Here is a 61,721-nt window from a genome sequence, read left to right as displayed (position 1 = left end):
AGCGTGATCGCGGCAATGGTTTTGTTGGTGTATTAGTGAGCTGATCATTCGTCGAGACGTGTGAGACACGTAACATGCCGCCTTGAATTTGGTTCCGTACGAAGTGGTAGTCGAGTGCAATATGCTTCATTCTAGGGTGGAAGACACGATTGGCACAGAGGTATGTGTGGCCCCAATGTTGTCACAGTAGATAATAGTAACGGAAGGTAATGGTAGTTTGAGTTGATGGAGTAAAGAGCATAACCATCGTACCTCTAAAGCCGTGTTTGCTACGGCTCGATATTCAGCTTCCGTGGACGATTGCGAAACACCCCGTTGTTTCTTCGAAGACCACGAGATGGGGTTATGACCGAGATAGATGAGGTAGCCATTAGTGGAGGCATAGTCATCCGTATCATCGGCCCAATCAACATCGGAATAGGCATGAAGTGACATTGGAGATGAAGCATGAAGGAATATACCATGAGTAATCGTACCCGCAAGATACCGCAAAATTCTCTTCGCTCCTTGCCAATGATCATGTGTCGGTTGTTGAATGAAGTAGGAGAGCCGGTTTACCGCATAGAAAATGTCCGATCTTGTGAACGATAGGTAATGAAGACTGCCAACAAGAGATCGATAGTGTGATGCATCAACGAGTGGATCTCCGGTTGTGAGTGTGAGATTGGGAGTTGACGGCAACAAGGTGGTGACTGGCTTAGCATCCAACATGTTATTCTTTGTGAGTAGATCAGTGATGTACTTTCTTTGCATGAGATGGAGACCGTTAGGAGTGCTGGTGACCTCGATGCCAAGAAAGTAGTGAAAATCCGTAGGATCTTTGATGGAGAACCGTTCTGCAAAAGAATTGAGAATATTCATAACCAGCATGTTGTTATTACCAGTTACGATGATATCGTCTACATAGACCAGGACGTATGCTATCTTGTTTCCCGAGCAGTGAATGTAGAGAGAAGTGTCAGCCATCGAGTTGGTGAAGCCGGTGGTTAAGAGATGCTGTTTTAGTGCCATGTACCACACCCTAGGTGCCTGTTTGAGACCATATATGGGTTTCCTTAGGCGACATATGTATGAAGGTCGATCTCTGTCCACAAAGCCAGGAGGTTGTTTCATGTAAACTTCTTCAGTGAACTCCCCTTGTAAGAAAGAATTGTTGACATCAAGATGCTTGATCGGCCATGTTTTAGTGACTGCATGCTACTTCAAGGACAAGAAGGATTGTTGTTGATTTAATGACGGAGCTAAATGTTACAGCATAATCTTTTCCGTACCGTTGATTGAAGCTATTTGCGACGAGAGGTGCTTTGTAGCGATCGATGACTCCATTTGGCAGAAATTTAGTCGTAAAAACCCATTTACATCCGACAATATTTTGGGATGCTGTTTTGGGTACCAAATCCCATGTATGATTGTCGGTTAGAGCATCAAATTCAACCGAGCACGCACGACTCCAATTCTTGTCTTTCAAGGCTTCTGAATTATGGTTGGTTCTTTTGGTTGTTGTGTAACTGCGGCAACAGTGAGGCTGGGTTTGGGGTTAGGTTTGGTGATATTATTTTTGGCTCTTGTTTGCATCTTGTGGATATTTTGAGGTGGAGCAGTATTTTGGCCTTGTGGTTGTATTGAATCGGCTTGGTGTGGTGTGTTGGTATTTGATTGTTGGTTAGACTGAGTTGTGGGTTGCAACTCATTTTGGCGTAAAGCAGTGGGCTCTATTGAAGTAGAGTTTTGCTGCATCGTGGGTTGTGATACATTTTTATTTGGAGAAATGGGCTCAGAATTGTGAGACGAGGATGAAAAGAGGAAGAAGAAGAAGTAGAGTGAGAGACCGATACATGCGAATCCGGCAGACGGTGTGGAGGACGGTGAAGGTCTGAGATTGGGTATCCCATTACGGTGGTCGGAGACGGCGAGCTGTTTAGCGAGGATGACATTGTCATCTGTGAAGCGAAGGTCGAATACGATTCCGTGCTAGACAAAGGCATTGGGGCCTCACGGGCCAAATGTTGATGTTGGGCCGTATTTTTGCTATTTGGTTTTGTTGGATCTTTTTCTTGGAGGCCCATGTTGCTGGCAGATGGGTTTGTTTCGCTAACATGCGCCATTTGTGTGATGATACCAGTCGCTGGAGGAGATGGTGGCATCGACGGAGGCTGTACAACCGGTGACTATAGCACGGGAATGGTGGTCATTCCAGAAATATGGGGATCGGTATTAGCGATGAAACTCTCCACAGGTATGGCACGACTTGTAGTTTCGGGCAGAGCAAATGGAAACATGGATTCTTGGAAACGTACATGGCGGAAGACGTATATTCGTCCAGTCGGTATATGAAGGCTTTCATGCACTCTAGGAAGAAGAGTAACTGAGAAAAACACATCGCAGAGATCGGTCGTCTAGCTTGTGTGTGGTATATTGCCTTAGCCATGGGAAGCAAAGACATCCAAAGACACAAAGCTTCTCATAATTCGGTGATGAACCAAATAGTTTCTAAAATGGCGACTTCATAGACAGAACCATAGTGGACATCCGATTGATTAAGTACAAAGCTGTTGAAAATGCATACGACCAATATTGTTTTGGAACTAAAGCCGTCGAGAGAAGCGTGAGGCCTGTCTCTACTATATGCCGGTGTTTGCGTTCAGCAATTCCATTGTGTTCTGGAGTATGTGGCGAGAACGTAAGATGAGATATGCCATGGACCGAGAGATAGCTCCGTAGTGCAATAAACTCAGCGCTATTGTCCAAAAATAGGTTTCCAATGCGGCTTTGAAAATGATTCTCAACTAGCAATTTGAAAGCAATGAATATGTCCTTGACATCGGATTTCCGTTTCAGTGGTTAAAGCCAGCTATTGGGGGTGAAGTGGTCAATGAGAACAAGGTAGTATTTGTGGTTATCGATAGAGTGTTTAGGCGAAGTTCGTACATCCGTAAAGATGTACTCAAAGGGTCAGTTTGAAACAATGGTGGTTTGAGTGAAAGGTATTTTTTGGCTTTTATTAATAAGGTATTCAGAACAAGGCAAAAGTTTTTGTGAAGAACATAAAAGAAGAAGCGAAAATTGGGAAATACTGGAATTCAAAACAGAAGGAGAAGGATGTCCCAATCTTGAATGCCAAGATATGAGAGTAGCTTTTGGACCCGCTGAAGACACCATTGCAATCGCTTGAGGAGACTTCATCGTCCATTCATACAGCTCGTTCTTACTTCCCCCTTGGAGTAATGGGACCCCCGTTCCGGAGATCCTTCACCTGAAAGGCAGCAGGAAAAAATTCAACAGAAACTCCTTTAGTGTTGCAAAGACGATATACAAAAATTAAATTTCTCTGTATATTGGGAACACAAACTATTTTATCAAGCCGAAAGGAACGAGTTTGATTAGGTAGAAGTGTGGAACCCGTGTGAGAGATTGTAATGTTCTAACCATCAGCGATCATCACGTCATCACCTCCATTGTAAGGCTGATGGAGAGACAAATTATTGAGATCAGCGGTCAAGTGATGTGTGGCACAAGAGTCAAGGAGCCATGGATTGACTATGGAGGAGGAACTACCAGCAAGATTTGCACGTTGCTGCCAAGGCCTGAACGGGTTTGGAGGAGTTGGAGAAGGCATCGGCTGGAACGATTGTAGCTGAGGATAACGTCTAGCACTGTGACCTTGAGTGTTACAAAACTGACATTTGCCGAGGTATGGTTTCGAAACACGAGCTTTGGACCTTGAGTTGTTGTTGTTGTTGTTGTACCTTTTTCCTTGATTATTGTAGCGGTTGTTGCTGTTGCCACCATTGTTGTTGTTATGCTGAGCAACGTGAGCAGAAACCAGAAAGTTTGATGAATGTGACACCGTGGCTGTCGTGAGGAGTTTATCCTCGTGGTTAAGAAGCCACTCATGTACCTCGGTGATCGACGGCGGATGGTCTTTGCCCTCAATTTGATCCACGACAGGCTTGTATTCTTCAGGAAGTCCCGTAAGAATCTTCTCAATTATGTCTTCATGATCGGTTGGCTTCCCAAGCAAAGCCATCTCATCATAGCGCATCGTACGACCATTCATGTACACGTCAATCGTTTTTGTTCTTTTCGTCCAAACTGTGATCTGTCGACGTATTTGTTGAAAGTGGCTTCGACTCGGTTTAGCGTAGTTGTCGGAGAGCTTCTGCCAGATTTGAGTAGCCGTTGTTGTTCGTGACACCAAATGTTGGAGATTTGTTGAGATGGCTCCAATCATGACGGAGTAGATCAGCTTGTCTTGGCATTTCCATTTGGTGAAATCTGGATTCTCGGTTAGAACACCGTTCATTATTATCGTCGGAGTGGGAACGACCATGGATCCATGTCTGATTTCGGGCCAGCAAACTATAAACCACTTATTTTTGAATGGCTGCCATCTTGGCAGCTTTGTGCCTTATCACCTATTCCTACTCCATGGACCGTCTTCCCTAGACAATCCCTCTAGTATAATTTGGATTTTTTATATTGGAGAGGGCGAGAAGCTTGGTATAGAAGATGAGATGCTCCATTCTTTTCCTTGGATACTTTGGTATGCATGGAAAGCTCGAAACCGTTTTCGCTTTGAAAATGTGAGGTTAACACCTCAAGAATCTGTACATTTTGCAAGACAAGAATCCACAGCCTGGTGTGTGGCAAACCAAAAGGAAGAACCTCTCGAGGAAATGTCGCACCCCCCAACCCCAACCCCACATCATCGCCTCTCTTCCTTCCCTAAAGTGTCAAGTGGATGCATTTTGGCATTCTTTTGATACTTTCAATAGCTTTGGGGTAGGTAATCACACAAGAAGATAAGATCCTCCATCTTTTCCTAAAAAGAACGCGAAGTAGTTTATCACCTCTACATGCGGATCTCGATTCCCTCCTTTGGACAATGAAGAATGTTCTTCAGCTAAGATGGACTAACATTTGTTTTTTTACGAATTGCAAAGGCCTCATCTCAATGACTGACATCCCTTCTGAATGGACCTTTTTGCAGTGGAGCCCGTTTCTTTTAGAGTTCTTAAAACCTTTTCCTATCTTCTAATATTTGTTTTATTTCTCGTTGTAACAATGTCCAGACATATTGCTTAGCTAAGAAAGTACGAACCTGTAAATCTTTGTTATCTTATGTAAGTTCGTCGGCTTCTGTTTGGTTTGCTTTAGAGGTGAATCTCTTTTCTGTGACTTAATAAAATGATGTTTTAAGAAAAAAAAAAAAAAAACAGTTCAATCTCTATCTCAAGATGTATATATTCGAAAAAAAAATCTACAAATATGAAAATTACATAATTTCTCAAAAAAAAATTAAAATTTCCGAGTTATATCCCTTGAATCGATCTGACCCAATCCAAAATATTCAGTTTAACTCTGATTAATTTAAATCGGCGCGTGATCGAGAGAGAAAGATATTCTCTAACCTCTTGCAACAATTCTTCTCAAAACCCTAACCCCTTTTTCAAATTCTACTTCCTTCTTTAGATCGATCAAATCAATGTCCGTCGACGATCTACCTCCGTCACCGGCCTCCGCCGTAACGCCACTAGGCTCCTCCGTGATTCCAATTGTTAACAAGCTTCAAGACATATTCGCTCAGCTAGGTAGCCAATCAACAATCGCGCTTCCGCAAGTAGCTGTAGTCGGAAGTCAAAGCAGTGGCAAATCCAGCGTTCTCGAAGCACTCGTCGGCCGTGACTTTCTTCCCCGTGGCAATGATATCTGCACGCGCCGACCTCTCCGTCTCCAGCTTGTTCAGACGAAACCTCGCTCCGATGGTGGATCCGATGAAGAGTGGGGCGAGTTTCTTCACCACGATCCTGTTAAACGTATCTACGATTTCTCTGAGATTCGCCGTGAGATTGAGGTTTATTATTCATTATCTTCTTCTTAGTTCGTCGTAGATCAATTGATGATGGTCTAATTGTATGAATATGACAATTGTTTGTAGGCGGAGACTAATAGAGTATCAGGAGAGAACAAAGGTGTATCAGATATTCCGATTGGTTTGAAAATATTTTCACCTAATGTTTTGGATATCAGTCTTGTGGATCTTCCTGGTATCACTAAGGTTCCTGTTGGTGATCAGCCAACTGATATTGAAGCACGTATAAGAACGATGATCTTGACTTACATTAAGGAATCTAGCTGCTTGATACTTGCTGTTACCCCTGCTAATACCGATTTAGCAAATTCAGATGCATTACAAATCGCAGGAAATGCTGATCCTGATGGTAAGTTTTTGGCAGTAAGTCAATTGAGAATTTATCAATTTCATTGGTATACATAATAGTGACCTTTCGTTTTGCATATGAATTTGTTGTTCTCAGGTCATAGAACCATAGGTGTAATCACAAAGGTGCTATTTCTCTCCTCATAAGTCATAACTTTGCTTTAAAATTTTCTTGTTTTAGATTTAGCTGTGATGGCAAACTACTGACTGATCTATTTTCTTTCTGATTCAGTTGGATATTATGGACAGAGGTACTGATGCTCGGAATCACCTTCTTGGAAAAACAATTCCTCTTCGACTTGGATACGTGGGAGTTGTAAATCGTAGTCAAGAGGTAATCCCTGTTTTTCAAAACATTTACGCATGTTTACTTATGATGCATATTGTGGTTGTCCTATTATATTGAGCTGAGGCCACTTCTATTTTTGTGCTTGTGTGTGTCTTATTTCTTTCTATCATTATATCTCATTGACTCTTCTTTTCCCTTCGTATACTACCCGTAATTTATAGTTTTTCTAGTGTTACCAAACCACTCTACTCTCTATATTCATTTTGCGTTTGCTCTTACTATGTGGCCACTGCCTTTTCGCAAGGCAATAACTAATTTGGGTGTTAATTTCCTTAACAGGATATTTTGATGAACCGTAGCATCAAGGATGCTCTTATTGCAGAGGAAAAGTTCTTTCTTAGTCGTCCAGTAAGACTGCATCAATCTCTCGATTTGTTTTCTGATAGTGTTACCTTGACTGTTCTGCTTATATCTTTTTTTTTGTTTATTTTCTAATAAACAGGCTTACAGCGGTCTCACAGATCGTTTGGGTGTCCCTCAATTGGCAAAGAAATTAAATCAGGTATTATCTGCAGTCTTGAGATCGTCTAATTTCTTTATTATGACTTGTTATGCAGTCAAGATATGAGTTCCATAAGGAATACGCTTTCTGGATTTTCCGATGTGTTTCCAATTGAGACAATAAATAGGCTTTTGTACGTAATATTCATGTTTCCTAGCCATGCATAGCCTGATTGTGCCCATTTCATTTAGCAGGAGCTAGGAAATTTGTAGGATATACTAGTGTATATATTTGAGAAAATCAGCAACATCTGGTCACTATGGTTGTTGTTTCATATGGTGGATTCTTTTTCTGTTGATTGATTAGTCCTTTTTTTCTAAAGATGGCATTTCATAAGTTTCATAGCTGGTACTATTATTAGTTAGATTAAAAGCTGTCTGATGGTAGCTAGTCCTTTTTCCTTCTTTGCAGGTCCTTGTCCAACACATCAAGGCACTGCTTCCTAATTTAAAGTCACGTATCAACAATGCATTGTTTGCTACAGCAAAGGAGTATGAGAGCTATGGGGATATAACAGAGTCCAGGGTATGTGGTTTTCTGCCAGTTTTAGCCTGAAATATCCCATCCATTCTCAATGATGACATTGCTATTTGCTTTTTTTTTTTGCATTATATGGTTTCTTTGGTCAGTTTTCATTTTGAATATAATTTTATTCATGTATGTGATCGTCTTCTTGGCATTCTTGGGAGCCTTTTTCTGTTTATTATGAGTTAAATAAACTATTGATAATCTATAGAGTTAGTGTTTGAAGGTGTCTAGATATGCAGGGAAAGATTTCTGACAAAATGACTAATGATTTTTTAAAAATATCTAGATATGCTTTCCTATTTCATTTCCTTATAAAATATGCCTACCTCATTAGAGTATGTCATTAAAACATACATAAGTTTATCATTATGACTATTTAACTTACAGCTTTCTCTGGTTTTGTACTGTTTCGAAATTCATAGGGTGGTCAAGGAGCTCTTCTCCTCAGTTTTATTACAAAATACTGTGAAGGTAATATCTGAAGATGGTTCTATTTCAGTTTAGACAACGGATGTTAGTTTCTGCTTTTTAGGTTGGTATTGGTCCTCACCATGGTGTAATTGTTTATAACAGCATACTCCTCAACCCTGGAAGGGAAAAGTAAAGAAATGTCAACATCTGAGCTCTCGGGTGGAGCAAGAATTCTCTACATCTTTCAGTCAGTCTTTGTTAAGAGCTTAGAGGTTTGCTTATACATTTTTATTATTTTCCTCGATCTTCACTCAGTTATAAGCTCTGCCTTTTGTTTTGTTGTTCCAAGTTTTGCATTAGGTTATATCTTAGTCAGGTAATACTTTCATAATTTAATTTGGGATATCACTTGTGGTCTTCAATGGAGGTTCATTGTGATGCTATTGATATAGAACCTATACACATATGTGGTCTTCAATGGAGGTTCATTTTGTTGCTATTGATATGAAACCTATACTCGTATGAGTGACTTTCTATTTATAAGATATTATTTCATTCGCTAAGCATTAGGCTATATCTTAGTTAGGTAATCACTCTGTGTAGATATCTCTGTTTAGTTAGTGTGGCTATTGGCACAGAAGGCAGATGGTTCGTTTCAGGTTTTGAGTTCTTGGAAGCGTGTTATGTTTGCAGTTCATTTATGAGTAGAACTACGTTCAGTTGTAAAAATAGTCAGTGTTTATATTAGTTCATCTCCGGCCATCTTTCAAACATCTGATCTGTATCTCCCAAAATCGATCTGAATCTTCTCTGCTGTATAGAGATCTTTACCTACTGATGTTGGCAGTGCTACTTGATACGGGTTTATGAGTTTAAACTCATTAGTTTCTTTCACTTTGCTTCTGAAGGAGGTTGATCCATGCGAAGACTTAACAGCTGATGATATTCGGACTGCAATACAAAATGCAACTGGTCCCAGATCTGCATTATTTGTTCCAGATGTAGGTCTATCTATATTCCTAAAATTGTGGGAGCTTTGTTTTGCTTATCTGTTCTTTCCACTTACTTATTTTGCTTGATTTTTCTAATTTCCAACAACTCTGATTAGTATCTCTTGCTTTCATTCTCATCTGCATAGGTTCCATTTGAAGTTCTTGTCAGGAGGCAAATATCTCGTTTACTAGATCCCAGCCTTCAGTGCGCTAGGTTCATCTTTGATGAGCTAGTAAAGGTGTTATTTTTATTTGTGTTTCTTTAAGATGCTAACTGCTGATTTACATGACCATGAATTTAAATTGAAAATTATTGTACAGATTAGTCATCAGTGTATGATGACAGAGTTACAGCGCTTCCCAGTCCTGCAAAAGCGCATGGATGAGGTTATTGGGAACTTTCTGCGAGAAGGTCTTGAACCTTCACAGGCAATGATCCGAGATCTTATTGAAATGGAGGTACGTATGAATAATTTAGGATCCACACAGTCATGATTCTCATGGCCAGTTAAATTAAATTTACTGAGATATCTATACCGTATACTGAATTTTTTTTGTCATACTGGTGTTCTAAGTTTGAGAATATTAAGTACTCTCAATTTTATTGATTATTGCCTCTTTTTAAATTTAGTTTAACATATTTAAGTTTACCATTTGCAGATGGATTACATAAACACCTCACACCCAAATTTTATCGGGGGAACCAAAGCCGTGGAGCTTGCAATGCAACTAGTCAAATCTTCAAGGATTCCGCATCCTGTTGCGCGGCCAAGGGTATAAAATAGTCTAAGCGAAAGTAATATTTGCTTTATGTTTCTCTTTGTGAGTTGTGAAATTTTTCGTACGTGTTCACTTCGATGACTAACAGGACACTGTGGAGCCTGAGAAGACAACTTCTTTTGCGAGTCAAATAAAAACCCGATCTTTTCTCGGCCGACAAGCTAATGGAATCGTCACTGATCAGGCATTTCATTTGTTTTGTTATGTATTTGACTCTGTTACATCTCCTTCAGTGTCTTTTGCTGTTTGTTACTATATTTGTAGTTGGCTGAAGCGAGTACAAATATCCAGCTAGAGACTTCTTATAACATATTTCCTTAACATTTTCACAGGGAGTTCCAACTGCAGCAGATGCGGAAAGATCTGCACCAGCTGGTAATGGTCTTATCACATTTATTTTTCAGTCTTTCATGTATGCACAGATAAAATGAACATGTGGTTCTCAGACGATATTTGACTGAAATGATAAAATTCATTGTCTAAGATATGACCTACATATACATACATGTCTGCTCTTAATTCAGTGTTCTGTTTAGAATTTGAATGTAGTATTCTTGACCAATTGAGAATTAATCAGGAAACTCAAGCTGGAGTGGTTTCTCATCAATTTTCCGGGGGAGTGATGGTCAGGCAGCTGCTGAAAATAGCCTACTAAACACACCGTTCAGCGAAGCTGCTCAAGATGTGTCTCAGAACTTGTCAACAATCTATTTAAAGGAGGTTTGAATCTTGTGCCTTCTCAGGCTCTTCATATTGTCAATACTGTTTACCTATTCATCTCATAATGTTTTGTTTTTGAAGCCTCCAACCATTTTGAGATCATCGGAAACTCATTCAGAACAGGAGGCAGTTGAGATTCAGATAACAAAGCTATTATTGAAATCCTACTATGACATTGTAAGGAAGAATGTTGAGGACTTGGTCCCAAAAACAATCATGCATTTTCTGGTTAGTGTCACCTCCCTCTTCAAAAATTCGAAATTTCACATTGTTGTATTACCTGAAATCTCATCACTTTTGCCGAGCAAAACATCTTCTGGTCATTGATGACACTTAAGTGTCTGTTGATATTTGTGAGGGGACTGATACCTATTCTATGTAATAAACACAGGTAAATTACACGAAACGTGAGCTGCACAATGTTTTCATCGAGAAGCTTTACAGGTGATGAAAGAAACCATGTGCTTCCCATCTGATTTTGTGATTTTATTCTTTTTCTTATATGAACTAAATCTGGTGGATGGGACAGGGAGAACTTGATTGAAGAACTGTTGAAAGAGCCAGATGAGTTAGCCATAAAGAGGAAACGCACACAGGAGACTCTTCGCATTCTTCAGCAGGCTAATCGGGTAAGTTCAAGGTTTATCATGAAGAAATTGCAATTTTAATCTGTTAAAATGTGTCTTCTATATATGGTTAAAACAGACATTAGACGAGCTGCCCTTGGAAGCAGAATCAGTCGAGAGAGGTTACAGAATTGGTTCAGAATCGAAACATGAGGAGTTACCGTGTACAAGAAGATCAAGGACAGAAACTAATGGGAACGGACGGCTTCACATGTAAATTCAAATTGTGATTGCACGCATAATTCATCCATTTAGTGATGGAAAAGATTTGTTTCCTTCCCTTTAAATCGGTTGTGCGTGGGGAAAGAAAGATGTTCTTAGGTATAGTGAAACATGATGAGAAACAGGGTTTTGTTGTGAGGGTATTATCAACCTATTAGAAAATGTGACTTATTATTTGTTTCTCGGAGCCGAGAAGAATAATCAAATTCCTAATTTTACTTTTCATTGCTTTATTTGTTATTACATCAAAGAGTTACAAAAGAAAAAACATGAAAGAGCTTGTTGCTTTGTCCTAGAAAATTCAAAAGAACGTATTTGAGCCAATGTAATGATAAATTTATCACTGTTAAGTTGATCTTGTTGTTAATGCAAAGGTTTTAAAATATTAGAAATTAAGTGTGTTTGTTAACAGAAAATAGAAGTCAATCCAATGTTTTCTGCATTTTGTCGAGAAGAGCATGTTTTTAGTCTAGATTAATAATCCTTATCCATGTACTTAAGTAAATAAATGGTGAATACAACACTCGAGAATGTTTTGTGTCCTATGGATTAGAACTCTCCAGTTCAAACCGGAAATGAATGTCAATCTTTGTCTGTCTCCGACTCCGATGATGTAGGCTTTCCGGAATACTTGTCACGCCAAACCTGTTTATTCTTCTCGATACTGTTATGATTTTGAGTAAATTCAGTGAGCCCTTGTCTAAATGCTCCAAGCGTAACACCATCCCCCACAAGGATGCTTGTCACTCCCATTTTCGAAACCTGTTTATTCATTCACACACACCAAAGATTCAAACTTTTAGTGCACAAAGTAAAGAAAATAATCCTGCCTAAGCGATGTAAGCTCAATTAGCACAAAGCAGTAGTTTGTATTTAACTGATTTAATGTTTCTGTCCTCATCATCGAAGAAGAGCATCGCAGTAAAAGGCACTCCGGTTCTTGTGTGTATCTTCTGAAAATGTTCCGTCTTGTGACTCCAACTTGAGTATATTTCCTGAATAAATCCCACAAGCATATTACCCTATGACATATATCAACAACGTCCTATTCGTTTCCAATAAAGCCTTAATTACGATGCATATCTAACGCAAGTGAGATAAAAGTCCGAACAAAACATCACTAGAAAACCATTCGCTAACACGGTAAACCACATCGAAGAGAGAAATAAGGAGACACCAACAAAGAAGAAGATGTTTCAAACAAACCTTGGCGACAAACATAGGCTTGATGTTCAATTTATCAAGAAATGTGTTAGCAATATCCGAAGTAGGAGATCTCGAAGCAATAGCCATTTCAATACCCTTCTCTTTCAGAGCACTCAATATACCCTTTGCTTGTGGATACATAGACGGCATTTCTCGTTTCGAACGGCATTCACTGAAACCAGTCCCAACTCCATAAGAAAAAATTCGAAACTAATCAAAGATTCTAACTTTCCTCAAAATTACAATCCCACCCAAAAATACCCAATCACAAAAAATCAAACCCTAGATACCAGTTCCACTAGGCCTTTGATGAAAACAAACAAATTCCACAAAAATTGGGGATGTAATTGAAGAAAGACATGAAATTTACCAGTAAAAAGGCCAGAGAGTATAATCGAGATCAAAGACGACAAGTCTCGGAAGAATTTGAAACATTCCCATTATTTGCATCGCTTCATCTTTTACCATCTCTTCCGACATCTCACTAAGAAAACACGATCGGAGATTAGAGAAAGATTGTCGGAGTTCGCGTTTTACAAAAATTCTGACAGTCGAATCGAGACGTTAATGGGACATGTGTAGACGACTTTTGTCGTCGTCCTGGTCTGGGAAATTGCAAGACTTCCCAAAAGAACCCCTCTACTTTTTTGGTTTTACGAAAACGCCCCTTATTTATTTAGTATGACAGTTTGGAGAATGAGGTTTGCGTATTTGACAATTTAATCCTAATTTTGGTAAGTCGTAAGCAGAAAAGTGTTGACTTCTTCCTAATCAGAAATGTAATTCCAATTTTGTTGGAGGACTTCGTAACAAATATATTTACGTTTCATCTATGCCAACAAAAATTTGTATTTTCTTATTGAGACGTTTTTGATTAGTAATAAATACAAAGCGAAGAATAGATTTTTAGCATAAATAAAAAATAAGAAAACAATATCAGAAAATATAGTTAGAGTACGGTAAGAGAACCAATTAAAAATATACGAGGATATTCTAATCATTTAAAGGAAATATTTTATGCTAAAATACCTTCTCTTGGCAATCAATATACACAATTTAAATTGGCTACGTTCGAGCACTAACAAATACAAAAGATCAATGCATCCACATAATATTCAACAAATAAAGTTAGAAACTAGAACAACTAAATAATGTTACACACACTTTATGCAGATTTTGACATAGTCATGTATGGATGTTAATTATAAGCCATACAAGAACAACTAAAGAGATTTTTGTACACATGATGTACAATAAATATGTATTTCCATTAAAATCGTCAATATACCAAGTTTTTTTTTTAATGTAAATAAAAATCATTACTCATGATAAGTTTCTCATTCATTTTGCTAATGAAAGTGATTGTGCTTGTAGAAGTGTTCTCTTTACAAAATATAGGATTTTGATAATTGATTGCAATTGCTGATGGGTTCAAAGACCATGAATACTTTAACATGTGTTGTTTATAATTTATTTGGGTTCTGGGCTAAATTGTGGGTAAGTGTTTCATATTTTCATTGTTTGGATCAACACTTGATTATCCCATAAGTGGGAACTATCAATTGCCTCACCTGCTCAGATGATCAACAATCGTGTGAAGAAGTTGTTTTTGAGCTTAAGCCACAAAAACAAAAAAAAACTCATGCAATACTTTCATCTGAATTAATGTTTAATTTATGAACTAATTATATGAAGTAATTATTGGATTCACATACTTTCTTTTCTCACATCTAGATCACTTTCTTGATCAATTTCAAAAATCCTTCATTTTATATTAAAATACTACCTCATTCTTGTATAAAGGGTTAATATTACATGTTATCACATCACACTTACTCCAAGATCATTCCGAAACGAAAATCCGAACGAGCCTTCATATTCAATCTCCCTTTTGTTAAATACTAAACCAAAATTAAAAATACTTTACCGTCCCTCTTGTGCATATTATTCTAATTTTGGCAAATTTTTAGAAAACAAATGTCAACTTCATCCTTAACCGAAATAATTTCTTTTGTTTGTTGACGCGTAAAACAATATATTCACGTTTGTTATGTGCTAACAAAAATTTGTTCCGTGTTTGATATCTTTGGTCTTTTATTTTAGGGTTGTGTGCAAAAACCCAAGTCAGCAATTTTTGCAATTTTACCTTCTACTTCCAAAACATGCAGAATAATCATATGAAGTCAAAAATATATAATACGCAATATATCCTTTATACATATATTGTAAACGTTTTCACGATCACATACATTTGATTTTTAAAATTCTAAAAATAGAGTTGAACTCTTCGTCTCGAGGGCTTCGACTTGATATATTATTTACCAAAATTTTAAAATCTTGACAATAGCGAAAAAGGCTATATTGCGTATTATTTTTCACTATATAGGATTATTTTGCATTTTTTGGAGATAGAGGGTAAAGTTGCAAAAAATGGCGACTTTGAAAGTTTTTTTTTTCCATAAAACTTTTTTATTTTACATTGAAAATCAAATACTCAAAATCTACAATCATAAACCAAATTAATAAAATCAAAATTTTGATTCGAGATTGAGATTTCTATCATCATTTTCGGAGCTGTAATTTTATAAACAAGACCTTCGCTTGTAAATAAATTCATTGCTAATTTTTTTTTAAGAATTTTCATTGCTAATTTTATTTATAGTTGTGTTTAATTTATAGTATAATTTACTAGTTTTATTCATTTATAGAGTTTTATTTTAATTTTTAAAATTTTAAAACATGAATTCAAACAATTTGATCTAAATAAAATTAATATTTTGGATTTTATAAAAAAAAATTGGTTTTGGAATTGATAGTTTAATATTAAAATATTTTGACAATAAATAACGAAGACAAGAGAATTCACTTATACAAATGATATGCTTAAATTCAAATTTATTATGAGTATTGTTGTAATGAGCCGCCTATATGGCTATCAAAATAATAGCGATGCATATTCATAATTTGAAAACTTACATAAAATTTTGGTTATTTTTATGAAAACTTTATAGACGATACTACAGTAAGATAGTTTAAAAATGCAACATAACATTTTTAATAAGAAAAGTTAGGGATGAGTAACAAAAATTCATTAAAAAAAACTAAAACTATATATTGATACATTATGTTCATATATATATATATATATATATATATATATATATATATATGTGTGTAAATTTACATGATTATTAATTTATGTTATTAATGGGACCATATATTTATATAGAGATTCTAAAAAAACTATTATCTTATTATCTTATCGAATTTTGTTCATTTTTACACTAGCCCGACTTGGATTCGGAAGATTTTATTATTTCATAGTGTTTATTAACTTATCGAGTATTAATTTATAGAGGTTTTACTGTATGTTACGACCGTGACAAATTATTTTCATCCAAAACATAGATTTCAGTTTATTTAATTTTCTTTTATAAAAAAAATCATGCTGAACATAATGTATTCTAATATGAAAAGGAAACAATATTTCCAATTTATATGAAAATTTTAAAAGACGCTTTTCTATTTAATTCAAATGCCTTTTGATTTTTGAAGTAAATTCTTTTTCAAATTTAAGGTTAGGTTTAAATATGTACTTCTCAATTAATATAAGTAATATATATATATATATATAGAGGAAAAGAAAAAAAGACAACTTCATTTCTTGGCGTGTTCAACCTCTTTCCAAAGCGTTACTACACGTAAAAGCCTTTTATCTTAAGCATACGCTTAACCAATATCACACACAAATTGAAAAACATTGATGTGTATATATAAAAGTTGTGCCTATGAAATTTTATCATCTTGATTTCATAAACCGGATTGAAAATGTATCTAAGTCGGAGAATACAGAGCGGAGGTTTTGCGGTCTATAGGCAGGGCCTTGCGGAGGTCTTACAAATATACAACAAAGTTGAGAGGAAGACAACTTTGAATCCATATCCGGCGATTGTTCGATTTGGAAGAGACTATCATAACCAATTGTGTCCACAAGGTCTCAAGTTATCAAATTCGCTTAATGCCGGGAGATACTTTAGTAATGGTTCCAACAACTCCAATATGCAACCTTCTCCTCCAAACCAGTGGTTTAATTTTTCTTGGTACTTATCTTTCTCTCTCAATCTCTCGAACTATACACGTCGAATAAACCAGTATGTACACACCGATTTGCATTAGATAGGATCAAGATTAGATCATTCAATCCATATATTAGAGTGGAACTTTTATTGAGGCTAATTTGGAGAGTAACTGGCAGGGGAAGATGGGTTATTGGTTCTGCGATATCCTTAGTGTTATCTTTCTGGAACAACGAAAGGATACAAAAACTGAAACGGATCGAAGGTAATAAAATTTTAACATCTTTCATTTGCTTTGGCAAAAAGAACTTGAACCACACATTATATGTTAATAACATTTGTGGTAATCTTAAAACATTCGTGAAAAGAGCTCTAATCTTGTCTTTGCCTTAGTATTTTTATAAATTGAAATGATGTAATATATGCAGGAGAGGCAGAGTTGGTAGTGGAAGGGGTAGAGGCTGTAGCAGAAATGGTGGAGAAAGTAGCGACGGCGACTGACGAAATGGCTGAAGAAATGGCAGAGAAACTGCCTGAGAAAAATAAACTAAAACAAGTGGCTTCGGTTCTAGAACATATTTCAGAGGTCGCTGCCCATGAAGCACATTTAACCCAAGATTTCCTTCACAAGGTAAACCACTACACTTTATTATTAAAATTGATCTATGAAATATACATCAAAATATTACTAACACTAAAAGATCAATTTGGGGGATGTTTTGGAACCACTAAATATTTTGAATATTTGATTTATGTTTTTTGGGTCTATTTTATTGGTTTATTATTTGGGGGATGTTTTGGAACCAAATAATCAAACATATATAAACTTTTGATTGTTATTGACTAAGTCAAAACTTACAAAATTGCAGGTGGAAAAAGTCACACAAGATATAGATGACTTGGAGGCAATGATAAAGCCTTTGATAGACAAAAAAGTGGCAAATGCTGAAACTAAGCATCAAAGTAAAGAAGAAGAAGCAAACCCTGAGTCGCCTTCACGCCACTAATCTCTTCATATATCATCTAATTTGGATGTAATAATAATAAAAAAAAACTTCTTCTAAATTGTCTCTTAATTTATTTTTTCATTCTTTCAAAAGATATGTTTTTCATTGTATACCAAAAAAAAAAAAATAATGATTTGTTATATAGTCGTTTTAATGAATACATTTTCAAATTGTTACCCAAAAATGAAACAAGCTCGGAAACATTTTGTGTAACCACAACGACATATTTTACCAACCTTTTTGTGTAATTTTGTGATTACTTAAGTTATATAAAAGTTTGTTAGAACTTTTTTTTTTTAGGTCAAACGTTTGTGAGAAATAGTAACTTGGAGAAAGTGTCCAGTGTGGTATTTTGAGAATTTTTTTTTAAAAAGAAGTAAAGATGTTACCATTCATGTTTTTCAAAAATACTAAAATCTACACCAAATATGAAAATCCAATAATTCAAAAAACTAGAACCACACAAAAAAAAAACCCCAAATTATAACTACTAACATCCATGATATATATGTTTTGGCTTCTTTCTTAAATTTTATCAGACAACAAAAACTCAAAAATTGCTTTTGTAACACAATAAATTAAGAAGATTAAAAAAAGACGACTCGACGTCGTTTTAAAGGTGAAAACCCTTTCAGAAATTCCTAATTTGCTCTTCCTTCACTTCCCGTCTCACACAATCAACCACTGAATCCTGTTGTTCAAAATTCGCAACTTTATATCTCTCTAGCGAATTTGCTTTTGTGGGTTCTTGTCTTTTTAAGGTTGTAACTGTTGAGATATGTCACTATGAAGTCGAAAAAGATACACTTTAGTTCCAAAGATATAATAATCAGCAATCTACCTGAAGCTCTGCTTTGCCACATATTATCATTCCTTACTATAAAAGACTCTGCTTTGACTTCAGTCCTCTCGAAAAAGTGGCGTTATCTCTTTGCTTTCAGACCAAATCTTGATTTTGATGGCTTGGTTAATAATCTGCATCATCGTGAAGATGGTAACAGAGAAAAAGATGAGATTAATAGAATGTTTATGGATTTTGTGAATAGAGTTTTGGGTTTGCAAGGGAATTCTATTGTCAACAAGTTCTCTCTTAAGTGTGGAATTGATGTTGATCCAGTTTGTGTCATTAGTTGGATACTAAACGTGTTGGAACGTGGTTTATCGGATCTTGATTTACGCGTTAGTGTGGATCGTGGTGAGCTGCCTTCAAAGGTCTTTATGCAAGATCCAAGTAATTTCTGACAACCTCAGCTTATCTTTTTCCTTTTCCACAAGTGGACTCACCTTCTTCAATAGTACCTTTCCCGTTTGAAGATTATCCTTCTTAGAGACGAGACGACCAACATTGTTTTGGTTCTAGTTTTTAGCTTAAGCAACAAAGAAAAATATTACTTTGGCCTCTCTTCTGTTATTTGCGCCTTGGTCTTTCAGATTCTTAATATATATTCCACTTTTTTTATGTAATGTGCACTTCATGCTTTCTATAGGTTTCCAAGTTGTTCGTTTGTTTCACCATACGAATCCCTGAAATAACAAAAAGAAACATTAAATTAACTAATACTTAGAATTAGATATGAACAGTTCTACTGTTGTTGTTCGTCTGTCGAGATCTGTGATACACAGATTGGCTCTTCTTCGCTCTCTGTTTCTACACTTCAGTTCCGTTCGAGAGCTGGTCTATTCAATAGGCTCTTGCCAAGGCGTTCATAGTGTCGCTTCCATTTGACGTCGTTTCCGGAAGTTTGTGTGAAAAGTTTGTTTCTGTTCTATCTTGCCGGTTCAAGATGCTTAGGTTTATTTGATTTGAAAGATCTATTCGGTATTGGAAGATTATATTGTCATTGCTTTGGCCGTTTACTAAAGGTTTATAGGTTTGGTTGTTAGCTCGGTTTCATATTTGTTCTTGTTCGGAAGAATCACGGACAAACATTAGTTGAATCGAAGATGATGAGATGAAGAAAGGAAAAATATCGTTTGATTCAACTTAATTGCTTATTACAACAGAGTCTCTCTTTTATAGTGAGTGTTTACATTAAACCGACTCTTAACCGATTCTAAATTACGGTTTAGTCAAATCGAGTTTCAATATACATTTTTAGAAAACAAGGTCTTTTCTTTTATATATATGGGAAGTGTTCTTAAACATTTAAAAATGATTTAGTAACTCTTTACGAAACATCAAAAAAAAAAAAAAAAAAAAAAATTATTTCCTTGTAACAGTTTAGTAAATAAATAAAGATTTTAAAGATTACTTGGAGAAGTGGAAAGAGAGAGTCGAGGTCTCCAAAAACCTATGTCAAACGCAGCCACTTGTCTGACCAAAACCTTGTAATAAAAACATTTTTACTTTGGTAACGCTTTTGTCCTAACTTCAATCGCAGTCATGAGTGCTGCTGCAACTACAAGACACACCTCGTGGATAGTGGCTACGGCCATAGCCGCCGTGGAAGCTCGTTGGAACTATCCCCTCCGTTTTTTCAACAAAGATGTCAAAGCTCGTCTTCGTGCCATCGCTGTCACTTCCCGTCCACCTTCCTCCGCTTCTTCTTCTTCTTCTTCTTCGGCTGATTTAGTCAAGGACAATCATCCTATGCCTAAATCTGAAGCTTCCATGGAAAGAGTTATGGGTCTTAGCTGCTTTGGCCCAACCACTGTTCGATTCTAGATCTCTTCCGTTGTATGTGTCTTTTTTCTTCCATCATTTTCATGAATTTCATTATTTAATTTTCTTTGTTGATATTACTTGTAATTCTCATAAATTATGGAGGATTCTTGTGGTAGCTAAGTCATGAATTACAAATCATATAGTTTGATATTTGATAATTGAATTTGAGGCAAATCAATCTCTTCTCTTGGCCACATTTTTTTACAACATTCTCCCAACAAGAAATAGAGGTTGCACTCTCGGCAACCCTAGATAATTTCATCAATATTCATTCATGTATATATATATGACTCACTTGGTAGAAACCTAGTTATATGATCTTATATCTTGGGGTTGTTTGTCTCATAATGTTGGGCTTGTGATGTTTGCTTCACTACCTTGTCGCAGATTAAACTTCAGACGAGAACATAAAAACCATCAAAATCTTTGTTAACACATCTTGAATTAATTCAATCATTCCCATAGATTTGCCATTATAACTGCACTTCACCTTACCTACCTCTTACATGTGATGTTCCCATCTCTGTTTGTGATTTTATGATCTTGCGAGATTGGTGCCATTATTCGTTCTTAGAATTCTTATAGTCGTTCTGGTATGACCTACGTTTTGCGATTAATTTTATTGTAAATGATATCATCTATGAACTTCCACAAACAAAATCATCAATAATCTAGAATGTAAAATACAACAAGAAGCATGCACATAGCAAATTCACATTCACATTCAAGAAATCAAAACTAAGGATTTAAACGAGCAGTTCTCACCACTTCAAAGTATGAATCCACACAACTTTTGGAATGTCTTTGTTTCCTACCATACCTCTTAGCTCCTCCTCTGCCTCACTATGCCTCCCAAGTCCTAACCAAGACTTCATCGCCAACACATGTAATGGAGCATGTCGATGTGCTCCATCCCTGAAATTTCCTCCATTCTTGAGAACTTGTACACATTTGATCATACTCTCATACTCTCCCTTTTGCAAGTGCACTAGTGATATGAAACATAGTTTTTGGTTCTCATGGTTGTTCATTCAGCCAGGACAATTGATATGAGAACAAATAAACCAAAATGTTGAAGAACCAGCATAAAAATAAGAAAACCCTAGCTAAGAAGAAATATCTACACGAGAAAGATAACAAGAGACGTACGAGAGGAGTGTTTGTGAGTAATGTAGAAATTAACGAGAAGAGGCATTGAATGACATTGTTGAGGTAATAGGGTGTTCCTACGCTTTTAATTTAGTAGACTCGGCATCCGGGAAAAGGGGATTTTCATACCCGTACTATCGGGACCGTGGATTTTTATACCTCGACAATTTTGTAGTGTATTTTCCAACCCAAACTGAAATAAAATTTGAATTTCAAACATGTATTTGATAAATCGTGCAAAAAACGGAGTCAATCTAACGGGTGTTAGTCAACTCCGTTACGATGCTGAGTCATCGTACACGTGTACGCTGACGTGTATCCCATACGACGTCGTTTTGATAATTGTTCTCAAAATTTTAAATTTTTTGCAAAATCAGGGATTCGAACCTGTGTCCTTTGGCCCAACATCAAGCACCTTTACCAATTCATCCCACAACACTAATCGAACATTCTCCAATCATTTTAATTTATAAACCTTAATAGTTGTGTAATTTATAAACCTTTTTCAGGACTACTAAATTTTGAAATCAAATTCCTTCAGTAAATTTGTTAATCGGAGAGAATCAATAGGCAAAATTGAGAGTAATCTCCGTCGCAATCACCGGAAAAAATGGTGTTTCTCTCTCGCAAAAAACCTCCACCGCCACAGCCTCCGTCGTCGTCCACAGCTGCTCCGTCTCTCAAAATTCCCCAGTCGCAAAAGGAATCCGTTGAACCCGACGCGGTGGAGAAGATGACTGCGATTCTAGCGGAAGTTGGATGCACACTGGTGAATCCGTACGGTCCGCCGTGCCTTTCTTCCGATTTACAAACACACAACTATTAAGGTTTATAAATTAAAATGATTGGAGAATGTTTGATTAGAGTTGTGGGATGAATTAGTAAAGGTGCTCAATGTTGGGCCAAGGGACACGGGTTCGAATCCCTAATTTTGCAAAAAATTTAAACTTTTGAGAACAATTATCAAAACGACGTCGTATGGGATACACGTCAGCGTACACGTGTACGATGACTCAGCATCGTAACGGAGTTGACTAACACCCGTTAGATTGACTCCGTTTTTTGCACGATTTATCAAATACAGGTATGAAATTCAAATTTTATTTCAGTTTGGGTTAGAAAATACACTACAAAATTGTCGAGGTATAAAAATCTACGGTCCCGATAGTACGGGTATGAAAATCCCTTTTTCCCCTCGGCATCCAACGAAGCAACCACTAATCACTGACTCGTCGCCACATCGAATTCAACAGCTCACCACCACCAACATTAACCTTGCATTTCTCTTCTCTTTTAATTCACGCGTTTAGGCTTTCAACTACAAATACATGGAAGATCGGATGAAGAATGATTGGGTAGGTAAATAACTCCAAAGTATGAAGGGTTAAAAGTCTTTTCTCAAATTTTCGATTTAAAATAAATCATAAGGAAATTAATTATTATTATAACAGAGGGATATGAGAACACAATTTGGGAGATAAGATCCCTTCTTCTTCTTCTTCTTCTTCGATTGTGAGAAGCCATAAGAAAGGGTTCGATTGCTCTCTCTCTATATCTTTCATCTTTCTCATTTTTACACTCTCATAGATTGATAGATTCTCTTTTTTTGGGAATCTGATTTTGAATTGATTCATATGATTGGGGTTTAATGGGTGAAGTGTACTCGTGTTCGTGTGTTCTCTAAAGGTGATTCTCTAAAGGTAATTTTGGATTCAAACTTGTGGGTCGCTGGAAAATTTGAATTTTCTGTAGCTATGAACTTGTGGGTCGATTCATGTTTTAAAAAAACTTCAAAGTTTCTGTCCAATTTTGGTGAATTCTATCTTCTAACGTTTCTGGGTTTTGCTTGTTTCTTGTTCTGATAATACATGGTTGAATCTGCGGCTCAAAGAGAAATTATTTGGTAGAACTGATTCATCTCATATATTTTACAGGGACTGATTCATACATATAGTGGAAATTATTTGGCAGTTTCATTCCTTCTTTAAGGTATGTATCACGCATCTTTAAACATAGGATACAATATACCATCAAATCTTCCTAATCTATTGACGTCACTGTCTTTACCTTTGTTCACGTATTTGAATAAATCTTTGATTGCTCTGCTTTGGTTAGTTCTTTTAAGCTTGCTCCGCGTTTTAGTGCTTCTCTTCCAAACAAACTGTTTAGGAAACTCCATGTAACTCAGGTGCCGTACTTCCGTGTTGCATTGTTTCATTCTCATCCACTCCAAAATATTTGGAATCATGTGTATAATCCACATGCATCTTCCAACTGAATTGATAAAATCAGAATTAACATGTGTTAAAGAGAAAATGAATGAATTAATAAATGTGACTAAAGTTAAAGCTTTAACTTGGATAGACTTTAACAGTCAATGACAATGGCAACAACAAAAAAGAATGAAGAACATGAATAGATAGTTAGATCTAGCAGAGAAGACGTTGAATAGAATTGGAGTTAAATAGTAGATAAATCAGTTATAAATTGTCCCACGATTTTAGCTAGAACGTTGTGGTGTTAGTGGCAAAAAAATTAGGGATATAGATCATTTGCTACATGTTTTTTTAATCCTAATAATTCCACATGTTTCTTAAAAGGGATATCAATTTCTTTTTTTCCGTGGAATTTAATAGTAAAAGTGAAAGAATTGGGACTTATGACAGATGTCAGATGGAGAGAGTTGCAGTTACTTGTAAATTAAGATCCTTTGTTTTGCAGTTGACAAATTCGATCTTGTTCTTTTTGGACCATTAGAGAGATGCAGGTAAAAAATTGCCAATTTTTATGTTTTTTTTGCAAAACTTTGACTAAGTATGTGTGTGTGATTGATTGATTGATTCATGTATAGGCATCAAGAGCGAGACTCTTTAAAGAATACAAAGAGGTTCAGCGAGAGAAAGTAGCTGATCCAGATATTCAATTGGTGTGTGACGATACCAACATATTCAAATGGACCGCTCTTATCAAGGTTTTTTTTCGGAGAAATTATTGATAAGAAAACCGAAAAGCTTCCTTCATTTTGCAGGGAAAGTTTATGGTTTCTGTTTGTGAAACATTGTCGTTGTTGTTGTATTGTTGCAGGGACCGTCAGAGACTCCTTATGAAGGCGGTGTTTTTCAGCTTGCTTTTGCTGTTCCTGAACCATATCCTTTGCAACCTCCTCAAGTACGATTCTTGACCAAAATATTTCATCCAAATGTGCATTTCAAGGTAGTGAAATGATGATTGCGGTTTTTATAATCTCTCCGGTAAAAAAAAAGGGCACTGTTTTTTATTACTTGGAATTTGTAGACAGGGGAAATATGCCTCGACATATTGAAGAATGCGTGGAGTCCCGCTTGGACGCTTCAGTCCGTGTGTAGAGCTATCATAGCATTGATGGCTCATCCTGAGCCGGACAGTCCTCTTAACTGCGACTCAGGTAACAAAGCTAGTTTTAGTGTTTTATAGTATGCAACTGCTTTTTAGTGAAATCTGTGTGTTTTGACACTTTTGTTGTTGGGGTTGTTGCTGTTAAAGGTAATCTTCTAAGATCTGGGGATGTGAGAGGGTTCAATTCAATGGCACGCATGTACACACGCCTCGCCGCAATGCCAAAGAAAGGATGATGATCCTCTTGCTTTTTTCTTTGAATTTGTAATGCTAATGATTTGCGAGAGTGAATACATTTTTTCTTTAACAGTCCAAATATTCAACATCCCGACTTTACCAATTGCCTCAAACTAGATAAAGAAGCAAGAGACCTTATCATTCAAGCAATGGCTCGTCATTATTCCATATTACCCAGTGTAAAAGTTCCTGCGTACATCACTAACCGAGCCACTGGAAGTTCTCTTACTTTGAAGTTGAATCAAAGGGCTCTTCCTGAATCCATGAGATTTAAGGCTTGCATTGTTTTGGCTGATAACTGTGACCATGAGGCTGGTAATGAGGGGTGTATGGACGTATGTTTGACCATTATGGAAAGGCAGAATGATTTCCTCACTTCTACGTGTGTATTAAAAAACCATACTTTTCGACATTTTTACCGGAGCATCTCTACACATTCGAAGTTATAGTTGAAGTTGAGGTGACTTCCGACGAGCTTGTCTTCGATTTCAAGCTCAACAGTGAGAAATGGGAGAGAGAATGCGGGGTACTCCAACTGAAGAACCACGTTCGAACATTTTTGGAAATCGATTTTTGGGACTTATATTAGAGATGATAAAGCTGGTCTAGTTGGTTTGATGCTTCATGCTTTCTGGTCTAGTTGGTTTGTACAGATTTTACAATTAAATGACGGAAACTTACATTTCTTCGATTCGGTTTTTTCTTTGTCGATCTTTCATGGAGAAAAACTAAAAGTGAAGTCTACCACGAAACATGAGTGAGGCTTGAGTATTATTTCTCTTGTAAGACTATGTCACTATAATCATATCCCAATCTTCTCTTATGGGTGGCTTCTAGAGAGAATTACGTGTGGTCAACTAGTAATTCCTTACAACTGCTTGCTAGAGAATTACGACGGGTGTTCCCTTGCGGGTAGCTTTCAGAGGCAAGTACGAGTGATCACCTAGTGATTTTTTTGTGAGCTGTCGCGAGAAGAAATTCAGGTAGCCGCCAAGAGTTCCCTTAAGAGTCCGGAAACGGCCGACTGGAAGCGATCGACTCTATGAACGCCTGAGCAAGAGCCTGATGAATATGAATAAAACAGCTCTCGAACGGAACTGAAGTGTAAAAACAAAGGGAGCAGAAGAGCCAATCCGGGTATCACAGATCTCGACAAACAAAAACCAACAAAAGAACTGTTCATATCTGCTAAGTTATTTTAATGTTTCTTTTTGTTATTTCAGGCCTTCAGGGATTCGTATGGTGAAACAAATGAACAACTAGGAAACCTATAGAAAGCATGAAGTGTACACATTACATAAAAAAAGTGGAATATATATTAAGAATCTGAAAGACCAAGGCGCAAATAACAGAAGAGAGGCCAAAGTAATATTTTTCATTGTTGCTTAAGCTAAAAACTAGAACCAAAACAATGTTGGTCGTCTCGTCTCTAAGAAGGATAATCTTCAAATGGGAAAGGTACTATTGAAGAAGGTGAGTCCCCTTGTGGAAAAGGAAAAAGATAAGCTGAGGTTGTCAGAAATTACTTGGATCTTGCATTTAGCCGAAGCTACTCTAGTAAGCATCTGAAGTTGCTTGGAAACTTCAAGTACATCGTCATCGGATGGTGTATCATAGTATAATATCATTTGTTCAAGATTCGGCATTGTCTCTAGAAAGTGTTTGACCTGCTCTAACTGCTTTTTCATATCCTTGTTATAGTTATAACTTTTTTCACCAAACTTCCATACCTTTACGACCTTCACCGGATTTGACGATAAACAAGTTGAAATGTCTTCAGAATATTTGCAAAGGCACATTTAATTGTATCCTTGTGATGGAGTCCCTAAATCATTGAGGAAATATCATCAATATCTAACTGTGTGTAGTTAAATGTGTTAAATATGCAGTAAAAATGTGTTGGTACTTGGAAGACGAGGGTTTCTAGATTTGGACATTTCTTGAGTAAAGCCGGCAATGATTCCCATCCTACTTCTCCATGACGGTGAGTTTTAATCGTTAAATGAATCAGGCTGTTGAATACCGGTATTGATTCACAGCAAAAAGTAAGCACCTAAAACAAAAACCAAATCAACTAAATCACCATTCATCTGCAATCAGGAACTCAAAAAATCATTAATCAATATTACGTTAATATACCTCAAGAGACCTGTCAGAGAAGTGAAGGATCTGAACATTGCTTACTCCCATAAGAAAATCTGTTACATTACCAACCAAATCTCCATAGCTTGCTTGTGCACACTGATCATATGTCATATGAAGATTGAGACAAGCTTCAACAAGCGAACAAAAATTCACTCTCGGGTACTTGCCCGCAACATAATCAGAGTATTCCAAGTAGACAAGATTTGGTGTATCAAATGAAACAGTATCCGAAATCTGCTCATATTCTATACAAGATAGCTTCAATCTCTTAAGGGTTTTGGAAGACACAGAGCGGTTCCTAAAATCAGAGTAAACATTGTTACATTGATCATAACCAATTCCTCACTTTAGTGAGAACTTGATTACAATAGAATTCCCTTGCAAACCCAAAACTCTATTCACAAAATCCATAAACATTCTATTAATCTCATCTTTTTCTCTGTTACCATCTTCACGATATGCATATTATTAACCGAGCCATCAAAACAAGTTTTGGTCTGAAAGCAAAGAGATAACGCCACTTTTTCGAGAGGACTGAAGTCAAAGCAGAATCGTTTATAGGAAGGAATGATAATATGTGAAAAACAGAGCTTCTGGTACATTGCTAATTATATCTTCGGAACTAAAGTCTATCTTTTTCGATTTCATAGTGACATATCTCAACAATTACAAGCTTAAATAGAAGATTTTTGAAAGAATTTCAGAACCTTAACCCCAAAAAAAACAAGAACCCACAAAAGCAAATTTGCTAGAGAGATATAACAATTCGACAATATAGAGTCACAAATCAGACCTGTAAGAAACTAGCGGGTGATTGTGTGAGAGGTGAAGTGGAGGAAGAGCAAGCAAATTAGGATTCTTTGAAACGACAGCGTATGAGTGGTTATGTTCTCATTTTCTATTTTCTTTTTTCTTGTGTGATAAATTCAATTTTGTTATGAATCTCGTGTTTTCTCTTATTAATGAATGAGGTTACAACTTATATATATACACAATAAGGGAGACAAATCCCAATTGGACTAGAAAACCCTAAAGCCCAAAGCCCACAAAGACTAACATAAACCGTCATTGGGCGAATCTTCTAGAAGATAGACATGGGCCTTCTAGAACATGGACATGAGCCACGGTTATGGAGTCCATCCGTAATGTGGTATACAACACTCCCCCTTGGATGACATAACCGTGTAGATGCCAAAGGATCTTTGTAATGCGCTTGGGGATGCTGCCTCATTAAAACCTTACCAGGAAAATCCATTGGGACAAAATCACGGTGAAGGAAAAAGAGTACAGCACGCATTACTCCCCCTGTTTTGGTCATCCCTGCAAGTCCTTAAGTCTCCGCATTCCAATTTGATGCATGAGCTTCCTCAATGTTGTTGTCGGTAGTGCTTTAGTGAAGAGATCGGCTGAGTTGTTGCTTGAACGAACTTGCACCACTTGAACTTCACCATCCTTTTGTAGGTCATGCGTGAAGAAGAACTTAGGTAGAATGTGCTTTGTCCGATCTCCCTTGATGTAGCCGTCCTTGAGCTGAGCGATACATGGCTACGTTGTCTTCACATATGATGGTCTTTGATGTTGTAGTAGCTGCGCCTTGAAGAAGGCTGCCTACGTACCCTTGGAAGGGATCAAGCCACACGTAGTTCCTATTTATTGACCATGCCATAATTTGATCTTACCTGCATCAGCAAAACAAACTAAACCAAAGCAAACTAGACCTTCTTTGGTTAGATCAGTATAGAATAAACCCAAATAAACAAAGTAGGAAGAATAAACTTTAAAATTTAACCAAACCTTCCTTAAAACATTTCTAGTGCCTTTGGGTTGATCATGAACTAAATTTAGACAAAGGAGGTTCACGGCAAAACATATGTCTGGTCTAGTGTGGCTAGCCAAGTACATTAATGTTCATATGGCACTGAGGTATGGCAGTTTAGGACCGAGAACTTCTTCCTCGTCCTTCTTTGGACCGAATGGATCACTATCCAATCCAAGGCTTCTCACCACCATTGGGCTTGGTCAATGGGCGGGCCTGGTCCTTATTAAATATCCTTGAGTACTTTTCAGTATATGCCTTTTGATGCACAAGGATTCCATTATTCATGTACTCATGTTGTAATCTCAAACAGAACTTAATTATTGTCTAGGTCTTTCTTTTTAGATATACTCAACTGTTTGGTCGATTACCCAGAGGTTTAAATTATTCATATACACTGCTATGATTACAAATCCTTTGTTTGCAAACATCTTTATGAAAATGCATGGACTAATGGGATCATTTATAACATTCCATACGCCCATTTGGTCTAAGTCCATGAAAGGATTTGTCCAGCCTTATGCAGTGATATTCTCGAGAATCTTTCTTATCTTTGAGCTCAATACCCTCTGGTAATCTCATATATTATCCAGTGAACTTATATAAATATGCAGGCATTACATCCATTAGCCGCAAATCAAATCTTTTTCTTTATATAGCCAGACATAGCATCCACCACAGGGGAGTATGTTTCTTCATAATCTATCCCCGGTCTTTGTGAGAATCCTTGTGCTATAAGTCGTGCCTTATATCTCACGATTTCATTATTCTCATTTCTCTTCTTCACAAAGACCCATTTGTGTCCTACTGGTTTTTACATCGAATGGTGTCCTTAAGGTCGGACCAAACTCATTCCTTTTCTTAATGATTCTTAGCTCCACGTTTTATGGTCTTGTACCATTTAATCAATCAAGTCTTTGAGTGCACTCTAGTATAGACGTGTACTCCTGATCCTCATTTATATTCATAAATTCAAGTGCTACCTTGCATGCAAAATCATCTTATGTCGACATTTCTTATATGTTCCATTATGTTCCAGACATGATATAATCGATTTGAGATTTATTATGGTCAGGACCTTTAATACTTTGCAGCTTGGCGTCCCAAGCTACATTATATGGTACCTGTACCTTAGAGCCGGCCGGCCTTATCTCCATGTCTAGGATGGTTTCCTTAGTAACCTCGAATTCCTATTGCACCTTTATTTAATTTCCGAGGGTTTTTATCATTGGAACTTATTGGTCTACCACGTATCTTACGTTGTCTAGACTCTGTAGCAACTTGATTGTGTTTCTTGTGAACATCAATACGTACTGGTGTATTACAAGCTGGTATGTACGCTTTTATAACTCTCTTTGGGTCATCAAAGGAATCTGGCAATTCATTAGCTAGCTTTTGCAAATTTATTATCTTATGGACCTCTGAATCACACATCAAAGTCCGAGGATCTTGCCAATTTAAGGATGTTTGATTCCATGATATTTCTTTGACCAGCTTGTTTGTCTCTCCACCTAAAGTAGGAAATTCGGATTTATTAAAATGACAATCCGCGTATCTAGCCTTAAATAGATCACCCGTAGTTGGCTCTAGATACTTAATAATGGTGGGAGAATCAAATCCAACATATATTCCCATCCTCCTTTGAGGTCCCATCTTTGTTCTATGTGGTGGAGCAATCGGTACATATACGGCACACCCGAAAGTCTTTAGATGGGATATGTCTGGCTCATGACCCATGAGTAATTGGGATGGTGAATATTTATGTTCACTAGATGGCCTTATGCGTATAAGCTCTGATGCATGTAAAACAGCGTGTCCCCAAGCGGCTACTGGAAGCTTCGACCTCATGAGTAATGGTCGAACTATCAATTGAATTCGTTTAATGAAGGATTCCGCTAATCCATTCTGTGTATGTACATGTGCCACGGGATTTTCCAGACTTACCCCCATGGATATACATTAGTCATTAAATGCTTGGGACGTTAATTCACCGGCATTATCTAGACGTATAGTCTTAAGCGGAAAATCTGGAAAATGGGCTCTCAGTCTTATGATCTGGGCCAACAACCTAGCAAACGCTTGGTTTCTAGAGGATAATAAACAAACATGCGACCATCTTGTCGATGCATCAATGAGGACCATGTAATATCTAAATGTCCCACATGGTGGGTGTATTGGTCTACATATATCTCCTTGTATCCTTTCCAGAAAGTTTAAGGTTTCTATATTTACCTTAGCCGGTGATGGCCTTATAATGAGTTTCCCTTGTGAACATGCTTCACACGTGAGATTCTTAGGGATAACTCTTTTCTCTTTTAGGGTGTGCCCCTTTGAATTAGTTATTAGTTTACGCATCATACTATGACCCGGATGGCCAAGCCGGTCATGCCATAAAGTGAATTTCTCGATGAACTCTTTGTTCATTGCCATATTAGCTTCGATCATATCGATTTTAGCATAGTAGAGACCAGTGGATAATGCGGGTATAGGCTCTAGGACTTTCTTATGTCCTTTGGTGATCTCAATTATATTTAGGAATTCTTTGTTCCCTTCACCCTTTGTTTCAATATGGAAACCATTCAATCTTATTTCTTTGAAACTGGATGAATATAAGGCATCGCTTAGTTCAAGATGCGTGCCATTTGGTAATAGAATATGGGCTTGGCCATAGCCCTCAATAAGATTTGCTATACCCGCTATAGTGCTAATATTGGCATTTTTTCATTATGAGATTTAGGAAAATATCTCTTATCTTTTGTGTGGCTCCACTATCCACCACAAATATGTTCTTGTCCTCGGCCATTTCTTATATGGACAAAAATCATGTTTTAAACATAAAATAATATAAAATAAATTCAAGGAAATAACAATCAATGAAAACATAAAATGCAAAGAAAACATAGAGGTTTTGATGTCGAACTCAGTATTATCAACTTGATTCTTTTAGGCAATCAGAAGTCTCATACTCTATTAGATCATCTTGATCATGTTCACCATTTTTATATACCAAATGGGCTTTAGGATTCTTCCATATCACACTCTCTTGATAGAGGTCACAACGATGTTTGGAAGTCCTACATATCTTAGCCCAATGGTTCCCCATTCCACATCTATGGCATACTCATTTGGTCGAGTGTTGTGGTTTGGAAATACCACATCGTCCTCGCCCTCGATCACGGCCGGAATTGGGTCTACATCCACGGTTATAGTGGTTCCCACGGCCGGATGAGTTATAGTGGCCACAACCACATCCTTTCCATCCACTACGGCTACGGCCGTGTGGTCTATTACTTTAGACGTGGTTAGATTCTTTGGATTCTTTCTTATCCTCTGCGGCCTTATTGGCATCAGGTAATGGGGTTAATCTATGAGGTCGTAATTCACTGTTTTTATCAGTAAGTCATTATTTTGCTCATCTAGCAATAGACTCATCCACGAACTTATAGTCCTGGATTATGAGACTCTCAATAAGATGGTGGCTAATATTGCCTTGTATCTATCTTTCTCTCTTGGCATTATTGCCTTATTAGATACATTCACCAAGTCCTTTTGACTTTTAGGATAATCTTAGTATCCATTGCCCATTTTAAATAATTATCTCCTAAGAGATCTAGGGCAGTAAAATACAAGTTGTAATTCAACATCTAGAAGGAAAAGTTTTGAGTCAAAATCATGTAATCGTTAGTGTCATGCGGTATTTGAGACCAAACCATGAATCGATTTACTTAGGGATTTGACTTTCCTCTTTTGCTTAGGATTAGATTTCCTCTTTTGCTTAGGATTAGATTTCCTCTTTTAATTAGGATTAATTTTTCCTTTTCCTTTTAGGATTTACTTTCCTCTTTTCTCTAGGATTAATTTTCCTATTTCACTTATGATTTTAGATTTTTAAGATTTCCTATTTTTTATTTAAGATTTAGGGTTGTTAAGATATTCTATTTTAACTAGGATTTTAGGGTTTTAAGATTTCCTATTATATTTAGGAATTTAGGATTCCATATTTTATTTAATATTTTAATATTTCCTATTATCCCTAAGATTTAGGGTTTTAAGATTTTCTTTTAGGATTATCTTTTCTAAGTTTTTCTAGGGTTCATGCGATTTTAGTTTTAGGGTTTCTAACAACTTATGCATGTAATCAAGAAACAATCAATCTAACAACCTAAACAACCTCAAGCAAGCCGATTTATACTTATGGAATTTTCGGATTAGTTCTGATTTAGTTTTAGGGTTTTAGGCTTTGAAAGTTTCGGCCTTAGTTTAGGTATTTTCGATTTGCGATTTTTAGGTTTAGATAATTAAAACTTCTCTAGCAACTTAGGCGAGTTTAGCTTAAGCGATAATCAACTTTTTCTAGCAACCTTAACGATTCAAACAATCGGGGAAACAAGCAATCGGATCAAGCAAGCAATCGAATCATACAAGCAAAGCAATCACTTAATCAATCATCATTCGTTTTAGGGTTTCTCTTTGCTTAACTTTCAAGTTCAATTGTTGGTTCTTTAGCTTTAGGGTTTTGATGTTACCTTTCACCTTATGGGGTTGTATGGTAATGACCTGGGAGCTAAAGACCTCAGTTTTCAACTTGTCACGAGCGTATGGTCCTTGGAAGGAATCGCCGAGCAAAGGGGAAAGCAAACGGACGGACGAGCTAGGGTTTTCAAAACAAATCGGCGCACACTGTATCTGTACGTGAGGGCGCGTCGGTGGTTAGATCGACAAGCCGTTTGCACTGATGGATTTGTCTCGGCGAGGGCTTCGATTTGATATCTTGCTCGTTTTCTGGGTCCTCACGATTTGAGAGAACGACCTCTTTGAAGTTCCGAGGCAGATTTCTTTGCGTTTTAGGGGTTTGATGGAGATAGAGAAATCGTGAGATTAGGATTTATGTGTCAGATCTTTAGCTAAGGGATTTAGAGGCTATCGTGCTGATAACGTGTTATGAATCTCGTGTTTTCTCTTATTAATGAATGAGGTTACAACTTATATATATACACAATAAGGGAGACAAATCCCAATTGGACTAGGAAACCCTAAAGCCCAAAGCCCACAAAGACTAACATAAACCGTCATTGGGCGAATCTTCTAGAAGATAGACATGGGCCTTCTAGAACATGGACATGAGCCACGGTTATGGAGTCCATCCGTAATGTGGTTTACAACAAATTTTTAATTATTTGTAGTTAACACTCACTGTCTGATAAAATTTAAGAAAGAATCCCACTCTTTCAACTGATCATTTCTTATCGATAATTTTTAAAGACAAAGATAAGAAATACCCTTATTTTGTACCAAAAATTGGTCATAAGAAAATGTTAAATGTTGCAAAATATTCTTGAAGACAATAAATTAACATAATTCCTTATTATCATAACTTTTTTCATAAACGTATTGTTAATATTATGATGAAAATCTTGATTTACAATTTTTTTTGTTAATACTGATGGTAAGGATTTATACATTTTAGTTAAATTTATAAGTGGTAGTGATTGGAGTTAGAAGCAAATCTATTAACTCCGGTGAATCGGAGATACAAGAGCTAAACGAAGAAGATGAATAACAAACTTTCTATTAATCTCATAATTGTTTGTTACAAACGTTAAACCAAAACAGAGTTACATTTCAACTTATATATACACAAATTAATCACAGTTAACCGAAGTTAACCAAAGACATTGAACCAACACTAAACCAGCATGTATCATAATACACCCCCCTCAAGTCTTTAGCTTCGAAGTGTCTGGTTTCGGAAGATAAAGACTTGACAAGGACATTCTCTTGAGTAAGTGATGAAAAGGCCCTGGATGCAATGGTTTAGTAAGTATATCAGCATGTTGATTCTCTGTAGGCACGTGCAATGTCTTCAAGTTGCCAGCCTTGATTTGATCCTGAACAGTGTGACAATCGATCTATATGTGTTTCGTTCTTTCATGAAACACAGGGTTCTGAGATAGATACATAGCAGATTTATTGTCACAAACAAGCTTTGCAGGACAAGTAACAGTCACATGAAGATCCCTGAGTAACTGTTGTAACCAAATAATCTCACAAGTAGCTTGTGCTAAGCTCCTGTATTCAGATTCAATACTACTTCGACTTACAACAAACTGCTTCTTAGACTTCCACGAGATGAGTGAAGTGCCAAGATATATGCAAAAGCCTGTCACAGAACGTCTTGAATCTTTACAAGTCCCCCAATCAGCATCAGCAAACCCATTTAGACAAATCTCTGTATTAGAAGGGTACATCAAACCAAGTCCTGGATTTCCTTTGATGTATCGTAGAACTTTATGAGCAGCTTGAAGATGTATATCAGTAGGAGCAGAGAGAAATTGGCTCAGTTGATGTACCGCAAAAGTTATATCAGGCCTTGTGATTGTCAAATACAACAATCTACCAACCAATTCTCTGTAACTTGTAGGATTCTGCATTGGAGTACCCATCTCCTTAGTAAGATGCACTGTTGGATCCATTGGAACAGTACTTGGCTTACAAGCCAATAAACCAGCATCTTCCAATAGATTTTGTGCATACTTTCTCTGACAAACTGATATGCCTGTAGAGGATCTAGCTATTTCCAAGCTAAGAAAGAATCTAGCTGGTCCTAAATCCTTTATTTTAAACTCAGAACACAGAAAAGATTTGAGTTCCTCTACTGCTACATCATCATTACTAGCTATCATCATATCATCAACATAAACCAGGATATCAATGAATGATGTAAACTTTACTCTAACAAAGAGTGTATTATCCGCAGGTGATTGAATGTAATTAGCTCCAAGTAGTACTGATGACAACCGTTTATACCATTGTCTAGAAACCTGTTTAAGACCATAAAGCGATTTCAAGAGACGACATACCGGATTAGGAGGCAAAGTAACATTCCTTGGTGGTGTATAACCTTGTGGAAGGCTCATGAAAATCTCCTCATCAAGTTCACCATGTAAAAAGGCATTTGAGACGTCCATTTGCGTCAGACTCCATCCTTTTTGCAGAAGCTAAACCATGCATCAACTTTACACTAGTTAGCTTTGCAACAGGAGAGAAAGTGTCTAAGTAGTCAACCCCTTCTTGTTGAGTAAATCCCTGAGCTACAAGCCTAGCTTTGTATCGCTCAACAGTACCATCATGATTATATTTTACAGTGAATACCCACTTACACCCAACAACATTCTTTCCTTCAGGTAAAGTCTCCACAATCCAAGTTTTGTTTGATTCCAGAGCATGAAGCTCCTCATTAGCAGCATTAGTCCATCTTTCAGATTTCCTGGCTTGACAAAATGTTTTAGGTTCAATTTCAGTATTGTAAGCAAAAATATAGATTGAAAAGGAGTGTTTAGGTTGGTATAAGAGACAACAGAAGAAAGAGGATAAGGAGTTTTGTGTGTGTGTGGTAAAGAGGGAATAGATGAATTTTCAGGTTGAAGAATAGAAGATGAACTAAGAAGATTTTCTGTAGGTGGTAAAGGAGATGTAAAAGGAACAAGGGAGCAGTGATAATTGGATAAGTAAAATGGAGCTTTAGTGTTTCGCTTAGGTCTAGCAATAGGTACAGAATCAAGACCTGTATCTTGTGTCTCTACATTTGGTGTGACATGAACGGTACTAGGTGGTAATAATGATGCAGATGAAGTGTCTAATGTAATGTTCTCAGATACAGTGTCATTATCAATAAGAGAAGAAGAATCAACAAAATGCAGAGGAGCAGGTAAAGGTAAAATCGAATTTGGGAACATGTCAACAGATTTTGATAACAATTCACTTGTTTTAAAAGGAAATTTAGTTTCATGAAACACAACATTTCTAGAAATAGATGTAGAATGAGACTCTAAATCAAGAACTTTATAACCTTTGTATCATGAAGGATATCCTAAGAAAACACATGACTTAGCTCTAGGTGAAAATTTATTTATTTCTTGAACATAAGTAGAAACATAACAGAGACTGCCAAAATTCTTCAACAAAGTGTAATCAGGTAACTTGTTAAGAAGCAATTATATTCATATGGTGATTTATTATTCAGGATTGGTGAAGGTAATCTATTGATCAGATGAACAGCAGTCAAAATGCAGTCACTCCAATACTGTAAAGGAATATTAGATTGAAAAAGTAAAGATCTAGCAACGTTTAACAAATGTTGATGCTTGCGCTCAACAACAGAATTTTGTTGAGGAGTGTAAGCACAGGAAAAATAGTGCATCATACCATGTTCTTTAATAAGATCTGTAAAAGCTAATTCAGGTGCATTGTCTGATCTAATTGCTTTTATTTTTGATTCATATTGAGTAGCAATGAACATAATGAAAGTAGGAAAAACAGTAGAAACTTCTCTATTATTTCTCATCATATAGACCCAAGTGGTTCTTGTACAATCATCAACAAGAGTTAAAAAATATCTAAATCCTTCAACAGACTCAATACTAAAAGGACCCCAAACATCAAGATGAACAAGATCAAAGGTTTACTAGCTAGATTATTATGAGAAATATATGCTAATCTCTTTTGTTTAGCTAAGGGACAGACTGAACAATGAAAATCATGACAATGTAAAGACTTTAAAGCAGGTATGACACTAACACATTTCTGTAAAGCAAGAGGAGAAGGATGCCCAAGCCTTTGGTGACAAAGAAGACCATCAGCAATAACAGAGCCAGAAAAAGAACAAGCGGCAGGTGTTGTGAAGAGAGGGTTTTATTCTCAGTCTCAAGAATGTATAGATTGTTATATAGCTTACCCCTCCCAATCATCAAGCCCTGAGAAAGTTCCTGGATAAAGCAACAAGTAGGAAAGAAATGAGCAGAGCAAGATAAAGTTTTAACTAAACAGCTTACACTAATCAGATTAAACTTGAAATCAGGAACATGCAAAACATTATGCATGATGATAGTAGAAGTGATGCATATGGTACCTGTGTGTGTGATAGAAACCCTAGTACTGTTTGGTAAAGTGACAGTGACACTAGACACATGTATTAATTCCCTAAACATTGCTAAATCTGAGCAAACATGACTAGAAGCACCACTATCTATTATCCAAGCATCAGCAAGTAAAAAATTTTCTAAAGAAGAAAGGGTATGATTTTGAAAAGTAAGATTGTTATTTTCGTATTTAAGGCTATCAGAAGGAAATGGAAATGTACCAGATGTAGAAATTTGAGCCATCAAGCCAGGTTCTGTTATTGTAGTAATAGGAGCAGATGTGCTAAGAGATGGAACTTCAGGCTCTTGAATCTTAACAGAAGCATTGAACTGAGAAACGAAACTCTGAATTTGATCTTGTGTCAAGTTTTGAAGACTGAGATTATTACCACCAGAAGTAACCTGAGGCTGCATAGGCATATAAGGTCCAGTCTCTGAATATCCATGAGCACTTGCATAAGCATTAGCATTCTGCATTGTATTTGCATAGGGAACCATCTGCATTGGAGAAGTTAATTGCATCTGAGCAACCATAGGTTATTGTTGCATCCTAGGCTGAAGCTGAGGAACTTGCATCCGTGGTTGAAACTGAACTTGATTGTTGTTCCTTTACGGTGCATTGATCTTATAGCCTGGAGGATACCCATGTATCTTGAAACACTTCTGTACAGTATGCCCTGTCTTCCCATAATTAGTGCAAATAGGTTTTTGAATTGGTCTTCCTGTATTATATGCTTCAATGTACACATAGTCTGAATTCTCCATCACAGGAGCAGTAGCTTGAAAAGCAACATTATCAACCCGAGACGATGGCCTTATGCTCTTCTGTCTTTCATCCTGAGTCACTATATTAAAAGCCTCTTCCATTGTAGGAATAGGTTTCAGCATCAAAATGTGACGGCGTGTTTGTTCGTAGCCTTCATTCAATCCCATAAGGAACTTAGTTACACGACTTCGCTGTTGTAGTTTCTCCCACTTAACAGCTGCATCACATTCACATCTTCCACATGTGGATACTGGTACTTCAACAAAATTCTTATACTCTTCCCATAAGGTAAGCAATGTTGTATAGTAAGTTGAAATATCCATTGAACCTTGCTCTAGTTTACTTAATTTCTGTTCTATATCAAACACTCTGGGAGCATCATCTTGCTTAAACCTAGTAAGTAGATTCTTCCATATACCCTCAGCAGTAGATATGAAAAGTAAGCTTTGGCCAATCTTTTTATCAACCGAGTTCATCAACTAAGTTGCCACAACATCGTTACATCTAGACCAAGCACAATAATCTCTATGATCTATAGGAGGTCTAACAATAGAACCATCTATAAATCCTAGCTTATTACGCACATTCAAAGCCATCCACATAGATCTTCGCCAAGCATGAAAATCAGAAGCTGTAGCTAATCGATCAGAAACAAGAACCAAACCTGCGTGATCATTGTTGTGCAGATGATAAGGATTCTCATACTGATCCATTTGATATCGAGTATTTTCAGCAATCGGCGGTGGTTGTGGAGGTAGATCCGTCGGATACAATGGTCGAACACAAGATCCCATTCTCAGTGTAAGAAATAGGAAATCACAAAGAAATGCGTGACGAAATTGATAAAGAAAAAGAAAGAATCGTCAACACAAAACTTCAAATTAGCTCCAATGGAAGCTCCGATAACGTTGATTATCACCGGAAAAGACGAGAAAATAGATGCGGAAGCTCAAGAAAACGCTCTGATACCATATTAACTCCGGTGAATCGGAGGTACAAGAGCTAAACGAAGAAGATGAATAACAAACTTTCTATTAATCTCATAATTGTTTGTTACAAACGTTAAACCAAAACAGAGTTACATTTCAACTTATATATACACAAATTAATCACAGTTAACCGAAGTTAACCAAAGACATTGAACCAACACTAAACCAGCATGTATCAAAATAAAATCAAAAACAATTTCAAGTCCACGTTCCCTTCAAATTCAAAACTTCATTATTGCTTAAGAAACATCAACAAATTAGGTAACGAATAAGAAAACCAACACTGTTTTCAATCAACTTCCATACTCCCAATTAGAATCCAAAACGAGAAGAAACAGCTTCCATAAACACTCATAGCAACCTCTGATTCCTCATGATGAAAGAATTTTACGATCTCACCAAGACTAATCAAAAATTCCGGAATCTTATTCTTCACCTTCTATGGAATCAATACCTACGGTTTCTCAAATCAATTGAAAGAAGCAGCAGATCTACGGCTAAAACCTAGGATTTCAGATCAATTACCAACAAAATCAAACTTCTTTAGAAAGGATTCTTCTCAACAAGACCAAACCTTTCTTTATAGTTTGAAAACGCCCAACACTTCTTTAGAAAGAGCTTTAGACTAAGATGAGAGACTCCACTCACTGTTCAAATCCGAGAACACATAGCTTGAAATCTCAATCACGCGAGCTCACCACACAGAGGTGTCATTCGACGAGGAGAAGCGGCGACGAGGAGAAGCGGCGACGACATCGACGGCTAGGGTTTTGAGATGAGAGGAGAAGGTATTAAAGCGAAGAGAGGACAGAGAGAGAAGGTATTAAAGCGAAGAGAGGAATCGAAGAAGAAACGAAGAGGAAGAGGAATCAAAGATATACTACCAAATTAATGAGGAAACGAAGAGGAATTGAAGAGAAGAATCGAGGAGGAAAACGAATCAAAGAGAGGAATTGAAGAGAGAAATCGAAGAAGAAACGAAGAGAGGAATCGAAGACTAAAGACTAAAGTGTTTCAGATTCGAGAAATGTGACTTTTCGTTGGTAGTAATAAAAGAATAGGAGTCGCAAACTCATCCCAACTTGGTCGCAACCAAAAAAACACGAGGGATAATAGCCCGCCTAATCGAAAACCCTAAATTTTGGTAAAAGTCGAAAACGGTCCCAAATCGGTCGCAAACGGGTTGCACAAGTTGTCGCAAAAGTCGTCGCAAGTTAGTCACAAACAAGAACAAGAACAAATGTTGTGGCAGAACGGTCGCAAAATACGTAACAAAGTTGTCACTAAAGAGTAGCACATTAGTTGTAAAATTAGACAGTGGCAAAGTAATCGCAAAGAGATACACTTTTGCGACGTTCGTGTATGAGTCACAAATCAACATTTAAGATTTTTGAACTTTAAGATCTAAATACATTGATATAAGGATTATGTAACACTCCATAGTCCATTTGTGAAGTAAATCATTCATTTTAAGAGGCAAAACAATGATTTGGTATGTTTATTTTCAAACATACTTAGATTAAGATTAAAACTATATGTAACATCTTCCACATGATAGGTTTTTACAAAGATTAAGTTGTAAACATGTAAAATTAAAACATTAACAAGTAATCTTTCAATGTATTAGTTCAAATCAATGCAAAATATAGTTACTTAACATATTAAACATTCTATTTTATACAATTTCAATTTTAAAACAGAACGAGTCTCTAAAGAGTACCAGAACGGTCGCAAAATACGTAACAAAGTCGTCACAAACGAGTAGCACATTAGTTGTAACATTAGACAGTGGCAAAGTAATCGCAAAGAGATACGCTTTTGCGACGTTCGCGTATGAGTCACAAATCAATATTTATGATTTGTGAACTTTAAGATATAAATACAATGGTATAAGGATTATATTACACTCCATAGTCCATTTGTGAAGTTTATCATTCATTTTAAGAAACAAAACAATGATTTGGTAAGTTTATTTTCAAACTTACTTAGATTAAGATTAAAACTATATGGAACATCTTCCACAAGATAGGTTTTTACAAAGATTTAGTTATAAACATGTAAAATTCAAACATTAACAACTAATCTTTCAATGTATTAGTTAAAATCAATGCAAAATATGGTTACTTAACATATTAAACATTCGATTTGATCTAGTTACAATTTTTAAATCAGGACGAGTCTCCAAAGAGAGGCAAATTAGTTGTAAATTTACGACTCTTTTGTGACGATTAAGAAGTTTCATGAAACTTTTTTTTGGATTTCGACAGGGTTGCATAAGTATCGTAAAATGGTTGCTTATTTATGACCATTCTCTGACTAATCGTTGGCGTCGTAAATTGGCGACAAATATGCGTCTACTTTTAACGTAGTCGTTAAAAAGTCACTATCTGGTAACAATATCGTCGCAAATATTTGCGACCAACAAAAGAGTCACAAAAAGTAGTCGCAAAAGGCTTGTTTTCCTGTAGTTTAGTACGTATAAATGTTCGTTAAATTTCTTAGTTCTTCTTTGCATAAGGATTACAATTATTATTGCCAAGATCATTCCTACATTGTCTTTCGGTGTCATAGCACCTTAGCCCTTGTTCCGGAACAGTACTTCGGCAGCAATATAGTTTAAGTCTTGTTGAAAAGCATGGATCTTTCAAATATGGACCGGTAAGATCTTTGAAGAAATTACCTATATATATATATATATATATATAAAGAAAGCCATTTCAAAAGACTATTGAGTATTCAATTGTGATTATAGAGGTAGTGATGATGATAAACAATGAACGATAAACCATATAACTTACATTCATGAAGGCTAGCCATGGAAACAAGGATGATACAAAAGATAGCAAATTCGGAAGATAACATTGTCATTCTTCTCTCTAAAAAAATGTTTTGTTGTTTTATAGTAAAAAGCTTACATTTAAACGCACACAAACTATATATATATATATATAACTCTAAAAATAGTACATTATTTTCTAGGATAATCCGAAAAAATTGTAGTTAGATTTATTTGGCTAGTTTTATTTACTTTTTCCCCTCGAATTTTGATGGTTTTAGTTTCTTTTTTGAATATAATATAAACGGTTCTTTTTTTATTCGATTTAGAATCATATATATGAAAGTTGGCTAACTCTCTCCATCCTTTCGCCACATCAGCCAGGGAGAGAGTGAGATGTGTCACATCAGCATGCTACATCAGCATATTATATTTATTATTTTATTTAATTTAATGAAGAATTTTAATCACATTAATTATTGTTTATATGAAAATTGACTTTTTCACTAATTAAATTAAGTAATTTCAATTCAATTAGTTATAAAAGTATATCAAACTCATAGATAAATTAACTTATTTAAATTTAACTGTATTAAATTTAATAAACTTATGCATAAAATAAATCAATGGAATTTTAATTAAGTTTTTGATCTATTAAAGTACAAAATTAAATAATACTCCCTCCGTTTCATAATATAAGGCGTTTTGGATAAAAATTTTAGTTTCATAATATAAGTCGTTTTCGAGTTTTAATGTAAATTATATATTACTTTAATATTTTATGATTATTTATATTATGCAGTCTCTTTTATGATTGGTTAAACTTTTAAAAAGTAGATCTTCTTAATCGGCGTGCTTTTACCTAAACTGACTTATATTATGAAACGGAGGGAGTATGATATTAGAATTAATTTCATGTTTTCTTTTAATATATATATATATATATATAGGATTAATGACAATGAATATTAGTTAAATTTACGATTATTTTAAGATAAATATAAGATACTAAATCAACATTACTTTTCGTTTACTTAAAAATATTTAAAAGATAAAAATTTTGTTTTAAGGTAAGTAATTGTAAATAAGTGTTAAACAATGTAATTAAAACTAAATAAAAGACAAAAAACTAGAATGAATTATTTATTCGAGAATTAGAGAGATACGTCCAAATGATTAGAAAACAAACACCAAAAGATGATTTAACAAATTATTTAATCCATGTAAATTGTTCTAACTAACAAATTATGGATGAAAAAACCCGTACGTTATGCGGGTATTAGCCTAGTTACTTTAAAATCAAATTAACAACAACCACACAGCCACTTGGATCATTGATAGATTATAATATTTTGCTAACATTGATTAGCGATGGATTAGCTATAGCTTTACCTTTTTAATAATTGATAAAGATAATTCGTTGTTAAATTTAGTAATAAATTAGTTGATATCTAGTACTTATGTATCTAATTAACAATGACTCAATCTTAATTTTTTTTAATATTTATTAATTTGAGAGGAAAATTGAAATGTAATTATTTTCAAACATGCATGCGTGGAGATTCAAACAAAGAAATGGTCATTGATGCCTCGAAAACTCATGTATCATGCATGCATGCGTGGTTTTGTTTTGCTCTCTTTTTGTTTTCCCTTTTGCTGCCGTAAATGTGTACAGGAGGAAACCGAAGTAGACATTGATGGAGATAGAAACAATGGGAATTACATATACAATAAGGGCAAATTTTAGTTTTGAGGAGTGACAAAAGTGGTGGCTTCGTCTTCAAAGGGTCGTCAGTTTGTCTGCATCATCTTTGAAAGAGTTTCGTGAATACAAGCTCTTCTTATTAATAACTAAGAGGTTCTATCCCTAAACTTGTACATCCTTGCAGGTGAGGAACCAAAACATTTTATATGATCTCTTCCCAAGTGTCATTCGAACCGGCGACCTCTAGAATTTGTTTGAGAGTCTTTACCAGATGAACTATTGACACTTGGTGAATGCAAACTCTTCACCCCATCTAACTGCAAACATTAATCATATATGTTGCATAAGCCAAACAGATTTACGCGATCAAGTTAGGAAATGATCAATACCTCTCTAGGGTTTCTTGATGTTTAGCCAAAAAAGCTCATCGTACTTTATTTGAAGATCAGAAAAATTGAGTATTCAAGTGATGAGTATAGACATTAATTGTTCTACAAGGTAAACATGTAACATTTTTGAAAACATTTGAATTAAAAAAATATAACATAAAAAGTTCTGAAAAGTTATCAAGGAAATTATTATATTATTGGAATCCTAATTATATAAAAAAAACACTTGCGAAATAAACTTACAATTGGGATTTCAAATTAATAATTTTATTTTCCCATTTTCTTGAGATTGGAACTGGATATTGTTGTCACATGCACGTATCAGAAGAAATGTGATGTCCATATCTTACCGTGGACCATCTATTTTCGGCCGGTGTAAATTTTACAAAACCTTTCATCTTTTTTTTTTTTTTGATAAAAGAAATAAAATATTATATAGGGATTTACAGATGTGAATTCTAATAAGCTTATAGTGCATGAGCACTCCCCGCACATTGGACCCTAGTTTTAATAAATTTAGTTGAAAAAAAGACAAAAAATTTTTGGACCCTGTGCATGAGCACTCCCCGCACATGGTAGAGCCGACACTGATTTGAATAAGCTTATCGTTGGGATTTAGAACTGAAACTTTTTTACACTTTCCCATTTTTTGAGATAGGAACTGGATATTGTTGTCATATGCACGTATCAAAATAAAAAATTTGATGTCGATGTGATTCATGTGAACTATTCTGAGCTGGAGAATTGATTATTCACAATTAATGATAATAATGTTCGAGATATGGGGATTGATTTTCACGTTACCGTCTTCTTTGTGCCACTACGGTCTGACTGCAGGAAATCAATTTTAGAGAGCATCGAAACAGTAAAATTGATTTATCATGTTAATTTTTCCAATTAAGAAGATCTTTTTTTTTATTATTAATTTCTCTGATTTTTTGTAACATTTATTTCATTCACTGATATTAAATCAGATACAAGAATTTTTACATCGAAATTACAACAACATTATGCAAGATTATCTAAAGGAACACATACATAACTCTAACGATGAAAACATGATTTTACACGATGGTTTCAAACCTAAACCTTACAGCCTCACCCCGAGTCGCCTCGTCTCGTTTTCTATGCTTTCCCTCCACACCGAGAAGCCAAGCGCCAAAAAAGGAGGAGGAACAGCCACATGTTGCCAAGAGCCCATGCCAGAGACGTCATTTCCAAGGTGAGGACTTATTGCATGATTTTCGTTCTACTATGTTGTAGCACTAAGGCCAAGAAGAGGTTACTAGATTCTTTGAGTTTAGGTTGTTCGATGCTGAGAACCTGAGACATATTTGAGAATAATTGTTGTGTTGCGAGTGGTAAGAACATCAATAGAGGTCAATGAACTATAGAGAGGCAAGAAATCGACGAGTTGCTTAGCCAGAAGAAAAATAATAATTGTTCAATGATTGTTCAACATCATGGACGCATGAGGCTAAGTAGAGACGAATGATTGTTAAGAAATCATGCATGCTACGTTGTGTGAATTCGTTAGAAATTGTTTTGGGTATGAAATTTGTTAAGTTATTAGATTCTAGCCCATGTGGTGGTGGGCGGGTGGTTGGTGGGCCAGGGGTGTTTGGGTGAAAGTCCCTCCCCTCCGGTTTCGATTCCTCCTCCTGCTGTTATCAACATTATGTGGAAAGTCTGTCAGTTGGGCTTTGGCCCAATTAGTTTACATGGTAGTCAGAAATGCAGGCGGTCTGACTACCCCTGACACTTAGTCGGAAGGCACACCAAACTCGGGATAGGCAGAGTGGTAGCCCGAAGGGCCTAGCCGTTAAACCGGTGGACAAGTCCACTATGTAACACCTTGGTGCGTTCCTACCGGGGCTGACCGGATAGCCGATAGTGTATATAAAAAAAAAAAAAAGTTATTAGATTCTACGTTGCATGTAGCATATTTATTCTTAGAATTGTGACCCTGAACATTTAACCACAACTATCATTGAAATATATTCAATATTCTTTTTGTAGATTACCATTAAGGGTCATTAAAAAAAAAATTGATTGCATTCCAAAATTTTGACCGAAGATTTAATCCTCCTACAACCAAACAAAATGTTTCCTTAATAACATGTTTTCAATAATAAAAAAGCACAATTTTTAGTTATAAGATAAAAAAAAATGATAGTACATTATTGTAATCCATTCGTTTCGTAAAACAAATGTTGTTCTAGCTAGACAAGTTTTTTATTTGTTGTCTCTTGTAAATAAGAAGGATAAAATTTATCTTTTAAACAGTTTATATTGAATTTAAAGACACTTTTTACGAAACAATAACATAATAACAAAATTATAACTTTTTCCTACCACAAATAATTTTAAAAGAAACAATTCTGTGAAGACAAATATAGAAGATAAGCATAAAATATGATATTTATAAGCTAAAAATAACATTTATTTTGAAAGAAAAGAAACATAACAGTTAGTACAAACATAGTATGTTGTACTAGCGGCTTGTTAAATTGTAGCGCAAATTTGAATCTCTAATAAGATGTATAAGCTATCAATGAAAGGAAAAAAAAACATCTTTTTCAATATGAAGAATAATAATCAAAATCTTTTCTGAAAATTTATTTGTAAACATTTTTCCTCCCGATTGGGCTACCAATCATAGTGTAACTTTTTAGCCCAATCGGGAGGAAAAATGTTTACAAATAAATTTTGAATATGTTTATCGCAAAAAATGTACATTTAAATCCAAAAAAATGGAAGAGCTCAAAGGTACATTTAAATCCAAAAATATTTCTTATTTTATTACAAATAAAAGAAACAATAAATGGAAGAGCTCTGTACTGTTTTAATTACGTTATCCTGTTTCCCATTTTTTGTCTTTATATTCCTTTGATCTCTTGTAAAATTAAAATAAATGCATGTTAGGTGGAAGAAATATAACTCTCTGTGTGTGTGTGGTTATGCTTGATGCAAGTGGCTTTAAGCATGTGACAGTGCTTAAGCACACATACAAGTTAGTTCAAGGCCAGATCTTCTAAGCTTAGAAATTACACATTTGGTAAAGAAAATTGATATACACATATTGTGTTGAGCATCATGTCTCCCTCAAGGTAATGATTATTTTTTTCGATTTTTAAGTAAAACAGGATGATTCATTTCTTGTAATTGTAACTTTGTAACTGTCTCATTCTTTCTTCTTGTTTTTTTTTAATAGAAATCTTTTAGAACTGAAATGAGTAGATTAGATTGTAATAATCTTTTTGTTTGATATAATAAAGCTTACACTAAAAGCATTAAAATGCTTAACCTTATACCATTGTACATGTGTTTATGAAATTGTAATCCTAATTTTGAATTTTATCTGATTAAATAACATTGATGTATACGTTAGGAACTCTTTGGTGGACGCACTTAGTATGAAAGGAGGAACAGGAGACCATAGTTACGCTACTAATTCACATTATCAGGTACTTAAACATTCTATGACGAATTGTGATGATATAAGGAAATAAGATAGTATGCTACACGAAGTATAACAGAATACATGACTACACATGCCAAGTTTAAAAATATACAACCAACTACACGAACTAAATATATTGCATGCCCACATATACCAACTATATGAAGATAATATAAAGACATATAGTCAACATCACGAACATTTTATTCCGGTACACTAATCATCAAAATCCGGCATTGACCATCGTTGACCGGTATTGACCAACAAAAATATTCAAAAATATATATTTTTATTTATTTTAAATAGAATTATTCTACAGAATCGGTTATGGTGTTGTATAATTAAAAAAAAACACATTCTATATTTTTAAAATATATATATTTTGTATGATAATAATAATTAGTTAATTTTTTCAATTTCAAAACTAAACTAAAAGCGAAATATATAAAATTCTATTACAAAAAATTGAGTATATGACTCTTTAGTCTAGGCCTGGGCGTTCGGTCAGTTCCGATCAAACCGAGATATTCGGTTTGCGGCACCGAATTTTAGAAGGGAAGTAAACCGATCGGTAAGATTATTTTGGGATTTCGGAATTCGGGTTACTCGGTTCGGTAATCGGTTACCGATCGGTTTATTTGGTTTAGGGGAACAAGATATAAAAACTAAAAACCCTAACCTAATTCATTTCATCAATACTATATTACTATCTAATCTCTTTGGCGAGCCTCCTTCCACTCTCCTCTCTCCTTTTACGATCTTGTTCTTCTTTCTTCTTCTCCTTCCTTCTTTTCTATATACTCTTCTGCATCTTGATCTTCTTCGTTTTCGTCTTTCTCCTCATCTTCTCTTTGTTTTTTCAAAATCATAAGTTTTGATAGGCACTCAACAACGACAACTACTACCAAGAATCTCCCTCAACCAATCCGCCGTCGATGAACTTACTGACATAAGGTTCGTTTTCGGATCTAAGTATTGGTGTTAGTTGATTGTTTTCGTAAGTCTCGTTTTTTCGATTTCTAGATCCGAGACTTCGTGATTATTTCGACTGATTTTAGTTGTTTTCTTTCTTGTTTCAGTGATATTGCGAGAGACAGACTCATCCTCGTTCAACACAACCTCGATTAAAGCTAGAATAAGACAGTCGGAGCTTGCCGTCGCTGAGACCGCCGCACACAGTCGATTATGCAGGCACACTTATTTTTGTCAAAACCCTAATATTTTATTGGGTTGGGCTATAAACTGTATGTTGGGTTTTTGTTAAATGTATATTGGGCTTTTTATCTAATTTGTAATGGTTTTTTTAATTGGATTTGTAATAGTGCAAATATCTTTTTTTTTAACAAGTTAACCGAAATTGAAACCGATTAAACCGAAGAAATAAAATTCGGTTCAATTTCGGAACATAAATTTTAGCCAAAAACCGACCCGAACAAACCGATTTCCGAACTGACCCGAACCGAATTTTAATTCGGGTCAATTCGGTGGAATTTTTTGAAAACCGAATTTTCCCCAAACCGAATAACCCGACTAAACCGAACGCCCAGGACTACTTTAGTCTAAATTTTGTATGGTAAAAAAAATATAAAGTTTTTTGCTAAAATCAAAATCATAATACATAAAAAAGATATATAAAATTTTTTATATACTCTCTAGTCTAAATAAAAATAAATTTTTTGCATATTTTTACTGGTCAATGCCGGTCAACGATGGTCAACGCCGGATTTCGACGATTGGTGTACCGGAATAAGATGTTCGTGATGTTGACTATATGTCGTCATATAGTTGGTATATGTGGGCATGCAATATATTTAGTTCGTGTAGTTGATTATACATTTCTAAACTTGGCATGTGTAGCCATGTATTCCGTTATACTTCGTGTAGCTGAATATATTTTTTCCATGATATAATAGCGACTTATATTTTGATTCACATTTTTTGTTAAACTAATATATAGTAAATTAAAGTATGACAACTTATGATCTTCTTGGTATTTTAAACAGAGAAGTGTTTTCTTTGAGATACAACCTATGGTCATAGAAAGCGTAAGAGAAATGCTAGTGAATGTTGATTTTCCTGGTTGCATCAAAGTGGTAGACTTGGGTTGTTCTACTGGACAAAACACGGTGTTGGCCATGTCCGCGATCGCCTACACGATCTTAGAGTCGTACCAACAAATGAGTAAGAACCCACCAGAAATCGACTGTTATTTGAACGATCTTCCAGAGAACGATTTCAATACCACCTTCAAGTTGATTCCTTCTTTCCAAGAGAAGCTGAAAAGGGAGGCTAAAGGAAAGTGCTTTGTCTCGGGAGTCCCCGGTTCTTTTTACAGAAGGCTATTACCAAGAAAGTCTCTCCATTTTGTTCATTCAGCTTTTAGTATCCATTGGCTTTCTAAAATTCCAAATGGCCTTGAGAGCAACACTAAAAGCATTCATATTAAATATCCATACCCTCCAAATGTCTACAAGAGTTATTTAAATCAGTTCAAGAATGATTTTTCATGTTTCTTAAAAATGCGTTCAGAAGAGACAGTGCATAATGGACATATGGTTCTAACGTTCGTGGGAAGAAAGGTTTCGGACACTTTATCGAAAGACTGTTTCCAAGTTTGGTCATTGTTATCTGATTGCCTCCTCGATCTAGCCTCAGAGGTACATACTCAATTACCATCTTCTTCTTTTTTATTTTTAAACATTCCTCTACCGAGTAATAAATTGTTGGGAGAAATAATGTGAGTGTAGGGGTTTGTGAATAAATCAGTGATGGAATCGTTTAACATGCCATTCTACAATCCAAATGAAGAAGAGGTGAGGGAAGTTATCTTAAAGGAAGGTTCCTTCGATATCAACAAGATCGAGAAATTTGACCATGTTGTCCCGTATAAAATTGACCGTGAGGAAGAAGATGAGGACCAATCACTTCGGTTGGAAGCTGGGCAAGATGCATCACCGAACCATTGCTCGTTGCTTATTTTGGAGATGCAATTATCGAACCGGTGTTCAACAAGTACGCACACTATATGGCCAAGTACTTAAGCGTCTCAAACCATCGCCCTAATATGACACTCGTCATCGTAATTTCCTTGACTAGGAAATAAACTTCATTGTTTTGTATGTGGGACGAGCAATTTTAACTCAGTTATTCGTGGATTCTAGGAGAAGAGTTACATGTAAAAACTACACGGCCTATTCTACTATTTTTGGGGCCATCGTCAGATCGGTATGATGCACTCGAATGCTTTCACTTACTTTTCGTATACACATTTACTTTCCTAATTGTCTGACTATTGGTTACCAAACGAATCCTCAAATCTGAAGAGTTCGCCCTCGCTAGTTTTTTTTTAACTAAATATTCCAAGGCAGTCCAAATGCAGCACCAGAGCTTCTGGTTATTACCTTACATTTTTATGAACATTGCTCTTCCTATATAGTTGTATATGAAAAATTCACAAATAAATGTTTTGAATGCAATTTGTGTTGTTAAAGACTTTCTTTACCTATTTGATTGAATCGACACGAAGATGGAATACATACATGTTTTAAAGTAAGTTTGCTCTCAAGAGCAATTTCAACTGCAGAATCACACATAACACACTTTATACAAATTAAAATTTGCAGGAGAAACGTGAAGGAGATTATTGTAAACCTATCTCCGTCTATGTGGGTCACAATTCATCACAGCCAGACGCTAATAGATGTCGTCTCCTCTTAGCTTTTCAAGGATGATCTTCTCTTGCTTTGCGTCTGTTTGTTTCTTTATGTTAGGGAATACAAATACAAAACTTCAAGTCGCAATGCTCCAGAAGATGAATCTAAGTAATCAAAGGCAGACTTTGTACATATATAGGAACAAAAGTTAGGTAATGCCGAAAAAGGATACATTCCTGATCTGGTTCTTCGGAGAAATTTGAGTGAAGCGCATTCCCCATACTGTCTACAATGGCTGAAATGGTCATCGATGATTCAATGCATAGGATTGCTGTTATGGCATCCAATCGCGTGACCTCATTTCTGAACATAAGCCTTGCATGAGCTGTGTGACACCATAATAACATTAATATCCTTTTTCCTGTGTTTGGAGTATTTTGATTAATAACAGAAGAAGTACCTTGAGCCAAACGTATCAAGCTTTCCAACATCCGCACGGTTGTTCTTGCTACAGTTCAGAGTAAAATCAAATTACATGAAAGATATAACCATGGTGGGATCTATCTTAGTTGATATTGTTGTACCCACCAAGCCAGTCCTAAAATTCCTTTCAGCAAGGCTATGCTTAATGAGAATTCCCATGCGACCTAAGGATTTTATAGACAAGAGTCCAAGACAACAGAAGAGCCGATCCCAGCCACTTCGCCTAAAGTAATCATTTAAAATAGATCCTATAATATCTTGGGTTTGCAGAGAATTCTGCTATATATATCAGGAATAAGAAGTCTCAGCCATGAAATGATAGGATTCAAAGCTGGTCCACTATCATCAGCTTCCCTCACCCCATATTAATACAAAATTAGCATTTGCAAAAAAAATGAAGTATTCTTAGGATATACCTGCATTATGAGTTGAAGATCTTCTTTGGAGTCGATAATAACTTGAAATAATTTCTTCTGCTTCCTTTGATAGGACAGGCCTGAAGTTTCTTTTCACAAACTGAATGTATCTGCATAGGTCAGGATATAAGCAGTTAATAGCAACCATGAATGTATTATCAGCTAAGATCAAGCACATCTGTCATCTCGGACTACTGTGCAAGGAATAATTGTAACTCTTCTAGATTATGGATCTCATACTGCCACAAAAGAAAAAAAAAATTATAGATCTCACTATCTGTGTACACACATGATACCTTTGAAGCATCGGTAGTGGCCAAATAGTTGTCAGATCATCGACATCTCTGCCTTGCTCTATTTGCACCTGGGTTGATTTCATCAAATTATTTTTAGTCACATAAGTTATATAATTTGTCACAAATACTCTTCTTAATAAGGCTCATTATGCAACACAATATAAGATTCTTTAAAGAAACATACCTCGGCAAGGATGTGAGAGGATACAACTGCATCCCATTCGGGATTTTTTGTATCTAAGAGAACAAGTACAATGTCAAACCTGCTCAATAATGGACCGGAAAGTGCAGTATTGACAGAAAGAGCTAGATTCAGTTAAGGACTTTCTGAAGAAAAATATCAAACCAAGTACACCAAATAAATGATGATTGAAGGAGGAAATGTATTTCTTAAGTGACAACATCAACTTGAATTTGAAAAACAGAATGCATGCATGTATGTAGGCGAAAGCTTGTTTGGGGACTAATATATCTGAAGTGGATACATTGATCGGGATCATATTGTCCTTTAGGATTTGTTGCACCGAAGACGATTGTCTTTGTGCTAAGAGTTGTTACAAGGCCAGCCTATTGGAAAAGGCAAAATTAGACACAGAAAAACACAGAAACAAAATAAGGCATATACATGAAATTATATAGAGTGGTTTGTTTACCTTGGCAACACTTATACTTTGTTGCTCCATTGCTTCATGTATGGTTGCTCTGTCATGCTCCCTCATGCTTCCAGAAACAAAAAAAGCACTTCAGTTGTAGGCAACTCTCTCAAAGGAAGAAGCAATAGAACAAACTCGATGCAACAATAGACGATATCAATTAAAAGGAAAATTTCCTAAAATGTTTGTCAAGTTAACTGACCACTTTTTACAAATAAGAGGCAAGAAATTCCCAAGACCACAAGAATACTTTATGTTCATCGAAGATAAAAATTTTCAAGCAGATATAACACTACAGAATAATGGAAAATATTCTTATAACAGATGTTTCTCCCCCACTGGCATTTGGAGACTACCTATCAAATTCATCAATACAGCAAAGTCCACCATCTGCAAGAACAAGGGCCCCAGCTTCCAACATCCACTCTGCAAACAAATTAATAAGACTAAATAGAAAGAGAAAAAAAGAGTTACACAACAAAAAGGTTAGACAAAAGATTGGAGTGCTTACCTCCATCCTTCACTGCAGTTACAGTCAATCCAGCACTTGTGCTTCCTAGTCCCGTTGTGATTACAGCTCTGTTGCTTAGTTTTGCAGCAAACTTCAAGAACTGCGATTTTCCAGTGCCTGTCAGATATTAACAATATAAATAGCAGGTCTGCATGAAAGTACACTCCCATATAGAATGCAATCAGCTAGTAACAAAAAAACATACACGACCCTTTTATTTCCTTAAAAACACATGCAAGGTTTATTCTAGTGTAAAATCAATTTAGTTCAGGCGAAAAATTTGGAAATCCAACACACATTAGGGGGCATTCATATATAAGAAAAATAATACTCAGTGATTGACAACAACCTGGATCGCCAATGAGAAGCAAGTGAGATTCTCCCCGTACTTTTGTACCAGAAGCATCAACATGTTGCACACCTCCAATGAGTGTCAAGGCAACTGCATAAAAATCTTGTTAGACAACTCAATGAGAAGAGATGTTGACAAAAAAACTATGCATACAGTATACCTGCAAGCTTAACAGTGAAGAGTCCGAAGACTTGGGGGCAGATACCTCGTAAGATAGCATTTCTCCCTGACTTAACCAAAACATTGAAGAATTTAGCATAAATTTTAACAAAAAATATATGTAAGGTCTTTTCTCGAAAAAATGATGGCAGGGGAATAGTTGTTCATAATAAATGCAACAAAACAGGCATAATCGTTTCCAAGTAACAGTAAGTTTTTACCTTTCAAAGGGGTATCTCTGAAGTGGCTCCAAAAGTTCTTGAACTTCTCGATCAAATCATCAGATATATTGATTTCTGATTTGAGCTCATTAGTTCTTCTGGATAGTGGCAGGATAACAGGTGAAAAGAAAGTAGAAAGTGTGTTAATGACTGAAACTGTAATGACCAAAAGTAACTAAGAATATGAGAAATAGAATCTCATCAAAGACCTCAATAATTATTCCAGGCGAACAAACAAGTACCATTTTTGTATACAACTTTTGGCCGGAGGTTGGTTTAGAATCCTTAATAAAACTGATTCGTAGGTCTCTATCAAATTTATCAAGCCATTTACCTGACATGATTGGCAATCAACATAGGTTCAAGGTCACAGCGAACATCTTTCAAGTCATGAGACCATTTTGAAGTCAAGATTCCAGAGACAACAACATCATCTGAATAAAGAGAAATATGTTATATCAGGAGGCGGAGCAGCTATGCTGGTACGTTTAGAATGGTTACACTGAGCCATAATATTGATGCAATTATGGATATGTAAGACACAGAATAAAAACAAACAAACAAAAGCCACGGTGTTTTACCTCCAGCTTTAACATTGTCAACAAGGTCATCTTTCAGGACGACTAGAATGGACCTTGGGATAACACCAACACCTAAAACCTGAGTATTTTCTTGGATTTTGATTTCTTGATAATCGTGGCGTGTTACTGTATCATCAACAGGATCAAAGTTTGTGCCTTCACAAGATTTTGACCGCTGTCACCAAGAGTTAAGAGATATCAAAGTGCTATAAGATCAGCTGTTTTATAGAAAATGAAATCTAAAGTCGCAGAATATAATAAGAAAGCAAAAGGGAATTCTTTTATAATGGAAGTGGAGAGTTTATCAACTTCAAATGTTAGGGAGAGATCCTAGTCTGAGTGTTTTGGCAAAACAGAAGACAGATATTAGCTAGTAAAAGAATGAAATGTGACAAACCTGAGAAGGACAAAAAGGCGGTTTCACAATAGAGTTGATTGATTCCAACTCAGGGAAAATAGGAAACCTATATAAGAAACCAACTCAGTCAGCCATACTACGAGAACAAGAGATGACAAATACATATCACAAGTTCCAACCACAAGACAGAATCATACATGTGCTTGCATTTTCGGCATCGATACATCCTTTCTCCTTCATACATTTTAACAGCCCCCGATCGAATAACCGTACCTTTCAACATCAACAGAATCCCTCGGTGCCTTACTCTAACCCGGCCAATACTCGGGAAAGTCTCTGTGTCAAAATCAAAATTAGCTAAGAGAAGCATAATAAGCAAGAGTCATGTAAATAGACATATAGAGTCACACACACACACACCAGGGCTTCGTTCTAGAGGAGATCCACTAGTGTTTATACGAACATGTATAAATCTCTTCTCAATCCCAATCTTCTTCTCAAATTTCTTCATATGCTCCAACGCAATTTTCTACACCCAAAAGCTAATTGAAATCACTCACTATTTCATATAATCAAATTTGGGGAGAAATTGAGTACATACGTGTGCTAAAATGGCTGAATCGTTGAATTGACGAAGAAACTGTTCGGGATTTGAGAAAACAAGATGCGCTAGAGAAGGATTATCGTCAACGAGTTCTGCGTACTCGATGAAGAGAGGGTAGTGGAGTTTGGGATCGGAAGAGAGAGAGATTTCGCGGAGCTGATCGGAATAGTGCTTTGCCAGAAACTCCGTCATGGATTCAATGTGCTCCGCCGTCTGTGTCGGCGATTCCATTTCCACCATTGACGCCGGCGAAGGAGAAAGGTGGAGGATTTTGGCGGGAAATGAATGAATACGCCAATTTCTAGGTTCGCCTTAACATAAGAGGGTTTGGGCATTCGGTTTGGAAAAATTTATACCGATTAAACCGAATAAAATTTTGGTTCGGTTCGTATGTGGTATAATTTGATTCGGTTTAAGGTAACTAATGGGAACTAAATTAAAATCTTTCTTTTTGTAACAAACCCTTCAATTTTTAAGCATTTTTCTGTTTGGTAAATTTCGGTTTTGCATGGTACAATCAAAAGAAAGTGTAGAAGTTGGGAACTTTTTGCAACAGATTGGTTTACATGTACCAAACCAAACTGAATCGAAAATTGGGCGAGCTTTGGTTTGGTTTGGCCTATTCGATACTGTTAACCGAAGAATTTATAACGTTAAAACTCCAAAACACTGGTGATGTAGATGAATGAAAGAGAGCAAATGGAGATTTAAACAAATAAATGATCATTGTTGCCGGGAAAACTCATCTATGCGTGGTTTTGTTTTGTTCTTTTTTTCTTTCTGTTGCTGCCGTAAATGCGTAAACGGAGATCGAAACAATGGGAATTACATATACAGTAAGGGCACATTTAATGGTGAGGAGGGACAAGGGTCGAGTGTTCGGCTTCAAGGGTCTCTCTGTCTGCATCATCTTTTGAAGAGTTTCGCGAATGCAAGCTCTTCACTCCATTTAACTGCAACAGTAACCATATATAGAATGTGTTAAACAGATTTGAACACTTTTGTATTCATGAGAAAACTAATGTGCTAATCAACAACTATAGATGGTTCAACTAAAACCGGATACCTCTCTCAGGGTTTCCTGATGTTTAGCCAAAAGCTCATTGTACTTTATTTGAAGATCAGACTTCTCAGCTTGAAGCTTTTCATAGTCAGAGACAGAAGGACCACCTAGCTTTTGTTGAATGAATCTGAAGAAAATCACCGAAAAATAACCTGAGGAGCTGAGATTTCCAAAAACCAAAACTAAGAAAATCACATGGCGGGAATGCAAGATTTTACAGAACCGATTTGATATATACATATATATATATATATATATATATATATATATATATATATGTAAACAGTTAGCCTAATACGTAACAAATATTGTAAAACTGCATTCGTGAACTTGAACTTCGAGATCCATTTATTGAAGAATGCATAGGAGATTGGCAAGGAAGAAAAACAAATAAAATTATGAAAATATGATCTTCATATGTCAAATCTGACAGAAACTTTCTATCAATTTCTTAGTAAAAGTCCGTATATGGAGCCCATGAAATAACTTTCATATCAGGATTTAGTTCACAAAAGCTCTGGTCTAAAATACGTAAAGGCCTAGGATGGAAACCGCCATAAAAATGGTCAAAATTTTGTTTTAAATCCCTAACTTAACCAGTCCCTCATTTCAGCAGAACCTTGATTCAAGATTATAGGTCAATACACAAAGTATTTCTATAGAGAATCTACAATACTCTGCTAGAAAACTAATAAATAACCATTAATATCTAAAATGTGTGTCCAGAAACTTACTCTAAAGCAGAGGAAGGCTTGTCATTCTGCTCATACAGAGAAACCAGAACTACATTCAAAACCCAAGTCGTGTTCCACAACATACAAAAGAGAATAAAGCGAATTATTTGCAAGAACAGGTCAGATTATTCAATCAAAGAACTGTTGCAAAACGAAATTAAATACCTTTGGTAAGAGAATCAAGAACTCCACTGGACTCCAAATACTTCCTGAAAGCTTCCTTCTTCACCTCTTTCTCCTGATTCATGCAATCACAAAAAAAAAGGGTTCAAAGACTACACGTACAGATAAAAAAAACATAACTTGGCATCACCAGATCTAGTAAAGAAGCAAACTTGAAATCAGGAAAAAGAGAAATAGAAAAACAAACTTGTGAAACTACATTTCGATTTGGTTTCTCTCTTTCTTTCAGACGGGATAGAAAGTAATAATACCTCTTTGTACCGCATCATCTCCTTGTTCGACAAAACACAAAAGAAACTTTGATGTTTCTAATAACTGTATATTAAACCTTTTCTTTTTCCCAGCTGCATGACAAGCTTGGACCTATTTAGATCCTGCAAAGAGTAAAAGCTCTCTCTTTAACTAACAAAAATACTGTGAGCATCATATCAATCATGAAAAGAGATTAAAAGGACCAGCTTTGTTAAGACAAAACATAAACTTCATCACACTTTTAGTCATAACATAAGCAGAGCCAAGCTACAACTAAACCAAGCTCCCACTTCAGAACTTAGTTATCCAACTAATTGAGAACAGAAACTTTTTATTCTTCTCTCTTTGAAATCACATTTTCTGCATTCCAAACATATTTCTTCTCACCAGTTCATTAACCTCTCCCAAGTTCCAAAAACCATCCCACTCTACAGAACTTTTTCCAAAGTTTCGATTTTTCTTGAGCATAAAGCCAGAAATTGGCAAGAGATCTCAAAGATCCTATCTTTATCCTCCAAATCCAGTACAACGGATCCATGTATTTGTTTGTTTTGCACAAACAATTCAACCATAACACAAATTAGCGTAAACGTATCCATACATTTGTCAATAAAACTAAACCAAAGACATCTAAAATCGAATTAAAACCGAAAAATGGGATTTACCTTGTTCAGAGTGTTCCAAACAACGCCGGCGCAGACACAATTTGAGATCCAAAACTTGTGTCGGTCGGTGCTTCAGTTGTCTTCTTCTCTAAATTTTGCTAAAACCAACGTGTAATTCTATTTTCTATTGTGGGAAAATTCACCCAATACGATAATTTTGTTTTTTCCAAATAAAAATACATGAATTATTTTCGTTGATCGAAACAATACCTTTTTTTTTCTTTTTCTTATCGACAGATTTTAATCAAAATTCAAAAGAGTTACGAGAAATGTTGTTTACATAAGTGATATGATGCGGTTCGGCACAAACTTTTCGTACTAAGTTATCTGCTTTTATTAGACATGTCAATTAGGGTCAAAGCCCGTGGGCTAGCCCGGCCCAGCCCTGAAAAACAGCGGGTTCGGGCTTCAAAATATATGTCCAGAAAAAATCGGACCTTTCGGGCTAAGCCCGTTCGGACTAAAGGGTTCTTTGGGCTTAGGCCGGCCGGGCTCGGTCTAGCCCGAAAAGCCCTTTAAAAAATATTTTGATCTTTTTTTTGTTAATATTTTCGTTTAATTGTAAGATTTGTTGTAAAAAAAAATTTTGATAGAGTTGAAAACCCTAAACATAGTTTTTTTCGTTATGTATTACTATAAATCGAAAAAGCAAATATTAGCTCTACTACCTAATTTGAATTATTTTGATTTTATATTTTATCTAGTATAAGTTTAAACAATTTATTTGGATTATTTATTTGATTTTAACTCTCTTTTTAAAAAACTAAATTAGCGTTAGTGGTTATTTAAATTTTGATTGATTCGTTTCATATATAGATTTTTTTTAAGAGATATTATAAATTATAAGTTTGTTTTTTGTTGTCGGAAGAAAAGCCCAAAAAAGCCTGGAAAAGCCCTGTAGCCCTGTTAGGGCCGGGCCGGACTTTAAAATATAGGCTCGAAATTTTTACGGGCCGGGCTCAAATATGTACGGGTTTTGCGGGCTTCGGGCCGGGCCGGGCCGGGCCAGCCCGATTGACATGCCTAGCTTTTATATTTGCACTTCGAGGGATTAGACATATTGAGAAACTTGAAAGTTCCTCTCTTAAACTCTACCTCATTTAATAAATACAAGCTATTTACATAAATTGTATTATTTGAAATTAATTTAAAATTTATTCTAATAAAATTAATGCATTTAATCTATATACATTTTTGAAGTACAAATATGAAATAATTCCTAGAGTTGCCACTTATTTACAAGAGAATGTCATTGTCATAAATGTTTATCCGTTAATTAATTGATTTTCTTTCTAAATTGGATTAATTGTTAATTTCCTAAAACCTATCTACCTAATTTAAACATTAATATATGAGTCTTCTTTAACTTTTATATGATCTTAGGACGGGTTTAAGTCGATATTAATAGGGGACAGTATACTACGGGTGAAATCTTAGAATTAAAAATAAAAATATAATTATATAATTTAAACACTAAACAAACCAAACAATATTAACAAAACAAACATAACTTAAAATTTAAAGTTTGTAGTTTAAAAAAATCGACCCGCAATGTACCGGAGTAAATTTTTTAGATACAAAATATTATCAAATTATCATAATAGTCCATGATTATAAATGTTTATCAATATTAACACTATATCACTTCTACACCTACAAATCTTTTAAGTACATCAATACAAATTAACACAGTTAGGTAACAAATACAACAACTCAAAAAAAATATTTATATATTTCAAACTATATTAATTATAATATAAAATAAATACATGAGAAATATTTTTTTTAAATTATGGATTTAAAATCTAATAAATTATTATATAAATAATCAATAAGACAATAGGCCGATTGGTAACTACTTACTTTTTTGGCTTTTTACTGTAAAGACTTTTGCTATAGACACTTTGGCTGCAGAGACTTTTGCTGTAAAGACTTTTAATGTAAAAAATTTATAACATATTAGTAAAACATGTACTGTAGAAATTACGATTTTAAATAACTATCAAAAATATGAAGAAATGGATCCTAAAAAAGAAAAAAAAATTCATTGTAAATCAACTGAAATTTTCTTAAAATTAATTATTTAGTAAATTTTATGGGAGTTTTTATACACATGGGGAAAAAAATTATAAAAACAATAGGCTTTTGTTTTTTTTTTATTTCTAAAGTGGGGGATTATGAGGCTTTAAAAAAAAGTTGAAAACAAGGAATAGAAAAAAAAAACTTTAAAGGCTTTAAGGTTAGTTGAAGTCAAAAAAGCTTAGGGGGTGATTGGATAAGGATTTTAAGACTTTAAAAGCTTTTTAAAGTTTTAAAAGTTTTTTTTTCCCAATCAAGCTTTTTTTGTTTTAATAAATTTTAAAGCTTTCAATTTTTTTTAAAAGTCACGTAAATGAGACTTTAGAAATAAATAAATTAAAAACTTATAGTTTTTTTCTTTTTCTTTTTCTCATATGTATTTAAACCCTTATAACATTCACAAATAAATTAATTTTGAAAATTTTG

General features: G+C 35.6%; 7 protein-coding genes, 2 long non-coding RNA genes and 1 pseudogene across 23 annotated transcripts; 5 read left to right on the top strand and 5 right to left on the bottom strand.

Moving 5' to 3' along the window:
• Window positions 1-5,340: 5,340 nt before the first annotated feature.
• Window positions 5,341-11,590, top strand: LOC9319890 (dynamin-related protein 3B). 2 transcript variants are annotated; one of them, XM_021031538.1, is made up of 20 exons: window positions 5,341-5,854; window positions 5,939-6,221; window positions 6,318-6,346; window positions 6,453-6,554; window positions 6,849-6,917; window positions 7,012-7,071; window positions 7,483-7,596; window positions 8,022-8,070; window positions 8,173-8,282; window positions 8,919-9,011; window positions 9,149-9,241; window positions 9,324-9,461; window positions 9,663-9,776; window positions 9,871-9,966; window positions 10,115-10,157; window positions 10,360-10,502; window positions 10,584-10,730; window positions 10,894-10,946; window positions 11,032-11,131; window positions 11,208-11,590. In XM_021031538.1, exons 1-20 carry the CDS (start codon window positions 5,486-5,488, stop codon window positions 11,343-11,345), a joined length of 2,343 nt encoding a protein of 780 aa, XP_020887197.1. In that variant the 5' UTR covers window positions 5,341-5,485; the 3' UTR covers window positions 11,346-11,590. The 2 variants fall into 2 exon arrangements, with proteins under 2 accessions (XP_020887197.1, XP_020887196.1); XM_021031537.1 differs by having other exon boundaries at window positions 9,871-9,987.
• A 159-nt stretch (window positions 11,591-11,749) lies between these two features.
• LOC9321970 (magnesium-dependent phosphatase 1) lies at window positions 11,750-13,217 on the bottom strand. Its single transcript, XM_021031539.1, has 4 exons — window positions 12,927-13,217; window positions 12,557-12,728; window positions 12,229-12,345; window positions 11,750-12,112 (listed from the first exon to the last, which is right to left on the bottom strand). The coding sequence occupies exons 1-4, from the start codon at window positions 13,034-13,036 to the stop codon at window positions 11,933-11,935; spliced, it is 579 nt and encodes a 192-aa protein (XP_020887198.1). The 5' UTR covers window positions 13,037-13,217; the 3' UTR covers window positions 11,750-11,932.
• A 3,005-nt stretch (window positions 13,218-16,222) lies between these two features.
• Window positions 16,223-17,797, top strand: LOC9321969. Its single transcript, XM_002885857.2, has 4 exons — window positions 16,223-16,656; window positions 16,812-16,897; window positions 17,061-17,263; window positions 17,502-17,797. The coding sequence occupies exons 1-4, from the start codon at window positions 16,385-16,387 to the stop codon at window positions 17,637-17,639; spliced, it is 699 nt and encodes a 232-aa protein (XP_002885903.1). The 5' UTR covers window positions 16,223-16,384; the 3' UTR covers window positions 17,640-17,797.
• Window positions 17,798-22,890: 5,093 nt separating this feature from the next.
• On the top strand, window positions 22,891-25,233 carry LOC9319888 (protein PEROXIN-4). Of its 11 annotated transcripts, none has more exons than XM_021032218.1 (8): window positions 22,898-22,985; window positions 23,112-23,153; window positions 23,388-23,442; window positions 24,175-24,220; window positions 24,305-24,424; window positions 24,538-24,666; window positions 24,748-24,877; window positions 24,976-25,233. In XM_021032218.1, exons 4-8 carry the CDS (start codon window positions 24,215-24,217, stop codon window positions 25,062-25,064), a joined length of 474 nt encoding a protein of 157 aa, XP_020887877.1. In that variant the 5' UTR covers window positions 22,898-22,985; window positions 23,112-23,153; window positions 23,388-23,442; window positions 24,175-24,214; the 3' UTR covers window positions 25,065-25,233. The 11 variants fall into 11 exon arrangements, with proteins under 11 accessions (XP_020887883.1, XP_020887878.1, XP_020887881.1 ...); XM_021032225.1 differs by having other exon boundaries at window positions 22,899-22,985; window positions 23,140-23,153; window positions 24,211-24,220; XM_021032220.1 differs by having other exon boundaries at window positions 22,900-22,985; window positions 23,140-23,153.
• A 1,125-nt stretch (window positions 25,234-26,358) lies between these two features.
• LOC9321966 lies at window positions 26,359-40,455 on the bottom strand (annotated as a pseudogene).
• A 1,684-nt stretch (window positions 40,456-42,139) lies between these two features.
• Window positions 42,140-42,573, bottom strand: LOC110229768. Its single transcript, XR_002333165.1, has 2 exons — window positions 42,498-42,573; window positions 42,140-42,379 (listed from the first exon to the last, which is right to left on the bottom strand). It is a non-coding gene; the product is annotated as an uncharacterized LOC110229768 (long non-coding RNA).
• A 5,409-nt stretch (window positions 42,574-47,982) lies between these two features.
• Window positions 47,983-51,492, top strand: LOC9319887 (salicylate/benzoate carboxyl methyltransferase). Its single transcript, XM_002885852.2, is given in 4 exon segments — window positions 47,983-48,036; window positions 50,036-50,689; window positions 50,780-50,966; window positions 50,969-51,492. Coding segments are annotated over 4 exon segments (1,059 nt in total). The 5' UTR covers window positions 47,983-47,985; the 3' UTR covers window positions 51,136-51,492.
• On the top strand, window positions 48,820-49,422 carry LOC110230533. The gene is made up of 2 exons (XR_002333652.1): window positions 48,820-48,986; window positions 49,112-49,422. It is a non-coding gene; the product is annotated as an uncharacterized LOC110230533 (long non-coding RNA).
• A 20-nt stretch (window positions 51,493-51,512) lies between the features above and the next one.
• LOC9319886 (probable DNA helicase MCM9) lies at window positions 51,513-56,674 on the bottom strand. 2 transcript variants are annotated; one of them, XM_002883773.2, is made up of 19 exons: window positions 56,317-56,673; window positions 56,136-56,244; window positions 55,913-56,051; window positions 55,755-55,821; window positions 55,358-55,532; window positions 55,111-55,210; window positions 54,777-54,874; window positions 54,557-54,622; window positions 54,394-54,486; window positions 54,045-54,161; window positions 53,890-53,959; window positions 53,534-53,600; window positions 53,366-53,447; window positions 53,065-53,186; window positions 52,881-52,948; window positions 52,585-52,694; window positions 52,146-52,193; window positions 51,918-52,070; window positions 51,513-51,781 (listed from the first exon to the last, which is right to left on the bottom strand). In XM_002883773.2, exons 1-19 carry the CDS (start codon window positions 56,557-56,559, stop codon window positions 51,726-51,728), a joined length of 1,983 nt encoding a protein of 660 aa, XP_002883819.2. In that variant the 5' UTR covers window positions 56,560-56,673; the 3' UTR covers window positions 51,513-51,725. The 2 variants fall into 2 exon arrangements, with proteins under 2 accessions (XP_002883819.2, XP_020889506.1); XM_021033847.1 differs by having other exon boundaries at window positions 51,732-51,791; window positions 53,890-53,961; window positions 54,044-54,161; window positions 56,317-56,674.
• A 272-nt stretch (window positions 56,675-56,946) lies between these two features.
• LOC9321964 (C-Myc-binding protein homolog) lies at window positions 56,947-59,370 on the bottom strand. 3 transcript variants are annotated; one of them, XM_021033837.1, is made up of 7 exons: window positions 59,217-59,370; window positions 58,939-59,056; window positions 58,551-58,673; window positions 58,282-58,354; window positions 58,117-58,165; window positions 57,386-57,542; window positions 56,947-57,272 (listed from the first exon to the last, which is right to left on the bottom strand). In XM_021033837.1, the coding sequence occupies exons 3-7, from the start codon at window positions 58,566-58,568 to the stop codon at window positions 57,168-57,170; spliced, it is 402 nt and encodes a 133-aa protein (XP_020889496.1). In that variant the 5' UTR covers window positions 58,569-58,673; window positions 58,939-59,056; window positions 59,217-59,370; the 3' UTR covers window positions 56,947-57,167. The 3 variants fall into 3 exon arrangements, with proteins under 3 accessions (XP_020889496.1, XP_020889495.1, XP_002883818.1); XM_021033836.1 differs by lacking the exon at window positions 58,939-59,056; XM_002883772.2 differs by lacking the exon at window positions 58,939-59,056 and having other exon boundaries at window positions 57,386-57,509; window positions 59,217-59,368.
• Between the last annotated feature and the right edge of the window lie 2,351 nt (window positions 59,371-61,721).

Source organism: Arabidopsis lyrata (genome assembly GCF_000004255.2).
Source record: "Arabidopsis lyrata subsp. lyrata unplaced genomic scaffold ARALYscaffold_3, whole genome shotgun sequence".
In the NCBI taxonomy this organism is placed as follows: Eukaryota; Viridiplantae; Streptophyta; class Magnoliopsida; order Brassicales; family Brassicaceae; genus Arabidopsis; species Arabidopsis lyrata.
Note: the sequence above shows the minus strand (reverse complement) of the source record. Positions and strands in the feature narration are given on the sequence as shown.

Bases quoted from the DNA above. Each gene is read 5' to 3' on its own strand.
- LOC9319890 (XM_021031537.1), top strand. From the start codon at position 5,486: ATGTCCGTCGACGATCTACCTCCGTCACCGGCCTCCGCCGTAACGCCA. The intron at 8,071-8,172 runs GTAATATCTGAA...TGTTTATAACAG, and splicing joins TATTACAAAATACTGTGAAG to CATACTCCTCAACCCTGGAA. The intron at 10,158-10,359 runs GTAATGGTCTTA...AGAATTAATCAG, and splicing joins GGAAAGATCTGCACCAGCTG to GAAACTCAAGCTGGAGTGGT.
- LOC9321970 (XM_021031539.1), bottom strand. From the start codon at position 13,036: ATGTCGGAAGAGATGGTAAAAGATGAAGCGATGCAAATAATGGGAATG. The intron at 12,729-12,926 runs GTAAATTTCATG...GACTGGTTTCAG, and splicing joins ACTCTCTGGCCTTTTTACTG to TGAATGCCGTTCGAAACGAG. The intron at 12,113-12,228 runs GTTAAATACAAA...ATGAATAAACAG, and splicing joins AGGACAGAAACATTAAATCA to GTTTCGAAAATGGGAGTGAC.
- LOC9321969 (XM_002885857.2), top strand. From the start codon at position 16,385: ATGTATCTAAGTCGGAGAATACAGAGCGGAGGTTTTGCGGTCTATAGG. The intron at 16,657-16,811 runs GTACTTATCTTT...AGTAACTGGCAG, and splicing joins CAGTGGTTTAATTTTTCTTG to GGGAAGATGGGTTATTGGTT. The intron at 17,264-17,501 runs GTAAACCACTAC...ACAAAATTGCAG, and splicing joins CCCAAGATTTCCTTCACAAG to GTGGAAAAAGTCACACAAGA.
- LOC9319888 (XM_021032224.1), top strand. The intron at 24,667-24,747 runs GTAGTGAAATGA...TGGAATTTGTAG, and splicing joins ATCCAAATGTGCATTTCAAG to ACAGGGGAAATATGCCTCGA. The intron at 24,878-24,975 runs GTAACAAAGCTA...TTGCTGTTAAAG, and splicing joins TCCTCTTAACTGCGACTCAG to GTAATCTTCTAAGATCTGGG.
- LOC9319886 (XM_002883773.2), bottom strand. From the start codon at position 56,559: ATGGTGGAAATGGAATCGCCGACACAGACGGCGGAGCACATTGAATCC. The intron at 53,960-54,044 runs GTAAGCACTCCA...ATTTGTTTGCAG, and splicing joins AACTGCAGTGAAGGATGGAG to AGTGGATGTTGGAAGCTGGG. The intron at 53,601-53,889 runs GTAGTCTCCAAA...TGTTTCTGGAAG, and splicing joins TGTATTGATGAATTTGATAG to CATGAGGGAGCATGACAGAG.
- LOC9321964 (XM_021033837.1), bottom strand. The intron at 58,166-58,281 runs GTATTTAATTTC...TTTTGAATGTAG, and splicing joins TCTTGATTCTCTTACCAAAG to TTCTGGTTTCTCTGTATGAG. The intron at 57,543-58,116 runs GTAAGTTTCTGG...TGGAAATCTCAG, and splicing joins AAGCCTTCCTCTGCTTTAGA to CTCCTCAGGTTATTTTTCGG.